Source organism: Salmo salar, chromosome ssa01, assembly GCF_905237065.1.
Source record: "Salmo salar chromosome ssa01, Ssal_v3.1, whole genome shotgun sequence".
NCBI lineage: Eukaryota > Metazoa > Chordata > Actinopteri > Salmoniformes > Salmonidae > Salmo > Salmo salar.
The window spans coordinates 113078089-113145281 of record NC_059442.1 but is presented as its reverse complement, the minus strand read 5'-3'; the positions used below and the strand labels follow the sequence as shown (position 1 = coordinate 113145281).

Sequence of the window (67193 nt, the reverse complement as noted above, 5' to 3'; positions counted from 1 at the left end):
TATCAATATTTGCACAACGAAAGCGTTTCCACCGCCATTTCTCACATAGCCTAAATAACATTACAGATACATAAAGATCCCACCTTGTCTACCGTATTTTGCTTTGTCGACATTTGGAAAGTTTACTGACAAATTTGCTGTTTCCATTAGGCCTGTTCTTCTTTTTTTTTTTATCCGACATTTACTTTACTCGCATAAAAACGTTGAATGGAAACCTGGTTATAGTCTAATAATGTGTGCGGTTGTACATTAAATATCTCTGCACGTTGAAATCTCTCAAAAACAAACAGAGACATAATTACTGTAAACAAAACCCCCTTGTGGTGACTTGTCCTACTTTCTGCAGCCATATTGGGGGGTGGAAGAGAAGCATGGCAGAGAGACAGAGAGAAAGACACTGGCATATGGACTGCATCTTCATTAGAACCATGGCAATAAATAGATTAATTGGGCAGATTAAGAAACCAAAGCTTTGATCAGATAATCCCCGGCTACGTCCCAAATGGCACCCTATAGACCCTGGTTTAAAGTAGTGCACTAAATAGGGAATAGGGTGCCATAGTAGTGCACTAAATAGGGAATAGGGTGCCATTTGGGACAGAACAGCCAATGTTGTTTAAGCAAGATATTCCTACAGATTTAAACACATAGTCGAGTTTAGCTGAAGAGTTTGTTATCTAATTACATAAGAGACATGCAGAACATCACAGCCAGTTCTTGTTTGTTGATCATTCTGTCCCTCCCAGAGAAAACGGACTGTGTTCTTCTATTAAAAAGGGGTAACAGTGTGTGTGTGTGTGTGTGTGTGTGTGTGTGTGTGTGTGTGCGTGCGTGCGTGCGTGCGTGCGTGCGTGCGTGCATGCGTGTGCGTGTGTGTGTGTGTGTGTGCGTGTGTGCGTGTGTGTGTGTGTGTGTGTGCGTGCGTGCGTGCGTGCGTGCGTGCGTGCGTGTGTGCGTGTGTGTGTGTGTTAATGAATATTTGACCAGCAGCAGCAGTGTCAGTCAGTCAGAACTGTCATCTCTGGGAAGTAAAGCAGGTCAGTGGTGACCAGTCATTCAGGGCAGATGAGGCTCTGTTTTGAGCCCCGCCTGTTTAGCTAAAACCTTTCATTAAAAAAATGCTTTCTTTTTGTTGTTGTTGTTGTTACCTGTTTTGCATGTTATTTTGGCATTATAATACATGTCACATATCAGTTTGCAAACAATGAAAAAAAATACATTTGAGTTAATAAAGCTGCATACAAACATGGTCTCTTTTATGCTTTCTAGAGTAATGCAGCACCAAAATGTTTCAAAGTGTTTCAGCCTAGTGCTTCTGTGGTGGTGGGGCAGCCAGTGGGAAATACGGAGCGTAAGGGTTGGTAATGTTCTCTTGTTGCATCATGATTGTGTTCTCTCACTCATGGGGACACTATGTCACCACTAAATCTATGGGTAGAGCTCAACAATTCAAGCTCCTTGGGTGCTACCATAGAGTTACATTAGAACTGCCCATCCAAGAAGGCTTTTATCTGTGGTCATTGGCCACAATGTGAAGGGATTGTAGTAGAATATAACACAATAGATCTGGTAAAAGATAATACAAAAAATGTTATTTTGTATTTTTTTGTACCATCATCTTTGAAATGCAAGAGAAAGGAGTGATATACATGCAGATGAGGATGTGCAAGTAGAAATACTGGTGTGCAAGAGAGCAGAAAAACAAATATGGGGATGGGGGAGGTAGTTGGTTGGATGGGCTATTTACAGATGGGCTATGTACAGCTGCAGCGATCGTTAAGCTGCTCTGACAGCTGACGCTTAAAGTTAGTGAGGGAGATATAAGTCTCCAACTTCAGTGATTTTTGCAATCCGTTCCAGTCATTGGCAGCTGAGAACTGGAAGGAAAGGCAGCCAAAGGAGGTGTTGGCTTTGGGGATGACCAGTGAGATTTTACATTTACATTTTAGTCATTTAGCAGACGCTCTTATCCAGAGCAGAAAAACATTTAGTGAGTGCATACATTTTTTATTCCCCCCGTACTGGTCCCCCATGGGATTCGAACCCACAACAATAGCATTGCAAACACCATGCTCTACCAACTGAGCCACACGGGACCATTATGCATTAACAGTCTCTGTCTCTACTCTCCTCTCCTCTCCTCTCCTCCACTGTTTGGCCTTACCTCTCTGAAGCTTTGTTCAAACTACAGTACCTGTTCCTGTCCTGACACTCAGTCTGACATTAAGATATCTCTCTGAGAGGAGTCCTGTTCTTTCATGTGTTTGGTAACCCTTCCACACGGGATACACCTGCTGGAGTGCGTGCTACAGGTGGGTGTTGCTATGGTGACCAGTGAGCTGAGAAAAGGCGGAGCTTTACCTAGCAAAGACTTATAGATGACCTGGAGCCAGTGGGTTTGGCAACGAATATGTAGCGAGGACCAGCCAACGAGAGCATACAGGTCGCAGTGGTGGGTAGAATATGGGGCTTTGGTGACAAAACGGATGGCACTGTGATAGACTGCATCCAATTTGCTGAGTAGAGGCTATTTTGTAAATGACATTGCCGAAGTCAAGAATCGGTAGGATAGTCAGTTTTACGAGGGTATGTTTGGTAGCATGAGTGAAGGAGGCTTTGTTGCGAAATAGGAAGCTGATTCTAGATTTAACTTTGGATTGGAGATGCTTAATGTGAGTCTGGAAGGAGAGTTTACAGTCTAGCCAGACACCTAGGTATTTATAGTTGTCCACATATTCTAAGTCAGAACCGTCCAGAGTAGTGATGCTAGTCGGGCGGGCAGGTGCGGGCAGCGATCGGTTGAAGAGCATGCATTTAGTTTTACTAGCATTTAAGAGAAGTTGGATGCCACGGAAGGAGTGTTGTATGGCATTGAAGCTCATTTGAAGGTTTGTTTACACAGGTATGTCTATGTCCTGGGAAAAGTTCTTGTTACTTACAACCTCATGCTAATCGCATTAGCCTACATTAGTTCAACCGTCTCGTGGAAGGGACACCGATCCCAAAGAAGTTTTTTAACTACGCAAATATTTTATTTTTTATTTATATTTATTTAACCTTTATTTAGTTAGGCAAGTCAGTTAAGAATTTTTTATTTTATTACAATGACGGCTTACCCCGGCCAAACCTGGACGACGCTGGGCCAATTGTGCGCCGCCCTATGGGACTTTCAATCAGGGCCGGTTGTGATACAGCCTGGAATCGAACCAGGGTCTGTAGTGATCATGTAAGCCCTAACAGTTTGTGGGCACCATTTGTCACCATTATAGTGCAATGAATGTATTGTTTATTGTTGTGTTGTGTCTATGCTGGCATGCATCTAAAAAAAATGTGGGGGGAGTTTGACCCACCAAGATTTACATGCTAAAATCACCAATGCATACAAGCAACTGCTGTAGTGATATGCTATGCTGTACTTATGGCTAGTAGCGAAGCTAACAAATTGTCAGCCAACATAACATGTAACGTAACTTATTTAAAAAATAATTTGTTTTGTATTACATTGCTCAACATGTTCTCAACATTTGTCATAATTAGTTAAAGCAATGAACATTTACTTTTTGGACTTACATTTGTATCCGCTCTCGTTTGACTTCGGGCTGCATATTTTCCGCCACATGCTAAAATCGCCACTGAAGCAGGTAAATAAAGGAAGTAAATGAAGCAAAAGCAGATGAGATGGTGAATGAGGTTAGTTAGACACGTGTGGAATGACAGGTGGTGTGATAAAACATCTCTCCCTCAGAGAGCAGTATCTTAACGCCCTTTAACTTCTCACCCTTCCCCAGGGACCCCACCGTGCACGCAGCTTCTCCCCTCGTTGACACAGATCTGATTTAACATTTAAACAACAGCAAGGTGCACCACCGCCAATCCTCTGCAAACACCTCCAAACAAATGTACAAGCAGAGGTTATGCTCAGAGGCAAACAAGCCACCGAACGCATGCAGAGCAGAGGTGAACACCACAAGCCATTGTTAATTCATAATATATTTATTATTCGTCATGGGGGCCTTGGGATCAGATAAAACATTATGCATTAACAGTCTCTGTCTCTCCTCTCCTCTCCTCCTCTGTTTGGCCTTACCTCTCCGAAGCTTTGTTCAAACTACAGTACCTGTTCCTGTCCTGACACTCAGCCTGACATTAAGATATCTCTCTGAGAGGAGTCCTGTTCTTTCATGTGTTTGGTAACCCTTCCAGCAGCACTGCCGTTAGTCGTATGTGACTGGTGGTGACTGACAGGTCGGCACAGGCACGCCACTTAAATAGTTTCATGGTACCGTGTATGTTGCAGGAAGTCTTGAGGGATTCCTTTGGGCACAAGGAGAAATGTGAGCTACTGTCAAGAGCACAGCAAGAGACAAAGGTGATTTCCGTTAATCACATAACCTTAACATAAAACAGTACCCATGTTTGTATGGTTTTATTTCCTGGAGGGATGGGGGAGGCTGATGTTCTGAAGAATAATCAAAAACAGGGAAGTTGCAGTAGTATACAAATGAAACTGTCACCCTTTGATTCATAAAACACAATACAATTATTGCTTTAAAGCTAGAATCTGCAGTTGAAAACAATAACAAAGCGGACACCCCACCTTTGTTTTGGTAAAAAGTTGAGGGATTGGCCTAAAAAAATGTAACCACTCTCTAATTCATAGACAGCACTATGGATGCAAGGACTGACCATCCATGATATCAAAATTATAGTTTTAACAAGGCTCAAGACCATATATATATATATACACTGCTCAAAAAAATAAAGGGAACACTAAAATAACACATCCTAGATCTGAATGAATGAAATAATCTTATTAAAAACTTTTTTCTTTATATATACACACACACACACACACACACACACACACACACACACACACACACACACACACACACACACACACACACACACACACACACACACACATTAATTTTATCTGAATGAAAGAAATAATCTTATTAAATACTTTTTTCTTTACATAGTTGAATGTGCTGACAACAAAATCACACAAAAATAATCAATGGAAATCCAATTTATCAACCCATGGAGGTCTGGATTTGGAGTCACACTCAAAATTAAAGTGGAAAACCACACTACAGGCTGATCCAACTTTGATGTAATGTCCTTAAAACAAGTCAAAATGATGCTCAGTAGTGTGTGTGGCCTCCACGTGCCTGTATGACCTCCCTACAACGCCTGGGCATGCTCCTGATGAGGTGGCGGATGGTCTCCTGAGGGATCTCCTCCCAGACCTGGACTAAAGCATCCGCCAACTCCTGGACAGTCTGTGGTGGAACGTGGCGTTGGTGGATGGAGCGAGACATGATGTCCCAGATGTGCTCAATTGGATTCAGGTCTGGGGAACGGGCGGGCCAGTCCATAGCATCAATGCCTTCCTCTTGCAGGAACTGCTGACACACTCCAGCCACATGAGGTCTAGCATTGTCTTGCATTAGGAGGAACCCAGGGCCAACCGCACCAGCATATGGTCTCACAAGGGGTCTGAGGATCTCATCTCGGTACCTAATGGCAGTCAGGCTACCTCTGGCGAGCACATGGAGGGCTGTGCGGCCCCCCAAAGAAATGCCACCCCCCACCATGACTGACCCACCGCCAAACCGGTCATGCTGGAGGATGTTGCAGGCAGCAGAACGTTCTCCACGGCGTCTCCAGACTGTCACGTCTGTCACATGTGCTCAGTGTGAACCTGCTTTCATCTGTGAAGAGCACAGGGCGCAAGTGGCGAATTTGCCAATCTTGGTGTTCTCTGGCAAATGCCAAACGTCCTGCACGGTGTTGGGCTGTAAGCACAACCCCCACCTGTGGACGTCGGGCCCTCATACCACCCTCATGGAGTCTGTTTCTGACCGTTTGAGCAGACACATGCACATTTGTGGCCTGCTGGAGGTCATTTTGCAGGGCTCTGGCAGTGCTCCTCCTGCTCCTCCTCTCACATAGGCGGAGGTAGCGGTCCTGCTGCTGGGTTGTTGCCCTCCTACGGCCTCCTCCACATCTCCTGATGTACTGGCCTGTCTCCTGGTAGCGCCTCCATGCTCTGGACACTACGCTTACAGACACAGCAAACCTTCTTGCCACAGCTCGCATTGATGTGCCATCCTGGATGAGCTGCACTACCTGAGCCACTTGTGTGGGTTGTAGACTCTGTCTCATGCTACCACTAGAGTGAAAGCACCGCCAGCATTCAAAAGTGACCAAAACATCAGCCAGGAAGCATAGGAACTGAGAAGTGGTCTGTGGTTACCACCTGCAGAACCACTCCTTTATTGGGGGTGTCTTGCTAATTGCCTATAATTTCCACCTGTTGTCTATTCCATTTGCACAACAGCATGTGAAATTTATTGTCAATCAGTGTTGCTTCCTAAGTGGACAGTTTGATTTCACAGAAGTGTGATTGACTTGGAGTTACATTGTGTTGTTTAAGTGTTGCCTTTATTTTTTGGAGCAGTATATATATATATATATATATATATATATATATATATATATATATATATATATATATATATATATATATATACAGTTGAAGTCAGAAGTTTACATATACCTTAGCCAAATACATTCAAATTCAGTTTTTCACAATTCCTGACATTTAATCCTAGTAAAAATTCCCTGTCTTAGGTCAGTTAGGATCACCACTTTATTTTAAGAATGTGAAATGTCAGAATAATAGTAGAGAGAAGGATTTATTTCAGCTTTTATTTCTTTCATCACATTCCCAGTGGGTCAGAAGTTTACATACACTCAATTAGTATTTGGTAGCATTGCCTTTAATTTGTTTAACTTGGGTCAAACATTTCAGGTAGTCTTCCACAAGCTTCCAACCACAATAAGTTGGGGGAATTTTGGCCCATTCCTCCTGACAGGGCTGGTGTAACTGAGTCAGGTTTGTAGGCCTCCTTGCTCGCACACACTTTTTCAGTTCTGCCCACAAATTTTCTATAGGATTGAGGGCAGGGCTTTGTGATGTCCACTCCAATACCTTGACTTTGCTGCCATTTTGACACAACTTTGGAAGTATGCTTGGGGTCATTGTCCATTTGGAAGACCCATTTGCAACCAAGCTTTAACTTCCTGACTGATGTCTTGAGACGTTGCTTCAATATATCCACAAAATTTTCCCTCCTCATGAAGCCATCTATTTTGTAACCAGCCCCTCCTGCAGCAAAGCACCCCCACAACATGATGCTGCCACCCCCGTGATTCACGGTTGGGATGGTGTTCTTCGGCTTGCAAGCGTCCCCCTTTTTCCTCCAGACATAATGATGATCATTATGGCCAAACAGTTCTATTTTTGTTTCATCAGACCAGAGGACATTTCTCCAAAAAGTACGATCTTTGTCCCCATGTGCAGTTGCAAACCGTAGTCTGGTTTTTTATGGCGGTTTTGGAGCAGTGGCTTCTTCCTTGCTGAGCGGCCTTTCAGGATACATCGATATAGGACTCGTTTTACTGTGGATATAGATACTTTTGTACCTGTTTCCTCCAGCATCTTCACAAGGTCCTTTGCTGTTGATCTGGGATTTATTTGCACTTTTTGCACCAAAGTACCTTTATCTCTAGGAGACAGAACGCGTCTCCTTCCTGAGCGGTATGACGGCTGCATGGTCCCATAGTGTTTATACTTGCGTAATATTGTTTGTACAGATGAACGCGGTACCTTCAGGCATTTGGAAATTTCTCCCAAGGATGAACCAGACTTGTGGAGGTCTACAATTTTTTTTCTGAGGTCTTGGCTGATTTCTTTTGATTTTCCCATGATGTCAAGTAAAGAGGCACTGAGTTTGAAGCTAGGCCTTGAAATACTTCCACAGGTACACCTCCAATTGACTCAAATTATGTTAATTCACCTATCAGAAGCTTCTAAAGCCATGGCATCATTTTCTGGAACTTTCTAAGCTGTTTAAAAGCACAGGCAACTTAGTGTATGTAAACTTCTGACCCACTGGAATTGTGATACAGTGAATTATAAGTGAAATAATGTCTGTAAACAATTGTTGGAAAAATGACTTGTCATGCACAAGGATGACAAGATGTCCTAACTGACTTGCCAAAACTATAGCTTTTTATCAAGACATTTGTGGAGTGGTTGAAAAATGAGTTTTAATGATTCCAACTTAAGTGTATGTAAACTTCTGACTTCAACTGTATATATATCTTTACATTTATGTTGTTTACAGACATTGGAGTAAAAAAAGCATATATTTTGGCCTCTGATGGAGTACAACAGTTGAACTACACTCATGAGGCATTTCTAAGTTATATTCTTTAAGCATCAATGAGTATATATCATAAATGTATGTCCAAAAATGGATGTAGCAACTAAGGATTTTGCTTCAATGTTCTGTTGTCTTTTTGCTGGCCATTTAACAGTTTATGACCTTGGAATTCGCTATAAACTGTTTCCCCCTTGGTTATGGGTTCACGTCAAATAGGAGGGGAATTCAAGGTGTACTTTGAACACTCATTATATAAGTATGACCATGACAGGGTTTTAAGTGTTTGTACACAACAGTGAATTTAGAACAAATTGGCTCAGTAATTTAAGTCATTTTACACTTCGCATTGGGAATAATTACTTTGTTCAATTTGTTGTCGGACGGAACCATATAATTCACCATGCACTGTTAGCTATTGTATGGTTTTTAATTACTAGTGTTGAGAGATTAACCTACTTCTGGGGTATTTTTCTTTTTTTTTATTACTATAATTGACCAACGTCGGTTCAATTATTAGAATTCCATTTCCTTCTGGGGTTTTCTGTGAGCTCAATGTGCACATTGCAGTTTCTGTAGAGCTAAATCAGATCCAGCCCGAACTGTGTGATGTAGTAGGGAGTTGTAGTTTCCAACAGGCCAATATTCTACATAGTTTAACGCAGAAATCGTGGTAATTAACTACAATGACCATAATACATTGTGCGCCTACTTGTCCGCCTGTCAAATAAGAGAATGCATGATAGGGGGATGGAGGGCAGTTTCTTCGGGAGGTATCTCTACCTGAAAATACATGATCTAAGTGATTGATAGTTGGTACTCAGCAGTAATAAAAGTATGCCTTAAATACTTTGAAGAACTACTCAAATAGTGATTTTGTCAGAAAGCATGGGCAGCAGCGCTACAGAGATCAGATGACTTAGAATTAAATAGTCATTAAATAAAACACATTTAATATACACAAAAACTGAAATATTTTATTAAATGAATGTGAATAAATAATGTTTAATGGGTGATAAGCAGTAATGGCAGTGCATTTAACGTAAAAAAAACATTTTTCTGAAACCAAAATTGAAAACGGATTATATTTTAATTATCAAAGTTAAACAGGCCTCAAAAATCACTACTCGCTCAGCACTATGAATTATTAATAGACCAGTTAGAGTTATTGGTTCTCCTCGTCTTGCTTCAAAACACTGATCAGCGTTTTGTAACAGTTCAACAGAGCACCATCCCACCAAGACTGTAGAAAAGGCTGTCTTTGTGCATGACCTTTTGTTCTGCATCTCTGTAGAACTCTGTCACTGAAGGGGACTACTTTTTGAGGGAGGGACAAGAAAGAGCTCCACAAGTATAGAGTTCCCATAGGGAACAATGGAGAGCGGGGTCACCTTGCACTACATGGGTGGAACTTTAAATGCAATATTGTGGATCAAAGCCTGAACCAAAGTAGGTGGACATGCTGTAAGATGGGATCCAGTGAAGGACACATTCATAAAGGGAAAAGGTCAGAGTTTAATAAAGAGCAGAAAGAGAAACTGTCACCTTTCTTAGCATCTCTTATTCTTTAATGATTCACTGAATCTAAAACACAGATAAAAAAATATAGAAAAATAATACTCAAATGCTATATACAGCATAAGGCAATAAAAGAAGCAATAAAATGTTAATGTACTACAAAGTTAGTCCATGATGATTTGTACATCAGCTGACGAGATTCCAGGAGTCTGACCTAGTGCTGTTCAGCAGAGAAACCATTACATCTGTCTGGTTCCCTGTGGAGAAGCAGGTCAGATTCCAGGAGTCTGACCTAGTGCTGTTCAGCAGAGAAACCATTACATCTGTCTGGTTCCCTGTGGAGAAGCAGGTCAGATTCCAGGAGTCTGACCTAGTGCTGTTCAGCAGAGAAACTATTACATCTGTCTGGTTCCCTGTGGAGAAGCAGGTCAGATTCCAGGAGTCTGACCTAGTGCTGTTCAGCAGAGAAACCATTACATCTGTCTGGTTCCCTGTGGAGAAGCAGGTCAGATTCCAGGAGTCTGACCTAGTGCTGTTCAGCAGAGAAACCATTACATCTGTCTGGTTCCCTGTGGAGAAGCAGGTCAGATTCCAGGAGTCTGACCTAGTGCTGTTCAGCAGAGAAACCATTACATCTGTCTGGTTCCCTGTGGAGAAGCAGGTCAGATTCCAGGAGTCTGACCTAGTGCTGTTCAGCAGAGAAACCATTACATCTGTCTGGTTCCCTGTGGAGAAGCAGGTCAGATTCCAGGAGTCTGACCTAGTGCTGTTCAGCAGAGAAACTATTACATCTGTCTGGTTCCCTGTGGAGAAGCAGGTCAGATTCCAGGAGTCTGACCTAGTGCTGTTCAGCAGAGAAACCATTACATCTGTCTGGTTCCCTGTGGAGAAGCAGGTCAGATTCCAGGAGTCTGACCTAGTGCTGTTCAGCAGAGAAACCATTACATCTGTCTGGTTCCCTGTGGAGAAGCAGGTCAGATTCCAGGAGTCTGACCTAGTGCTGTTCAGCAGAGAAACCATTACATCTGTCTGGTTCCCTGTGGAGAAGCATGGCAACTCAGCCAGACGAGGGTGTCAGTAGCAGTCAGATGAGGGTGTCAGTAACAGTCAGACCAGTCCGACGAGGGTGTCAGTAACAGTCAGACCAGTCCGACGAGGGTGTCAGTGGCAGTCAGACCAGTCCGACGAGGGTGTCAGTGGCAGTCAGACCAGTCCGACGAGGGTGTCAGTGGCAGTCAGACCAGTCCGACGACGGTGTCAGTGGCAGTCAGACCAGTCCGACGAGGGTGTCAGTGGCAGTCAGACCAGTCCGACGAGGGTGTCAGTGGCAGTCAGACCAGTCAGACGAGGGTGTCTGTAGCAGTCAGACCAGTCAGACGAGGGTGTCTGTAGCAGTCAGACCAGTCAGACGAGGGTGTTAGTAGCAGTCAGACCAGTCAGATCAGGGTGTCAGTAGCAGTCAGACAAGGGTGTCAGTAGCAGTCAGACAAGGGTGTCAGTAGAAGTCAGACCAGTCAGATCAGGGTGTCAGTAGAAGTCAGACCAGTCAGACCAGGGTGTCAGTAGCAGTCAGACCAGTCAGACCAGGGTGTCAGTAGCAGTCAGACAAGGGTGTCAGTAGCAGTGAGATCAGGGTGTCAGTAGCAGTCAGACCAGTCAGACCAGGGTGTCAGTAGCAGTCAGACCAGTCAGACCAGGGTGTCAGTAGCAGTCAGACAAGGGTGTCAGTAGCAGTCAGGCGAGGGTGTCAGTAGCAGTCAGACCAGGGTGTCAGTAGCAGTCAGACCAGGGTGTCAGTAGAAGTCAGACCAGGGTGTCAGTAGCAGTCAGATGAGGGTGTCAGTAGCAGTCAGGCCAGTCAGATCAGGGTGTCAGTAGCAGTCAGATCAGGGTGTCAGTAGCAGTCAGACCAGTCAGATGATCAGGAGAAAATAGAGGGGACCGAAAGGGAACATGAAAAGTGCAATTGTCCAAAACATCCCTAAGGAAATCAAAATAATTCCACATCCATAAAATGATACTTGTCAGGGTTGGTCTGTGTGAAGCCTGCATCCATCCCAAATGGCACCCTATATCCTACATAGTACACTACTTTGGACCATACCCCAATGGGTCCTGGTCCAAAGTAGTGCACTATGTAGGGTGCCATTTTTGAACGCAGACTATATCATCACCCTGCTCATTACGTCTTCATGAAGGGCTCTTCTGGGGCATACTTGATCTCCCAATATGAGTTGGAGGTATTTCTCTTTTCCATTTTATTAGCAGCTAAGCTCTTTACACTTGTAGCATATTGCAGCAGGTTTCAAGCTTAAGCTTTATTGTCTTACATTATTGAAAATCTAGGCCCTCAGAGCCATTTCCCTCAGGTCTAGCTTTGTGTGAGAACACATGGATTTCTCTTGTTAGTACACTGGGCTGTACTGGGGGAGGACAGGGGAGATTGTAAGGGTAATACTCATTAATCCATCCTGGTTGACTTTCCTCAAAACTTTAGCCCTCCCCTATTGCATCTGTTGAGCCATAATGTTGATACCCTGATATCTATGAATATATCATTTATCATGGCATTATAACCGCCAATCACTTCGTATCATATGAGGTGGACTGGAAACTATCATAAAGGGTAAGATACAACACCCAAAAGAGAATGCTAACGTTCTAAAGGATATGATATGGAGAATGCTAACGTTCTAGAAGGATAGGATACAGACTATGCTAATGTTCTAGAAGGATAGGATACAAACAATGCTAACGTTCTAAAGGATAGGATACGGACTACGCTAACGTTCTAGAAGGATAGGATACGGAGAATGCTAACGTTCTAGAAGGATAGGATACGGAGGATGCTAACGTTCTCGAAGGATAGGATACAAACTATGCTAACGTTCTAGAAGGCAGGGGAGTTGAAAAATACTGGAATAGAAGAGTGGCCTGAAAATGTGTGATCTAGTTAAAGTCCATGGATAAGAATAGGGATGATAGCTACAGTATATGCTACCTCCTGACATGAGACATGTGAACCAAACACAGCTAGCAGTAATATAGAACAAAACATATCCTCAAACAAGAGAGACAGAAATGTAACAGAATAAATGCTGTTCACATATAATTCACTAGTAAACATACCAGACTGTCGTAGGGTAAAGATCCACACAATGTACAGCAGGCAGCAGAAGCCCATGAATAGATGGCATGTGGAAATAAGCTTCATATAAAAAAAGGTATTGAATAACAATGAAGAAACAGTAGTCACAAAAACACATCTAAATGTCCACACATTGTTCATCAAATCATACTTTATTGAAAGTTGCTTTTCTTGTACTAAAAATAAACTATTACATTGAGTCATAACCTGAAATTTAACAGCATCAACTATTGTCTATTCCTTGCATAAAAATCACTGCTTGGCAAGGTGGAAACTGGCTTCAAATCATTGTAAGACAACACAAAACCAAATCTAGTGGGAAATAGACAAATCATTGTCAAACAGCCCTACATTTCAAGTGTAGATCAAACTATTGAAAACTGGCTGAAAATGTTCATGAGATTAACACTAAATTCAGGACACTATCCAAAATTAAACAATTAGCACAAACATTGTTACAAACTTCTTATTTTATATTCAGCCAATTACATTTTAGAAAAATATATATCAAATATGTATTTCACAAAAATATATTTGCAGACAGGATTATCCATTTCAAAAAGGTTAATAATGATATAACTTTAAAAGTTTTTACTTATCAATATTATTATTATTTACATGTATATTTCCTGGCAGCTTTAGAAGCAGTCTTGATACTGGGACAATAAGTCATTTTTTTTAATAGATCCATTGACTTTAAATGAGTATCCACATTACATTGTAAAGTTACAGTATTAATGGTGGCTTGATGGCTCATTCCTTATGGTTGTATGTAGACTACACTGTAGTGGTTATCTTTCCATTCAAACAGAATGTTAGTAAGACGGTATGAAATTATTATGTCTACTGTCTGGTTAGTAGCCATTTTACCCATACCAGTGTTAGGTAGTGTAAACATGTGAGGCTCTCCATGAAGCAATACAGTGTTTGTGGTTAAAAGCAAGAAAAGGCAAGGCACACTGATAAAACGTTCACAGCCACATACACAATGGCTTGATCAAGCAATCAATCAATCAATCAATCAAATCTCTTCATCCTCAAGGACCCTTCAGTTCTTCAAACAATCTCTGATCATGACGATAACCAATCAATACCCCATGATGTGGTTAATGTGCCCCTGAGAAGAGACTCATTATGTGACACAGGTAATCTTTATGGAACAAACCCTTTACATGATGGTAGCATCCCAAAATAGCACCCTCTCCACTATATAGTGCACTGTGTGGGGAATAGGGTAGTGCACTATATAGGGAATAGGGTGCCATTTGGGACTGAAACCCATGTCATGTTCATTAACCAGTCCCTCCAGCGGCTTGATTTTGCTGCGGCAACCCTGACATTTTGCATGGCAATATACCAATTTGTTGTGAAACTGCTGACGGGGGGGGGATTTGTTGATGTGTGGCTTCATTTAACTATATTATGCAGTAAATGTACTCAGATTGGTTGAAATTGCAAGCCCTATTTTTGTACTGCGTGATGGGCCTGGTTTATGTGACAATATTGCGATGATTTGACTGTTGCATGTGGAAAGAGTGCAGTGATTGGTCAAATTTACAAGCCCTCGCATAATATGCAAGGAATTGTTGATTTAGCAACAACAACAAAAAGTCATTGCAGAAACCTGGAGGGACTGATTAACCCTTTTGACATTAGAAAGTCCAGAATGCTGACGCGGCCCAAGGTGAGCATGAAGAGCAAAGCGCTCCAGAGTCAATATGGTAGGTTCTTTAGTCTGAGGGCCAACCCTTCTAAAATGGGTATCTTTATTTATGTTGATTTTGTAGGTGCAACAATTGTCCCCAAAGTAAGAGACATAATATCCCATATTAGCATAAGGAATGTTTATTTATATGTGCTATAGCTGTTAAATCCCATTGTTTTGGTGTTTCTGGATGACTTCTACAAAATGCTGGGTTTGGCCTACACACTGATATATGATATCAGTCATCCACACTACTGGGATATGTTCAGGCAAAAATCAGGACACTACTTACAGGCTCCCCTGCCAGGCACCGATTACAACGTTGGCTGCCTTGGACTGCATGGACTGCATAGACCTGTACAAGAGAAAACACGAGCCTGGAGGGTTATTACGGCAAGAATTACACTCAATTATTTAATGGATTGTCATATTGTAGTTCTGCAATAAAACATTTGAGGATGAGATGCTATTTCCCAAACAGTTATTGCTTCCTTGACATCACCAGCATTGAGGAATGACTGTCATAAAGATAGCTAAGGCTACAACTTAGAGATAAGATGTTGAGGAAGCATGGGGTCATGGGTAGGTCTAGTATCTCTTACTGCTTGACCTATGAACATTTATTACTACATTTACATTTTTACATTTTAGTCATTTAGCAGACGCTCTTATCCAGAGCGACTTACAGCATTATCATTTAGGAGGAAAACATGGACCATAAAAACACTCCTGCAATGCATGTGGGAGGCTAACTCCTTTTGCCTTGACTGTAGCAACAAAGATCCCAAAAATAGTTTAATATGCAACAAAGATGCCAAAATAGTTGAATACGCATATCTACCATGTTAGAGGCTGGGTGGTTGATGCCGACACCGCTGTTGCTGTTTGGGACACTCTGCTGTTGCATGCTGGCATCCCATGTATCCATGGCACTGTCAGTCACCATCCCGCCATGTTCAACCTGGACGCAGACTCCCACTCTGTTGCACAGTCGTTTCTGAGGATTCAAAACAATGCAGTATAGTTGTATAACATGACAGGTAATGATCGATTTAGTTAGCTAAATGGTTATAGGTATGCATTCATTCACTTAGCTAATGTACTAAGAGAACGTTTCTTAATGAGAGACTGTGTAGCACGTATTCATAGTTACACGGGCTTTTAAAAAATGTAAACACCAGCTAACGTTAGTTCTCTATGCGTTAGCTTAGCTAGCGAGCACCCATACAACCAACTATGCATGAAAGGTTAGCTAAACTAGTAGCAATATAAATACACATTGCACACGTGATAACCAATAAATCACTATTAAATGATTTAGCCTAAAAATAGCAACAAGCCAACTGGACAGCTATAGACTGGTGTTAGCTAAACTATAAATACACCAATAGCAACAATGTTTTCACTAAAGCAAATAGGCTACTATTAACGTTATTGTCTGGAAACACGACGTTGAATTGCATTGAGTTCTTCGTCGGACAGAAATGAGCCCTTGAAATCCGGGAAGTTTCCTCTCACGGCCTCTACAATCCAGAATATTGTTGAATAAAAATGTATTTTTATCGTAAAAAAAAACATAACGCTAATTTCCGCCTTAACTAGAATGCAATGCAATTCAACGTCGGGTTTCAAGGGAAATAAAAGTGTCTAAGGAAGGTTAGCTTCATACCGCCTGACAATCTCTCCAGGGTTGAAGGTCTCCTTCGTGGCGTCTCTTCTTCTGGAGGGGTGTCATATATTCCATGGTTGTGGAAAATGATTAGACCTATTATTATTATTTGAATCTATCGACTGAATTTAATAACACAAATGTCAAAGGTAACAGTAACGTTAGATAGCTGGCAAGCAAACAAATGCTACACGTCCAGTTAGCTAGCTAGTTAGTTAATAGTAACGAGGTCTTTTCAGAAACGTCCTGCTGCGATATCAAAAACAAAACAAAATCAATGAAATTACAACTAGTAATGGCTACAAAACGATTCAATCTCTGGCTACCTGGTTAGCTATTTCACTTTCAGTTCGCTTTTCTACCGCAAGGACATGACCACCTCTTGATTTCTCTGCTTCTGACTTTTGAAAGTGTCTTATTGAAAGACTCCCAATGATAGACAGCCAACCTGAATCCATTTCAAGTAGAGGGGGTCTGTCTGTATTGCACTTTGTCACAGTTACTGATGTAAAAAGGGCTTTATTAAATACGATTGATTGAATTTATTTGTTTGTGGAATATGAGGACAAATTACATTTTTTTTTATCTTCTTCCCGCTACCAAATGCATGCTCAATACATTTTCTCCATTAGAATTATAATAATATTGTGCAATTAAACAATAATATAGCTATGCTTGTATTTTACATGTTGGTTATTAATTTTTAGTTCATAGATCAGTCATAGACCGACTCTGTGTAGGTAGTTATGTCTTGTTCCATCCATATAGTTGCTAGAATATACCGACTCTACCATTAGCTTGTTTACACTGAGCTGCACTGGGGTCGGAACAAAGTCATCGTTACATTATTAACTTCGGAGCCAGGTGAGATATGGTTCGGGAAAATGTACCTAAATTCATGGATGTGATATGCCACTGTAGTCCACATTTTGGAGTACAGTGGTATATCCCATCCCTGCATGGAGGTACGTTTTCAGACCCATATCTAGCGCAGGGTTTAAATATAACCACGACTGCGTTCCGACCCCCGTTCAGCTCAGTGTTAACAAGCAGAACAGGAAGGTTTGTATCTTCTGCCAATCGCTCGGTAAGCGATTACACACGTCTGAAAACATGGCGAATTTTGTGGAGGCAACATCCTCGCAGCAGTTTGAGGACTTGCTATCAAAGGCTGGCAAGTATGTGCATAATTTAATAACATGACATTTAAGTAATTAGCCATTGAATGGTTTTCATTCAAAAATGCCTCATATGATATTTAGCTTGTTATGATAGTTACTTTTCTGTTATATCGAAATTTAGCTAGCTAGCTTCACCATGTAGCTTCACCATGTTAGGGACTAACTAACGTTATCAAGCTGCTTCAAATGAAAGCGCAACTAACTAGCTTAGCTATTTTAGCGGATATTTGCTTTAGCATGTCGTCGGGACGACAACGAACTTGGGACATCTAGCTAGCTAATAACATACATGTTTATTGTACATGGTGTGAATGTAATTGACCATTGTACACGCTGATGTGTTTACCTGATATAAACAGTCAGGCTCTTGTGTCTTGAACTCATGTGGAATTCTTGTCACGAAATGGCAGAGCCTAGTGAGCCTTTCTATTAGGCAGACATTATATACTATGCCTGATAATGTAACGTTAGGTCTAGCCCTTATAAGAAAGGGAGAGATTAACCCCCCCTTTATCAGACATGACTAGTGTTATCCTACATAACATCAGGTGCCTGCCCATTTCAGAATTCTGTAGCTAACTAGGTCCATTCAGTTATTGTGCTTTTGAAATCCATCATTACAAGTAGGCTATAAAAGATAATGTTGAATTCCAGAAGACCTGTTATGATCCAGTGTCCTAGTCATGTGATCTCGTGCATGATCATCAGTGTATGGGAAGTAAGAATTAATGGATGTCAACAGTGTGAATTAGCTCGGCCTATTGATGGTAGACAGTAGCTGGCAAGTGTGCATGCATGTCCCACATCTTTAGCATATGAATCTGTGTGTCACTATAAAGTTGTGCTGTTTTAGACCTATTGCTATGCTGAGATCTGACACCTGTCTCTTCCATGAGCCTCACCGGTGCACCTACGGCCTTACACCATTCCAATCTAATGTGACTTCTCTGTTCCACCAGGTTCCTGACGGTGGTCCACTTCCAGGCAGCATGGGCCCCTCAGTGCAGTCAGATGAACGATGTGATGGGAGAGCTGGCCAAGGAGAACAAACACGCCATGTTTGTCAAGGTACATACTATACCTTGTAATGGATGTTACATGATTCCTGATACACATACTATACCTTGTAATGGATGTTACATGATGCCTGATACACAAACTATACCTTGTAATGGATGTTACATGATGCCTGATACACAAACTATACCTTGTGATGGATGTTACATGATGCCTGATACACATACTATACCTTGTAATGGATGTTACATGATTCCTGATACACATACTATACCTTGTGATGGATGTTACATGATGCCTGATACACATACTATACCTTGTAATGGATGTTACATGATGCCTGATACACAAACTATACCTTGTGATGGATGTTACATGATGCCTGATACACATACTATACCTTGTAATGGATGTTACATGATTCCTGATACACATACTATACCTTGTGATGGATGTTACATGATGCCTGATACACATACTATACCTTGTAATGGATGTTACATGATGCCTGATACACATACTATACCTTGTGATGGATGTTACATGATGCCTGATACACATACTATACCTTGTAATGGATGTTACATGATGCCTGATACACATACTATACCTTGTGATGGATGTTACATGATGCCTGATACACATACTATACCTTGTGATGGATGTTACATGATGCCTGATACACATACTATATCTTGTGATGGATGTTACATGTAGTGATGTTAAATTGGATACCGTTATGGAGCGAGTGAGCATAGGAAGTGGCTATGCTGAGTGTAAAAGTGACCATTTGAAACAGGTCCTATACACTAGATTTAGAGTTATTTGGCAGCTTTAGTTTTGAATGATACAAACCTTTAGAATTTCTCAGAAATCAAAACCTGTATATGCTGCATGGTGGGACAAAAGACTATTGATGATTTGAGAAAGTAGAAGAAAAAGCTTGTGTTCTTGTTCCTTGCCTCAGGCTGCACAGCTGTTCTCTCATCAAGTGGTCATATTTTCACCCACCAGACTATTCTCAATTTAATCTTGTCTTTGGTAATATGTAAAATGAGTTTCGATTTTGAATGGCCCATTATCAAGGGGCAGGAACAGGGATCAGGGGGCAGGAACAGGGATCAGGGGGCAGGAACAGGGGGCAGGAACAGGGAACAGGGATCAGGGAGCAGGAACAGGGAACAGGAACAGGGAACAGGGATCAGGGGGCAGGAACAGGGAACAGGGATCAGGGGGCAGGAACAGGGGGCAGGAACAAGGATCAGGGAGCAGAGGGGAAAATACCTGTCATCTGTATGCACTCTAATAGTGAATAAAGACTGCCAGCTTTCCCACCGCTCCGTTTTGTAGGCTACTTGGGTTTTATAGCGGCGCATATTATGAGCAGCTGAGAAATAAATAGAAGAACCCTTATTTCACTCCATGTATCCACCACTGTTTACATGTTCTCGCTGCCCGACAGGTGATATTCCCCCCAAACTCTGTATGCCATGGGCTCTCCAACCTTGTTCCTGCAGCTACCTAGTGCTTCAATTCAGGAAACAAAGTCAAATCTGTTCGCAAGGAAACACATTTCACTAAACTGTTGACAGCCCGTCTGTGCACTCCAGAAAGGATTAAAGGAGAGAGAGGAGGAGATATTCTGTATAGCTAAAGGTAATATGTGACTGTGCACTCCAGAAAGGATTAAAGGAGAGAGAGGAGGAGATATTCTGTATAGCTAAAGGTAATATGTGACTGTGCACTCCAGAAAGGATTAAAGGAGAGAGAGGAGGAGATATTCTGTATAGCTAAAGGTAATATGTGACTGTGCACTCCAGAAAGGATTAAAGGAGAGAGAGGAGGAGATATTCTGTATAGCTAAAGGTAATATGTGACTGTGCACTCCAGAAAGGATTAAAGGAGAGAGAGGAGGAGATATTCTGTATAGCTAAAGGTAATATGTGACTGTGCACTCCAGAAAGGATTAAAGGAGAGAGAGGAGGAGATATTCTGTATAGCTAAAGGTAATATGTGAGAGAGAGAGGAGGAGATATTCTGTATAGCTAAAGGTAATATGTCACCCAATTAAAGGTAATATGTCACCCAATTAATTCTGAAAATATAAAACGTTCCCTATTACTAGACTATTCTAAATCAAATACTAATTCACTAAGTGTAGGTTAACTGTAAGCCGCTGTGAACAATCAATGAACCAACAGCATGGCTTAGGGCTATACGTTCTCTCCCTGACTCATGGATAGACATTTTACAGCGTAGCAGAAGGTAACCAGTCCACCAGTATGCATAATAATACAGTCCACACTCAAAGGCCATTACTTCATTTCATCTGGAGTATAGACTAGACCAATTATGTACCAAAGACATCTTAAATCAGGTAAAAAAATAAATAATGTTTTTCTGCCATGGTAATATGCAGTAGGCTATGTATTGTATAACGGCAAATTCATCAATTTAATTCCGTTTTTTGGGGGGGGGGGGGGCTTGGGCTCATAAGCCTATAGGCATAAGGTAAAATATGCGTGAGTGTTTTTGAATGATTTATCACCTTAGAAAGCATTGTTCATTTCGTTGTGTTAGGCTTTTAAACAACATCCACAACAATTATGTTTTACTCTGTTTCAACCTGCTGTTGAACTTCTTTCTTCAAATTGATCATCACAGTGAGGTGAGTTTTAAATGTAAGATAGGCCAACTGTTTTAATGATAAGTGTTTGATGTGATTTTAGATTGCATTTGCATTGATGTCAGAGTGGTTAGAGGGACAATAGAGTGCTGAGTACCAGACCATTAGGACCTGATGGAGGGACAATAGAGCCCTGAGTACCAGGACATTAGGACCTGATGGAGGGACAATAGAGCGCTGAGTACCAGGCCTTTAGGACCTGAAGGACGGACAATAGAGCCCTGAGTACCAGGACATTAGGACCTGATGGAGGGACAATAGAGCGCTGAGTACCAGGCCTTTAGGACCTGAAGGACAGACAATAGAGCCCTGAGTACCAGGACATTAGCACCTGATGGTAGTTAGCAAGTTGGGTACTACCAAAGTATGTCCAGAGTGTATAAAAGGAGATTACCATGACTCAACGGTCACATGGAATCGGTGTGGCGGTAATATGCTCACTGCAAAAGCCCAAGATCCAATTGTTCATATTTTTTTCTAAGAGGTTGTCAGTTGGATAGACTGAGGTTTAAACCTCCCTCAGACTTAGGAAGATGTAAAACTTTACATTTAATTCAGAGTTTTATTTGGTCATATAAAGTATATTATTGCCAAGCATACTTAAAAAAAAAAAATGATGTCTTCGTTGGGGTGATTGGTATTACCCAGAATAAATATAAAAACTTTAGGATCCATGCCGTTCTGAAGAGGTTTATTCTACCTGTAAGATTTATGGGAAGATTATTCCATTTAAGTGGATCAGCTTTCATATTGTTGAGTATTGTTGAGTGCCTAGTTAAGTTCTTTTTTTTTGTTTAACATTTATTTATCTTTATATATATATATTTGTTTGTTGTCCCTCATTAAGCACGCTAAATATTTGATATGTTTTGTGGTCCACTTAAAAGATTGCTGTAGATCATAAGTTAGTATTATTTTTATTATTTATTTCTCCAGTTTTTTCCACATTTATTTTATATCCTGAGATTTTAGAGTATTCTGAAGAGATGTAGAATTACGTTCATAGTGCACTGCTTTTGACCAGATCCCACAGGCGCAATGTAGTACACTAGGTATATAGAGAATATGGTGTCATTTTAAATCACATGTTATTTGTCTAATGTTATTGGTCACATACACATGTTTAGCAGATGTTATTGATCACATACACATGTTTAGCAGATGTTATTGCGGGTGTAGCGAAATGCTTGTGTTTCTAGCTCCAACAGTGCAGTAACATCTAACAAGTAATATCTTAACAATTTCACAACAATACACACAACACACACATTTAAAGTAATGGAATGAAGAATATATCCAAGAGCAGTAGATTGATATTGGATCCTACATATTGTACACTGGAAAACAGCTATTTTCTTAATTTGTGTTTCAAGTTATTTTTTCCAACTATGAACAACATTCCTACATACTCCAATATGAGTCTGTTGTTTCTGTACCAGCCTACGTTGTCTCTAACCAATCAATAGCACTGTTATTACCCATATCAAATGGAAACAAGCATTTTACTATAAATATTTAGTCACTATATTTTACCATCCTCATAGCTATGTTTCCCAGCATTAATGCAGGTTGTGTTCATATAGCCTATAAGTGTCTGTCAGCCATAATGCCCTGCCTCATGGATCAGGAACACAAACAGCAGAGTTTGCTCCAGGCAGGAAATAAGTGATGTCTGTAATCGCCTGTCTGTAATGGCTGGCTGCGACAACCTGGCTCAGTGATTTATGGATTTCAATATGTGCTAGCTAAATATGATTAAACAATCTCTGGGTCAATTTGTGCATCAATGTTGGTTTACTTTCCTCTGCCTGGGGGGGGTTCTGGAGATTCATGGTGAAATAGAAACCTTCAAAAGCCCTGTTTGTGTGACGGTCCAGTGTTGACCCCTGTTGAAATCAGAAACATCATTGTGTTTCCTCACATGTAGCCTATTGTTTTATATATATAAAATGATTTTAAAGTAAATGCAAACGTGAACTATTTTATTCCTCTGGTAGTTTGAGGTGTGTGGTCACACTAGTTCCTTTAATTTGGTCCTGGTGGATTGCCACCACTGTCAAGAACAAAGCAACTATCCATCACCAATCACAGCACCACGAGCAGAGCAGGAGATGCTGCTGCTCTGCTCTCTCATTTGTCTTGCTTGTTAGACATATCAAAGTGGTGAATGTGTGCTTTATTTTCTCCCTGAAGGGTGATGCCTCCTGGCTAAATAAACCTAGTGTTGAGGGGAAATTCAGTGGGGTTCTTCATGTGTGGATGCAGACATTGTTTGATAGCTTGGAAAGGGAACAAAGGGTTATCAACATTGTGTGGATGATCCCTCATTCACTCCATCTCTTTCTCCCTTCCTCTTCCCTTGCTTTGTCCTCCCTCTCTCTCTCCCTCCCTCCTTCCCTTCCTCCCTCATTCACTCCATCTCTTTCTCCCTTCCTCTTCCCTTGCTTTGTCCTCTCTCTCCCTCCATCCCTTCCTCCCTCCTTCCCTTCACTCTCTCCCTCTATCCCTTCCTCCCTCCTTCCCTTCTCACCCTCCCTCTATCCCTTCCTCCCTCCTTCCCTTTTCTCTCTCCCTCCATCCCTTCCTCCCTCGTTTCCTTCTCTCTCTCTCTCTCTCTCCCTCATCCCTTCCTCCCTCCTTTCCTTCTCTCTCTCTCTCTCTCCCTCATCCCTTCCTCCCTCCTTTCCTTCTCTCTCTCTCTCCCTCCATCCATCCCTTCCTCCCTCCTTTCCTTCTCTCTCTCCCTCCATCATCCCTTCCTCCCGCTTCCCTTCTCTCTCTCCCTCCATCCATCCCTTCCTCCCCCTTCCCTTCTCTCTCTCCCTCCATCCATCCCTTCCTCCCTACTTCACTTCTCTCTCTCTCCCGCCATTCCTTCCTCCCTTCTCTCTCTCCCTCCCTCCATCCCTTCCTCCCTCCCTCCTTCCCTCCTCCCTTTCTCCCTCCATCCCTTCCTCCCTCCTCTCTGTCTTACAGCTGGAGGCAGAAGCAGTGCCAGAGGTATCAGAGAAATATGAGATCGCCTCAGTCCCGACCTTCCTCTTCTTTAAGGTGAGTCTTATTGCCTCAGTCCCGACCTTCCTCTTCTTTAAGGTGAGTCTTATTGCCTCAGTCCCGACCTTCCTCTTCTTTAAGGTGAGTCTTATTGCCTCAGTCCCGACCTTCCTCTTCTTTAAGGTGAGTCTTATTGCCTCAGTCCCGACCTTCCTCTTCTTTAAGGTGAGTCTTATTGCCTCAGTCCCGACCTTCCTCTTCTTTAAGTTGAGTCAAGTATTGTAAAAAACTAATTTACACTACTTGGCCAAAAGTATTATTGGATTCGGCTATTTCAGCCACACCCGTTGCTGACCGGTATATAAAATCGAGCACACAGCCATGCAATCTCCATAGACAAACATTGGCAGTAGAATGGCCTGTACTGAAGAGCTGTGACTTTCAACGTGGCACCGTCATAGGATGCCACCTTTCCAACAAGTCAGTTGGTCAAATTTCTTCCCTGCTAGAGCTTCCCCGTTTAACTGTAAGTGCTGTTATTGAGAAATGGAAACGTCTAGGAGCAACAGCGGCTCAGCCGTGAAGTGGTAGGCCACACAAGCTCAATACGGGACTGTCGAGTGCTGTAGCACGTAAAAATCGTCTGTCCTCATTAGCAACACTCACTACCTAGTTCCAAACTGCCTCTGGAAGCAACGTCAGCACAAGAATTGTTCGTCGGGAGCTTCATGAAATGGGTTTCTGTGGCCGAGCAGCCGCACACAAGCCTAAGATCATCATGCGCAATGCCAAGTGTGGAGTGGTGTAAAGCTCGCCACCATTGGACTCTGGAGCAGTGGAAACGCGTTCTCTGGAGTGATGAATCGCGCTTCACCATCTGACAGTCCAATGAACAAACCTAGGTTTGGCGAATGCCAGGAGGATGCTACCTGTCCCAATGCATAGTGCCAACTGTAAAGTCTGGTGGAGGAGGAATAATGGTCTGAGGCTGTTTTTCATAGTTTGGGCAAGTCCAAGTGAAGGGAAATCTTAACGCTACAGCATACAATGACATTCTAGACGATTCTGTGCTTCCAACTTTGTGGCAACAGTTTGGGGAAGGCCCTTTCCTGTTTCAGCATGACAATGCCTCCGTGCACAAAGAGAGGTCCATACAGAAATGGTTTGTCGAGGTCGGTGTGGAAGAACTTGACTGGCCTGCACAGAGCCCTGACCTCAACCCCATCAAACACCTTTGGGATGAATTGGAACACCGATTGCGAGCCAGGCCTAATCGCCCCAACATCAGTGCCCGACCTCACTAATGCTCTTGTGGCTGAATGTAAGCAAGTCCCCGCAGCAATGTTCCAACATCTAGTGGAAAGCCTTCCCAGAAGAGTGGAGGCTGTTGTAGCAGCAAAGGGGGGACCAACTTCATATCATGGCCATGATTTAGGAATGAGATGTTCGACGAGCAGGTGTCAACATACCTTTGGTCACGTGTGTGTGTGTGTATACAGTTGAAGTCGGAAGTTTACATACACTTAGGTTGGAGTCATTAAAACTCGTTTTTCAACCACTCCACAAATTTCATGTCAACATATTATAGTTTTGGCAAGTCGGTTAGGACATCTACTTTGTGCATGACACAAGTAATTTTTCCAACAATTGTTTAGACAGATTATTTCACTTATAATTCACTGTATCACAATCCAGTGGGTCAGAAGTTTACATACACTAAGTTGACTGTGCTTTTAAACAGCTTGGACAATTCCAGAAAATGATGTCATGGCTTTAGAAGCTTCTGATATTCTAATTGACATCATTTGAGTCAATTGGAGGTGTATCTGTGGATGTATTTCATGGCCTACCTTCAAACTCAGTGCCTCTTTGCTTTACATCATGGGGAAATCAAAAGAAATCAGCCAAGACCTCAGAAAACAAATTGTAGACCTCCACCAGTCTGGTTCATCCTTGGGAGCAATTTCCAAACGCCTGAAGGTACCACGTTCATCTGTACAAACAATAGTACGTAAGTGTAAACACCATGGGACCATGCAGCCGTCATACCGCTCAGGAAGGAGACGCGTTCTGTCTCCTAGAGATGAACGTACTTTGGTGCTAAAAGTGCAAATCAATCCCAGAAAAACAGCAAAGGACCTTGTGAAGATGCTGGAGGAAACAGGTACAAAAGTATCTATATCCACAGTAAAAAGAGTCCTATATCGATATAACCTGAAAGGCTGCTCAGCAAGGAAGAAGCCACTGCTCCAAAACCATCATAAAAAAGCCAGACTACGGTGTGCAACTGCACATGGGGACAAAGATTGTACTTTTTGGAGAAATGTCCTCTGGTCTGATGAAACAAAAATAGAACTGTTTGACAATAATGACCATCGTTATGTTTGGAGGAAAAAGGGGGACGCTTGCAAGCCGAAGAACACTATCCCAACCGTGAAGCACGAGGGTGGCAGCATCATGTTGTGGGGGTGCTTTGCTGCAGGAGGGACTGGTGCACTTCACAAAATAGATGGCATCATGAGGCAGGAAAATTATGTGGATATATTGAAGCAATATCTCAAGACATCAGTCAGGAAGTTAAAGCTTTGTCACAAAATGGGTCTTCCAAATGGACAATGACCCCAAGCATACTTCCAAAGTTGTGGCAAAATGGCTTAAGGACAACAAAGTCAAGGTATTGGAGTGACCATCACAAAGCCCTGACCTCTATCCTATAGAACATTTTTGGGCAGAACTGAAAAAGCGTGTGCGAGCAAGGAGGCCTACAAACCTGACTCAGTTACACCAGCTCTGTCAGGAGGAATGGGCCAAAATTCACCCAACTTATTGTGGGAAAATTGTGGAAGGTTACCCGAAACGTTTGACCCAAGTTAAACAATTTAAAGGCAATGCTACCAAATACTAATTGATGTGTATGTAAACTTCTGACCCACTGGGAATGTGATGAACAAAATAACAGCTGAAATAAATCATTCTCTCTCCTATTATTCTGACATTTCACATTCTTAAAATAAAGTGGTGATCCTAACTGACCTAAGACAGGGAATTTTTACTTCGATTAAATGTCAGGAATTGTGAAAAACGGAGTTTAAATGTATTTGGCTAAGGTGTATGTAACCTTCCGACTTCAACTGTGTATATATTTATATATAAACTCAACTAAAAAAGAAACGTCCCTTTTTCAGGACCCTGTCTTTCAAAGATAATTCGTAAAAATCCAAATAACTTGCCAGATCTTAATTGTAAAAGGTTTAAACACTGTTTCCCATGCTTGTTCAATGAACCATAAACAATTAATGAACATGCACCTGTGGAACGGTCATTAAGACATTAATAGCTTACAGACAGTAGGCAATTAAGGTCACAGTTATGACAACTTAGGACACTATAGAGGCAGTTTCTACTGACTCTGAAAAACACCAAAAGAAAGATGCCCATGGTCCCTGCTCATCTGTGTGAATGTGCCTTAGGAATGCTGCAAGGAGGCATGAGGACTGCAGATATGGCCAGGGCAATAAATTGCAATTTCCGTACTGTGAGACGCCTAAGACAGCGCTACAGGGAGACAGGACGGACAGCTGATCATCCTCACAGTGGTAGACCACGTGTAAGAACACCTGCACAGGATCTGTACATCCGAACATCACACCTGCGGGACAGGTACAGGATGGCAACAACAACTGCTCGAGTTACACCTGGAACGCACAATCCCTCCATCAGTGCTCAGACTGTCCACAATAGGCTGAGAGAGGATGGACTGAGGGCTTGTAGGCCTGTTGTAAGGCAGGTCCTCACCAGATGTCACCGGCAACAACGTCGCCTATGGGCACAAACCCACCGTCGCTGGACCAGACAGGACTGGCAAAAAGTGCTCTTCACTGACGAGTCGCAGTTTTGTCTCACCAGGGGTGATGGTCGGATTCGCCTTTATCATCGAAGGAATTACACCGAGGCCTGTACTCTGGAGCAGGATCGATTTGGAGGTGGAGGGTCCGTCATGGTCTGGGGTGGTGTGTCACAGCATCATCGGACTGAGCTTGTTGTCATTGCAGGCAATCTCAACGCTGTGCGTTACATGGAAGACATCCTCCTCCCTCATGTGGTACCCTTCCTGCAGGCTCATCCTGACATGACCCTCGAGCATGACAATGCCACCAGCCATACTGCTCGTTCTGTGCGTGATTTCCTGCAAGACAGGAATGTCAGTGTTCTGCCATGGCCAGCGAAGAGCCCGGATCTCAATCCCATTGAGCACGTCTGGGACCTGTTGGATCGGAGGGTGAGGGCCAGGGCCATTTCCCCCCAGAAATGTCAGGGAGCTTGCAGGTGCCTTGGTGGAAGAGTGGGGTAACATCTCACAGCAAGAACTGGCAAATCTGGTGCAATCCATGAGGAGGAGATGCACTGCAGTACTTAATGCAGCTGGTGGCCACACCAGATACTGACTGTTACTTTTGATTTTGACCCCCCCTTTGTTCAGGGACACATTATTCCATTTCTGTTAAATCAAATCAAATCAAATTTATTTATATAGCCCTTCGTACATCAGCTGATATCTCAAAGTGCTGTACAGAAACCCAGCCTAAAACCCCAAACAGCAAGCAATGCATGTGAAAGAAGCACGGTGGCTAGGAAAAACTCCCTAGGAAAAACTCCCTAGAAAGGCCAAAAACCTAGGAAGAAACCTAGATAGGAACCAGGCTATGAGGGGTGGCCAGTCCTCTTCTGGCTGTGCCGGGTGGATATTATAACAGAACATGGTCAAGATGTTAAAATGTTCATAAATGACCAGCATGGTCAAATAATAATAATCATAGTAGTTGTCGAGGGTGCAACAAGCACGTCCGGTGAACAGGTCAGGGTTCCATAGCCGCAGGCAGAACAGTTGAAACTGGAGCAGCAGCACGGCCAGGTGGACTGGGGACAGCAAGGAGTCATCATACCAGGTAGTCCTGAGGCATGGTCCTAGAGCTCAGGTCCTCCGAGAGAAAGACAGAAAGAGGGAAAGAGAGAATTAGAGAGAGCATGTTTAAATACACACAGGACACCGGATAAGACAAGAGAAATACTCCAGATGTAACAGACTGACCCTAGCCCCCGACACATAAACTACTGCAGCATAAATACTGGAGGCTGAGACAGGAGGGATCAGAAGACACTGTGGCCCCATCCGATGATACCCCGGACAGGGCCAAACAGGCAGGATATAACCCCACCCACTTTGCCAAAGCACAGCCCCCACACCACTAGAGGGATGTCTCCAACCACCAACTTACCGTCCTAAGACAAGGCCGAGTATAGCCCACAAAGATCTCCGCCACGGCACAACCCAAGGGGGGGGCGCCAACCCAGACAGGAAGACCACGTCAGTGACTCAACCCACTCAAGTGACGCACCCCTCCCATGGACGGCATGGAAGAACACCAGTAAGCCAGTGACTCAGCCCCTGTAATAGGGTTAGAGGCAGAGAATCCCAGTGGAGAGAGGGGAACCGGCAAGGTAGAGACAGCAAGGGCGGTTCGTTGCTCCAGCCTTTCCGTTCACCTTCACACTCCTGGGCCAGACTATACTTAATCATAGGACCTACTGAAGAGATAAGTCTTCAGTAAAGACTTAAAGGTTGAGACTGAGGCTGCGTCTCTCACATGGGTAGGCAGACCATTCCATAAAAATGGAGCTCTATAAAAATGGAGCTCTATAGGAGAAAGCCCTACCTCCAGCCGTTTGCTTAGAAATTCTAGGGACAATTAGGAGGCCTGCGTCTTGTGACCGTAGCGTACGTGTAGGTAATCGGAAAGATAGGTAGGAGCAAGCCCATGTAATGCTTTGTAGGTTAGCAGTAAAACCTTGAAATCAGCCCTTGCCTTAACATGAAGCCAGTGTTGGGAGGCTAGCACTGGAGTAATATGATCAATTTTTTTTTCTTCCACAGACATGTTAGTCACATGTCTGTGGAACTATAACCTAGTTTACAGCTTCTCCACAGTTAGTATCATCAGGCCTTCTGTCAGGCCTTCACTGATGATTTTAACATGCCAAACATCTAACTGGGAGAGGACTCCTGTCCTTGAACCTCTCTTTCTTTTTCTTTCTCTCTCTCTTTTTCTCGGCCTCTCACCCTTTCTTTCTTGATCTCTCCCTCTCTCTCAACCCTCCTCCTCTAGAATAATACAAACATGCAAACAAAAAGAAAAACCATTGCGTTAAAATATTAATGTTATTTTTCTTTCTCCCCCCACCCTCTGGTGGGTCTCAGGGTGGCCAGAAGATTGACAGGCTGGACGGAGCTCATGCCCCAGAGCTGACCAATAAGGTCCAGAGGCTGTCGGTCAGCTCGGGGGGGCTGGGCGGGCCAGGGACGGAGCCCCCTAAAGATGACCTTAATGAGCGTCTGAAGAGACTGATCAACGCAGCACCCTGCATGCTCTTCATGAAGGGATCCCCCCAGGAACCCCGCTGCGGTAAAGTGTGTGTATGTGTGTGTGTGTGGTCTTCATGAACAGGCTCCCGCTGTGGAAAACACACAGGGGCCAGGCCTGGTAATTAGAGAGAGACAGAGGGGGGTTGTGGGTCTGCCTGTGTGTTGGTGAGAGCGAGGAGGCCTGGTGGAGGAGAGGCAGGCCTGGTGGTGGAGGAGGAGGAGAGGCAGGCCTGGTGGTGGAGGAGGAGGAGAGGCAGGCCTGGTGGTGGAGGAGGAGGAGAGGCAGGCCCGGTGGTGGAGGAGCAGGAGAGGCAGACCCGGTGGTGGAGGAGGAGCAGGAGAGGCAGGCCCGGTGGTGGTGGAGGAGCAGGAGAGGCAGGCCTGGTGGTGGTGGAGGAGCAGGAGAGGCAGGCCTGGTGGTGGTGGAGGAGCAGGAGAGGCAGGCCTGGTGGTGGTGGAGGAGCAGGAGAGGCAGGCCTGGTGGTGGTGGAGGAGCAGGAGAGGCAGGCCGGGTGGTGGTGGAGGAGCAGGAGAGGCAGGCCGGGTGGTGGTGGAGGAGCAGGAGAGGCAGGCCGGGTGGTGGTGGAGGAGCAGGAGAGGCAGGCCGGGTGGTGGTGGAGGAGCAGGAGAGGCAGGCCGGGTGGTGGTGGTGGTGGAGGAGGAGAGGCAGGCCGGGTGGTGGAGGAGGAGGAGAGGCAGGCCGGGTGGTGGTGGAGGAGGAGAGGCAGGCCGGGTGGTGGAGGAGGAGGAGAGGCAGGCCGGGTGGTGGTGGAGGAGGAGAGGCAGGCCGGGTGGTGGTGGTGGTGGAGGAGGAGGAGGAGGAGAGGCAGGCCGGGTGGAGGAGGAGGAGGAGAGGCAGGCCGGGTGGAGGAGGAGGAGAGGCAGGCCGGGTGGTGGAGGAGGAGGAGGAGAGGCAGGCCGGGTGGTGGAGGAGGAGGAGGAGAGGCAGGCCGGGTGGTGGTGGAGGAGGAGGAGGAGAGGCAAGCCGGGTGGTGGTGGAGGAGGAGAGGCAGGCCGGGTGGTGGTGGTGGAGGAGGAGGAGAGGCAGGCCGGGTGGTGGTGGTGGAGGAGGAGGAGAGGCAGGCCGGGTGGTGGTGGAGGAGGAGGAGGAGAGGCAGGCCGGGTGGTGGTGGTGGAGGAGGAGAGGCAGGCCGGGTGGAGGAGGAGGAGAGGCAGGCCGGGTGGAGGAGGAGGAGGAGGAGAGGCAGGCCTGGTGGTGGAGGAGGAGAGGCAGGCCGGGTGGTGGAGGAGGAGGAGGAGGAGAGGCAGGCCGGGTGGTGGTGGAGGAGGAGGAGAGGCAGGCCGGGTGGTGGTGGAGGAGGAGGAGAGGCAGGCCGGGTGGTGGTGGAGGAGGAGAGGCAGGCCGGGTGGTGGTGGTGGAGGAGGAGAGGCAGGCCGGGTGGTGATGGAGGAGGAGGAGAGGCAGGCCGGGTGGTGGTGGAGGAGGAGGAGAGGCAGCCATGATGGTGGAGGAGGAGAGGCAGCCATGATGGTGGAGGAGGTGGAGGAGAGGCAGGCCTGGTGGTGGAGGAGGAGGAGGAGGAGAGGCAGGCCTGGTGGTGGAGGAGGAGAGGCAGGCCTGGTGGTGGAGGAGGAGGCCTGATGGTGGTGGAGGAGGAGGAGAGGCAGGCCTGGTGGTGGAGGAGGAGAGGCAGGCCTGGTGGTGGAGGAGGACATTACACTGTACAGGGTTGAGGTTCCACTCCCAACCATGCCGCTGATTGGTAGCATCAGTATTAGGTTCAAGGCAGTTTGTCAAACGTTACATTTTAGTTTTTCAAATCTAAACCTGTAAGTGTTACTTTTCACCTCATCCTGAAATGTATCTCTAAATATTTTTCATCTTTAAAGAAGCCAAGTTGGAGTGTTTGTGAACTCTAGTTGAATCAAATCTCCACCAAACCGCGTGAGGCTGTGACTACGACCTCACTAGTTGTTTAAAGAAGCCCTCTAGACCTGAATTTAAAGGTTACACACTCATACACCATGTAAAACACATGTTCCTAACACATTACACGCTCTTTCTGTGTGTTTGTGTGTGTGTGCATAATAACCTAACTTTCCTTGAAATAAGAAATCAGCTTTTTATGTTCCTTTTTCCTGGAGCTGTATCGTCTGTCTGCGGTGCGCGATCCCCCTGACCCTTTAGGAAAAGGAGAGAGTGGGAACAACCCCTCGCCAATCAATCGTGCGTGTCTGGGTCTAGGATAGAGAGCCTCTAGCCAGAGAAAGCAGCTGGGCCTGGTGTAGTAGAAACAAGTTAATATAGTGGCATGTAGCTGAATAACCATTAGTTAGGGGCCTCTAGCTGTTTTATAATGAATTCCCCCATGAATGAATGAAGTATCAGAATGAGAGTTTCACTGCAGGCTCTACATGCAGGCAACATATCACCGCTCCCCTCCTCCCACTCCTCTTTCCCTCTTTCTGTTTCCTTTTTCTCTGCCTCTCGCTTTCTTGCTCGCTCTCCTCTCCCTCTCTCCCTCTCTTTCTCCTCTCTCCCTCTCTTTTTCCTCTCTCTTGCTGTCTTTCACTCGCTCTCCTCTCTTTCTTTCTTGATCTCTCTCCCTCTCCCTCTTTCTCTTCTCTCCCTCTTTTTCCTCTCCCTCTTTCTCCTCTCGTGCTGTCTTTCACTCGCTCTCCCCTCTTTCTTTCTCTCTCTCTCTCTCTCGCTCGCTCTCTCCCTCCCCCTCTCTCGTTTCCATCTCTCTATTCCCCTCTATCACAGTCTCTTCTCAAACACTGACTCACACCCATGTATCAAGGACATAACGCATAACCTGCCTCATATTTAAACAGTGATCCTGTCCATGCCAATGTGGACTCATGTCAGTAGTAAGATAGAAAAAGAGCTGTTACAATAGATACACTGCATTTGGAAAGTATTCAGACCCCTTGACTTTTATCACATTTTGTACAGCCTTATTCTAAAATTGACCAAAAAAATGTCTTCTCATTTCCTCATCCATCTACACACAATACCCCATAATGACAAAGCAAAAACAGGTTTTTAGAAAATTTTGCTAATTTATTAAACATAAAAAAACTATCACATTTACATAAGTATTCAGACCCTTTGCTCAGTACTTTGTTGAAGCACTTTTGGCAGCAATTACAGCCTCAAGTCTTATTTGGTATGACGCTACAAGCTTGGCACACCTGTATTTGGGGAGTTTCTCCCATTCTTCTCTGCAGATCCCCTCAAGCTCTCTCAGGTTGGATGGGGAGCGTTGCTGCACTGCTACATTCTGGTCTCTCCAGAGATGTTCGATCGGGTTCAAGTCTGGGCTCTGGCTGGGTCACTCAAGAACATTTAGAGACTTGTCCCGAAGCTATTTCTGGCTGTGTGCCTAGGGTCATTGTCCTGTTGGAAAGTGAACCTTCGCCCCAGTCTGAGGTCCTGAGCGCTCTGGAAAAGGTTTTTTATGAAGGATCTCCCTGTACTTTGCTATGTTCATCTTTCCCTTGATCCTGACTAGCCTCCCATTCCCTGCCGCTGAAAAACATCCCCACAGCATGATGCTGCCACCACCATGCTTCACCGTAGGGATGGTGCCAGGTTTCCTCCAGACGTGATGCTTGGCTTTCAGGCCAAATAGTTAAATCTTGGTTTCATCAGACAAGAGAATCTTGTTTCTCATGGTCTGAGAGTCCTTTAGGTGCCTTTTTTCAAACTCCAAGCAGGCTGTCATGTGCCTTTTACTGAGGAGTGGCTTCCGTCTGGCCACTCTCCCATAAAGGCCTGATTGGTGGAGTGCTGCAGAGATCGTTGTCCTTCTGGAAGGTTCTCCCATCTCCAAAGAAGAACTCTGAAGCTCTATCAGAGTAACCATCGGGTTCTTGGTCACCTCCCTGACCAAGACCCTTCTCCCCCGGTTGATCAGTTTGGCCCGGGCACCCAGCTCTAGGAAGAGTCTTGGTTGTTCCAAACTTCTTCCATTTAAGAATGATGGAGGCCACTGTGTTCTTGGGCATCTTCAATGCTGCAGAAATGTTTGGTACCCTTCCCCAGATCTGTGCCTCGACACGATCGTGTCTTGGAGCTCTACTGACAATTCCTTCGACCTCATGTCTTCGTTTTTGCTCTGACATGTACTGTCAACTGTGGGACCTTATATAGACAGGTGTGTGCCTTTCACCATCATGTCCAATCAATTGATTTTACCACAGGTGGACTCCAATCAAGTTGTAGAAACCTATCAAGGATGATCAATGGAAACAGGATGCACCTGAGCTCAATTTTGAGTCTCATAGCAAAGGGTCTGAATACTTCTGTAAATAATGTCAGTTGACCTTTTTTTTTATACATTTTCAAAATCAAAATACTTGTTTTCGCTTTGTAATTATGGGGTATTGTGTATAACACATCCATTTTAGAATAAGGCTGTAACATAACAACGTGGAAAAAGACAAGGGGTCTGAATACTTTCCCAATGCTGTGTGTGTGTGTATGTGTATATACACATTATATATATACACATATATATACTGCTCAAAAAAATAAAGGGAACACTTAAACAACACATCCTAGATCTGAATGAAAGAAATAATCTTATTAAATACTTTTTTCTTTACATAGTTGAATGTGCTGACAACAAAATCACACAAATAATCAATGGACATCCAATTTATCAACCCATGGAGGTCTGGATTTGGAGTCACACTCAAAATTAAAGTGGAAACCCACACTACAGGCTGATCCAACTTTGATGTAATGTCCTTAAAACAAGTCAAAATGATGCTCAGTAGTGTGTGTGGCCTCCACGTGCCTGTATGACCTCCCTACAACGCCTGGGCATGCTCCTGATGGTGTGGCGTATGGTCTCCAGAGGGATCTCCTCCCAGACCTGGACTAAAGCATCCGCCAACTCCTGGACAGTCTGTGGTGCAACGTGGCGTTGGTGGATGGAGCGAGACATGATGTCCCAGATGTGCTCAATTGGATTCAGGTCTGGGGAACGGGCGGGCCAGTCCATAGCATCAATGCCTTCCTCTTGCAGGAACTGCTGACACACTCCAGCCACATGAGGTCTAGCATTGTCTTGCATTAGGAGGAACCCAGGGCCAACCGCACCAGCATATGGTCTCACAAGGGGTCTGAGGATCTCATCTCGGTACCTAATGGCAGTCAGGCTACCTCTGGCGAGCACATGGAGGGCTGTGCGGCCCCCCAAAGAAATGCCACCCCACACCATGACTGACCCACTGCCAAACCGGTCATGCTGGAGGATGTTGCAGGCAGCAGAACGTTCTCCACGGCATCTCCAGACTGTCACGTCTGTCACATGTGCTCAGTGTGAACCTGCTTTCATCTGTGAAGAGCACAGGGCGCCAGTGGCCAATTTGCCAATCTTGGTGTTCTCTGGCAAATGCCAAACGTCCTGCACGGTGTTGGGCTGTAAGCACAACCCCCACCTGTGGACGTCGGGCCCTCATACCACCCTCATGGAGTCTGTTTCTGACCGTTTGAGCAGACACATGCACATTTGTGGCCTGCTGGAGGTCATTTTGCAGGGCTCTGGCAGTGCTCCTCCTGCTCTTCCTTGCACAAAGGCGGAGGTAGCGGTCCTGCTGCTGGGTTGTTGCCCTCCTACGGCCTCCTCCACGTCTCCTGATGTACTGGTCTGTCTCCTGGTAGCGCTTCCATGCTCTGGACACTACGCTGACAGACACAGCAAACCTTCTTACCACAGCTCGCATTGATGTGCCATCCTGGATGAGCTGCACTACCTGAGCCACTTGTGTGGGTTGTAGACTCCGTCTCATGCTACCACTAGAGTGAAAGCACCGCCAACTTTCAAAAGTGACCAAAACATCAGCCAGGAAGCATAGGAACTGAGAAGTGGTCTGTGGTCACCACCTGCAGAACCAATCCTTTATTGGGGGTGTCTTGCTAACTGCCTATAATTTCCACCTGTTGTCTATTCCATTTGCACAACAGCATGTGAAATTTATTGTCAATCAGTGTTGCTTCCTAAGTGGACAGTTTGATTTCACAGAAGTGTGATTGACTTGGAGTTACATTGTGTTGTTTAAGTGTTCCCTTTATTTTTTTGAGCAGTGTGTGTGTATATATATACATATATATATATATATATTCACACACACACTTATCAGTGTTACACGTATTACTTAATGAATGTGATGATACCAGGCTAGGGTTTGGGACCATCTTTATTTTACCTTTTAACTTCATGTCTTGCTCATTTGTTTCCAACTGTCCCCTATAATATGAGGGTAACAAACATGCTGCTGACCAAACTCATCTGCAATTATGTCCTGATTTAATATCCTGACTTTGTTGTTCCTGTTAACATACAAAAACATTTAACTAACAACCTGATTTAATATCCTGACTGTTGTTCCTATGAACATACAATAACATTTAACTAACAACCTGATTTAATATCCTGACTCTGTTGTTCCTGTTAACATACAATAACATTTAACTAACAACCTGATTTAATATCCTGACTGTTGTTCCTATGAACATACAATAACATTTAACTAACAACCTGATTTAATATCCTGACTTGTTGTTCCTATGAACATACAATAACATTTAACTAACAACCTGATTTAATATCCTGACTCTGTTGTTCCTATGAACATACAATAACATTTAACTAACAACCTGATTTAATATCCTGACTGTTGTTCCTATGAACATACAATAACATTTAACTAACAACCTGATTTAATATCCTGACTCTGTTGTTCCTGTTAACATACAATAACATTTAACTAACAACCTGATTTAATATCCTGACTGTTGTTCCTGTTAACATACAATAACATTTAACTAACTAACCAGTCGATTTCTCCTCAGGGTTTCAGCCGTCAGATTGTAGTTCTACTGAAGTACCATGCTATCCAGTATAACAGCCGTGTACCTGTCTTATACCAGGTTACAAAAACACTGTGTTCTCCCCATCACCCAGGTTTCAGCCGTCAGATAGTGGCGCTTTTCAAGGACCACGCTATCCAGTTCAGCAGTTTTGACATCCTGTCAGACGAGGAAGTGAGAGGGGGGCTGAAGACCTTCTCCAACTGGCCCACCTACCCTCAGGTTTACGTTAACGGAGAACTCGTAGGGGGACTGGACATTGTCAAGGTGAGTAATGTTAAACACACATTTAGCCCTACACATTTCTCTTTTCCAGAGAACTGAGGCGAGCGAAAACAAAACAAACATGGACAACAACAACATGAAAAATGGAACCCTTGTAAAAATACCAAATAACCTTGGTATAACACCTAGAGACCTCACCTAGAGATTTGAGCCTTTTGGTGTAATGGTTTTGGAATGACAGAGACCACGGTTTGAGTCCTGGTCAGGATACCCTCCTAATGAACTACATTGGTTTCAGCAGTTGGATAGCACTATTGAAAGCATGTCCCAGCCAAGTTAGAGGGCATCGGTCTGTCACTCTTCATAATGGGATGTTCTATGTATAGCATTCTATTAAAGTAATCAGGCACTGTCTTTACTGTGTTGATCTGCTTCAGCTTCTATTCAGCTTGAATTCTACATTTAACACAATCTAGCATGCAAATATATTTAGACAGCTGACGCAAGCACAAATCAAATCACATTGTCTTCAGGAAATGTACTCGAGTCATATTTTTTCTTACCTTTTAGATGTGTTCACTGCAGGCTGACTAGCAGCTATTAAATTGTAGTGTCCCATTTAAATACGTGCCCAGATCAACCTGAAGTATCTACCAAACAAGTTTTACAGCAACATAATCCAAAAAGGGAAGCTACTAAAATGTTTTCCTATTACTGTTCGCTACTCACAAAATATTATTTTAATTCCCAGGATTTGATTCACCGCAATCAAACCGAATCCCAACTACTACAATGGCGTAGCGAATCATTCGATTTGTAAAAAAAAAAAAAAAAAAATTGGGGGGACTGAGCAGTTCTGGACTGGTTCCGACCGATATTTCTGTGTACAGTGGGCTCTGTGGACGGCGCAACATTAATTGCTTTACACTCCCTAAAAGCGTTGGTTGTCCCGATTTTCATATGCACTATTACAAGCGCAGCTGTGAGGTTCACAGACACAGGAAATCGGCCATTTGCATGGGGAGCGACACGTGACATTTTCTGGCCTATCCAGATAAAGGAAGGATTTCCTGTGTCTGTGAACCTCATAGCTGTAGCACTTTCATCTCACTGTGATGGTCTCAGGTGGATTTAACTTGCTCCACAGGAAAAATTACTAAACTCTTTCGTAGAATTGACGACCACTTTCTTGTGGTTACAGACGGACAAAACCACTTGTAGCGAGTTGAAGTTGTAACGAGTCTATAGACATTAGGCCAGCATCCCGGAGTCGCCTCTTCACTGTTGACGTTGAGACTGTCGTTCTGCCTAGGAGGCCAGCATCCCGGAGTCGCCTCTTCACTGTTGACGTTGAGACTGTCGTTCTGCCTAGGAGGCCAGCATCCCGGAGTCGCCTCTTCACTGTTGACGTTGAGACTGTCGTTCTGCCTAGGAGGCCAGCATCCCGGAGTCGCCTCTTCACTGTTGACGTTGAGACTGGCGTTCTGCCTAGGAGGCCAGCATCCCGGAGTCGCCTCTTCACTGTTGACGTTGAGACTGGCGTTCTGCCTAGGAGGCCAGCATCCCGGAGTCGCCTCTTCACTGTTGACGTTGAGACTGGCGTTCTGCCTAGGAGGCCAGCATCCCGGAGTCGCCTCTTCACTGTTGACGTTGAGACTGGCGTTCTGCCTAGGAGGCCAGCATCCCGGAGTCGCCTCTTCACTGTTGACGTTGAGACTGTCGTTCTGCCTAGGAGGCCAGCATCCCGGAGTCGCCTCTTCACTGTTGACGTTGAGACTGGCGTTCTGCCTAGGAGGCCAGCATCCCGGAGTCGCCTCTTCACTGTTGACGTTGAGACTGTCGTTCTGCCTAGGAGGCCAGCATCCCGGAGTCGCCTCTTCACTGTTGACGTTGAGACTGTCGTTCTGCCTAGGAGGCCAGCATCCCGGAGTCGCCTCTTCACTGTTGACGTTGAGACTGGTGTTTTGCGGGTACTATTTAATGAAGCTGCCAGTTGAGGACTTGTGAGGCGTCAAACTAGACACTCTAATGTATTTGTCCTCTTGCTCAGTTGTGCACCGGGGCCTCCCACTCCTCTTTCTATTCTGGTTAGAGACAGTTTGTGCTGTTCTGTGAAGGGAGTAGTACACAGCGTTGTACGAGATCTTCAGTTTCTTGGCAATTTCTCGCATTGAATAGCCTTCATTTCTCAGAACAAGAATAGACTGACGAGTTTCAGAAGAAATGTATTTGTTTTTCTGGTCATTATGAGCCTGTAATCGAACCCACAAATGCTGGTGCTCCAGATACTCAACTAGTCTAAAGAAGGCCAGTATTATTGCTTCTTTAATCAGAACAACAGTTTTCAGCTGTGCTAACATAATTGCAAAAGTTTTTTTTAATGATCAATTATCCTTTTAAAATTATAAACTTGGATTAACTAACACAACGTGCCACTGGAACACAGGAGTGATGGTTGCTGATAATGGGCCACTGTACGCCTATGTAGATATTCCATTAAAAATCAGCCGTTTCCAGCAACAATAGTCATTTACAACATCAACAATGTCTACACTGTATTTCTGATCAATTTGATATTATTTTAATGGACAACAAATTAGCTTTTCTTTCAAAAACAAGGACATTTTTAAGTGACCACAAACTTTTAAACGGAAGTGTATGTGTGTTAGTGTGATTGAGACTGTAGGTATGTGTGTTAGTGTGATTGAGACTGTAGGTATGTGTGTTAGTGTGATTCAGACTGTAGGTATGTGTGTTAGTGTGATTCAGACTGTAGGTATGTGTGTTAGTGTGATTCAGACTGTAGGTATGTGTGTTAGTGTGATTGAGACTGTAGGTATGTGTGTTAGTGTGATTGAGACTGTAGGTATGTGTGTTAGTGTGATTCAGACTGTAGGTATGTGTGTTAGTGTGATTCCGACTGTAGGTATGTGTGTTAGTGTGATTCCGACTGTAGGTATGTGTGTTAGTGTGATTCAGACTGTAGGTATGTGTGTTAGTGTGATTCAGACTGTAGGTGTGTGTGTTAGTGTGATTGAGACTGTAGGTATGTGTGTTAGTGTGATTCAGACTGTAGGTATGTGTGTTAGTGTGATTCAGACTGTAGGTATGTGTGTTAGTGTGATTCCGACTGTAGGTATGTGTGTTAGTGTGATTGAGACTGTAGGTATGTGTGTTAGTGTGATTCAGACTGTAGGTATGTGTGTTAGTGTGATTCCGACTGTAGGTATGTGTGTTAGTGTGATTCAGACTGTAAGTGTGTGTTAGTGTGATTCAGACTGTAGGTATGTGTGTTAGTGTGATTCAGACTGTAGGTGTGTGTGTTAGTGTGATTGAGACTGTTGGTATGTGTGTTAGTGTGATTCAGACTGTAGGTGTGTGTGTTAGTGTGATTCAGACTGTAGGTGTGTGTGTTAGTGTGATTGAGACTGTTGGTATGTGTGTTAGTGTGATTCAGACTGTTGGTATGTGTGTTAGTGTGATTCCGACTGTAGGTGTGTGTGTTAGTGTGATTCAGACTGTAGGTGTGTGTTAGTGTGATTCAGACTGTAGGTGTGTGTTAGTGTGATTCAGACTGTAGGTGTGTGTGTTAGTGTGATTCCGACTGTAGGTGTGTGTTAGTGTGATTGAGACTGTAGGTGTGTGTTAGTGTGATTCCGACTGTAGGTGTGTGTGTTAGTGTGATTCAGACTGTAGGTGTGTGTTAGTGTGAATCAGACTGTAGGTGTGTGTTAGTGTGATTCCGACTGTAGGTGTGTGTGTTAGTGTGATTCAGACTGTAGGTGTGTGTTAGTGTGAATCAGACTGTAGGTGTGTGTTAGTGTGATTCCGACTGTAGGTGTGTGTGTTAGTGTGATTCCGACTGTAGGTGTGTGTGTTAGTGTGATTCAGACTGTAGGTGTGTGTGTTAGTGTGATTCAGACTGTAGGTGTGTGTTAGTGTGTAGGTACAGTAGAACAAAGGGCCTCTGCAGTGATCCAGTGACCCATCTCAGTGTTGATACCTGTTGTAGGAACTAGCTGAATCTGGTGAGCTGGAGAATACCTGTCCCAAGGCTGTCACACTGGAGCACAGGTAAAACTCACCTTTATATATATACACACACACACACACACACACACACACACACACACACACACACACACACACACACACACACACACACACACACACACACACACACACACACACACACACACACACACACACACGTGGAAGATGGCACGTTGTATTGTGTGACTTATGGACTGTCCGTATAACCTCCAGGTTGAAGTCGACCATCAACAGGTGTCCGGTCATGCTATTCATGAAGGGCAATAAAGAGGTACGTAGGTGTCACTCGATCATAACAGGGCAATAAAGAGGTACGTAGGTGTCACTATATCATAACAGGGCAATAAAGAGGTACGTAGGTGTCACTATCATAACAGGGCAATAAAGAGGTACGTAGGTGTCACTATATCATAACAGGTCAATAAAGAGGTACGTAGGTGTCACTATATCATAACAGGGCAATAAAGAGGTACGTAGGTGTCACTGTCATAACAGGGCAATAAAGAGGTACGTAGGTGTCACTATATCATAACAGGGCAATAAAGAGGTACGTAGGTGTCACTATATCATAACAGGGCAATAAAGAGGTACGTAGGTGTCACTATATCATAACAGGGCAATAAAGAGGTACGTAGGTGTCACTATCATAACAGGGCAATAAAGAGGTACGTAGCTGTCACTATATCATAACAGGGCAATAAAGAGGTGCGTTAGGTGTCACTATATCATAACAGGACAATAAAGAGGTACGTAGGTGTCACTATCATAACAGGGCAATAAACCTATGTTTTTGTTTGGTCTGTGTACTTAATTAATGGAATAGAATGGGGGCGGCAGGTAGCCTAGTGGTTAGAGCGTTGGACTTGTAACCGAAAGGTTGCAAGATCGAATCCCTGAGCAAACAAGATAAAAATCTGTCATTCTGCCCCTGAACAAGGGCCATCATTGTAAATAAGAATTTGTTCGTAACTGACTTGCCTAGTTAAATAAAGATTAAAAAAAAAAAAAAATGGAATAGAAAAGGAGAATAGGACTTGAATATAATTGCAGCTAATCGTAAATAAATACTATGCATAACATACATGGACATAAACTGAGGCTTGTGTTTGGCCTATATAATACAATTCTAATATAACTTCAAGAGGTAACAGTTGGCCTATATACTTTGCCAATCTAGTAGATAAGGACAATTGGTATTGCATACATTTCAACAGAATTGAGGCTAATCTAAAATCAATAATGTTCTTCTCACAGAGCAGTGCGAGTGCCCCCCCCCACCCACCCAGACACACACACACACACACATGGTTCTTCTACCCTCCTACTTCTTCATACACCTATTGATTGCTGCTGCTCACAGATGAACAGATATCTTCAGAGTAGTTTAAACCTAGTCCCCTGTGAATCCCATCTCTCCCTTTTCACTCACTGGGTTTTTTATTTTAGATATGGATCTTTATTAGTTTTCCCTCTATTTCTTCAAAGACAGTTTAGAAGTGGGTCCTGTGAAACCAATAGGAGTTGAAACTTGCTCAATGAAAGCTTTAGTTTGGTGCTATTCATTCTGGAGTGAAGAAGTCCCAACTCATCCTGCTTCAGAGTAGTACTTTATATTTATTTTAATTTGTATTCTTTATTTAACTAGGGCAAGTCAGTTAAGAACAAGTTCTTATTTACAATGACGGCCTAGGAACAGTGGGTTAAATGCCTTGTTCAGGGGCAGAACGACAGATTTTTTACCTTGTCAGCTCGGGGATTTTTATATTAGCTGTTTGAAATCATCTTTGTCTTAAAAAAAAAAAATTGAAGACCAGAAACATTGCTTACTGTGATTTTGTTCTGCAATAAAATGGTTTGTGTGGACTCACCTGTTGAAGGATCTGAAATGAGTTCATATGTTTATTATAAAGTGTATGTTCTTTGTTAATCAGACCCATGTCAGGATCTTAAGTTATCTGTTTTATATCTAAAGCCTGTTTTTCTTCCTGTGTCTGTAGCAAGCCAAATGTGGATTCAGTCGTCAGATACTGGAGATAATGAACAGTGCAGGGTAAGATAACACCACTATATCATGATACTGGAGATAATGAACAGTGCAGGGTAAGATAACACCACTGTATCATGATAATGAACAGCTCAGGGTAAAATAACACCACTGTATCATGATAATGAACAGCTCAGGGTAAAATAACACCACTGTATCATGATAATGAACAGCTCAGGGTAAAATAACACCACTATATCATGATAATGAACAGTGCAGGGTGAGGTAACACCACTATATCATGATAATGAACAGCTCAGGGTGCGGTGACACCACTATAGCATGATAATGAACTGCGCAGGGTGAGAACACCACTATATCGTGATAATGAACAGCGCAGGGTGAGGTAACACCACTATATCGTGATAATGAACAGCGCAGGGTGAGGTAACACCACTATATCGTGATAATGAACAGCGCAGGGTGAGAACACCACTACATCATGATAATGAACAGCACAGGGTGAGGTAACACCACTACATCATGATAATGAACAGCGCCGGGTAAAATAACACCACTATATCATGATAATGAACAGCGCCGGGTAAAATAACACCACTATATCATGATAATGAACAGTGCCGGGTAAAATAACACCACTATATCATGATAATGAATAGTGCAGGGTGAGAACACCACTATATCGTGATAATGAACAGCTCAGGGTGCGGTGACACCACTATAGCATGATAATGAACTGCGCAGGGTGAGAACACCACTATATCGTGATAATGAACAGCGCAGGGCGAGGTAACACCACTATATCGTGATAATGAACAGCGCAGGGTGAGGTAACACCACTATATCGTGATAATGAACAGCGCAGGGTGAGAACACCACTACATCATGATAATGAACAGCACAGGGTGAGGTAACACCACTACATCATGATAATGAACAGCGCCGGGTAAAATAACACCACTATATCATGATAATGAACAGCGCCGGGTAAAATAACACCACTATATCATGATAATGAACAGTGCCGGGTAAAATAACACCACTATATCATGATAATGAATAGCGCAGGGTGAGAACACCACTATATCGTGATAATGAACAGCGCTAGGTAAAATAACACCACTATATCGTCATAATGAACAGCGCCGGGTAAAATAACACCACTATATCATAATAATGAATAGCGCAGGGTGAGGTAACACCACTATATCATGTTGTTGATTGATTTAGATAAGATGACTTCATGTTATATTTTGTGTTAATTATTCATATAGATTCAGATAAATTCCAATCACATGTTATCTCCAGTGGGATATTCCTTAGTGTTTACTGCATCCAGGGGAGTAGATGTCTTAAGGGAATGAATGGAGACCGAGAAAAGGTTGTTTATAATATGATGTGTTGGTTAATATCCTGCCTGTGTTTATAATATGATGTGTTGGTTAACTGTGTTTATAGTATGATGTGTTGGTTAATATCCTGCCTGTGTATATAATATGATGTGTTGGTTAATATCCTGTCTGTGTTTATAATATGATGTCTTGGTTAATATCCTGCCTGTGTTTATAATATGATGTGTTGGTTAACATCCTGTCTGTGTTTATAATATGATGTGTTGGTTAATATCCTGCCTGTGTTTATAATATGATGTGTTGGTTAATATCCTGCCTGTGTTTTATAATATGATGTCTTGGTTAATATCCTGCCTGTGTTTATAATATGATGTGTTGGTTAACATCCTGTCTGTGTTTATAATATGATGTGTTGGTTAACTGTGTTTATAATATGATGTGTTGGTTAACTGTGTTTATAATATGATGCGTTGGTTAACATCCTGCCTGTGTTTATAATATGATGTGTTGGTTAACTGTGTTTATAATATGATGTGTTGGTTAATATCCTGCCTGTGTTTATAATATGATGTGTTGGTTAACTGTGTTTATAATATGATGTGTTGGTTAATATCCTGCCTGTGTTTATAATATGATGTGTTGGTTAATATCCTGTCTGTGTTTATAATATGATGTGTTGGTTAACTGTGTTTATAATATGATGTGTTGGTTAACATCCTGCCTGTCACGTCCTGACCAGTATAGGGGTTATTTGTATTGTAGTTTGGTCAGGACGTGGCAGGGGGTATTTGTTTTATGTGGTTCGGGGTGGTGGTTTGTTTAGAAGGGTGTTTGATTTATTATTTCCGGGTTTTGGGTTATGTTCTATGTTCTCTCTAGTTTAGTATTTCTATGTCTAGGTATTGGTTGTTGGACTCTCAATTGGAGGCAGGTGTTTTTAGTTGCCTCTGATTGAGGGTCCTATATATGTATGTGTATGTATGTATGTATGTATGTATGTATGTATGTATACACATCATATTATAAACACAGTTAACCAACACATCATATTATAAACACAGGCAGGATGTTAACTGTGTTTATAATATGATGTGTTGGTTAACATCCTGCCTGTGTTTATAATATGATGTGTTGGTTAATATCCTGCCTGTGTTTATAATATGATGTGTTAGTTAACCAACACATCATATTATAAACACAGTTAACCAACACATCATATTATAAACACAGGCAGGATGTTAACCAACACATCATATTATAAACACAGTTAACATCCTGCCTGTGTTTATAATATGATGTGTTGGTTAACTGTGTTTATAATATGATGTGTTGGTTAATATCCTGCCTGTGTTTATAATATGATGTGTTGGTTAACTGTGTTTATAGTATGATGTGTTGGTTAATATCCTGCCTGTGTATATAATATGATGTGTTGGTTAATATCCTGTCTGTGTTTATAATATGATGTGTTGGTTAACTGTGCTTATAATATGATGTGTTGGTTAATATCCTGCCTGTGTTTATAATATGATGTGTTGGTTAACTGTGTTTATAATATGATGTGTTGGTTAATATCCTGCCTGTGTTTATAATATGATGTGTTGGTTAACTGTGTTTATAATATGATGCGCTGGTTAATATCCTGCCTGTGTTTTATAATATGATGTGTTGGTTAATATCCTGCCTGTGTTTATAATATGATGTGTTGGTTAACTGTGTTTATAATATGATGTGTTGCTTAATATCCTGCCTGTGTTTATAATATGATGTGTTGGTTAACTGTGTTTATAATATGATGTGTTGGTTAATATCCTGCCTGTGTTTATAATATGATGTGTATTAACATCCTGCCTGTGTTTATAATATGATGTGTTGGTTAATATCCTGCCTGTGTTTATAATATGATGTGTTGGTTAACATCATGCCTGTGTTTAAAATATGATGTGTTGGTTAACTGTGTTTATAATATGATGTGTTGGTTCACTGTGTTTATAATATGATGTGTTGGTTAACTGTGTTTATAATATGATGTGTTGGTTAACTGTGTTTATAATATGATGTGTTGGTTAACATCCTGCCTGTGTTTATAATATGATGTGTTGGTTAACTGTGTTTATAATATGATGTGTTGGTTAACATCCTGTCTGTATTTATAATATGATGTCTTGGTTCACTGTGTTTATAATATGATGTGTTGGTTAACTGTGTTTATAATATGATGTGTTGGTTAATATCCTGCCTGTGTTTATAATATGATGTGTTGGTTAACATCCTGTCTGTGTTTATAATATGATGTGTTGGTTAACTGTGTTTATAATATGATGTGTTGGTTAATATCCTGTCTGTGTTTATAATATGATGTGTTGGTTAACTGTGTTTATAATATGATGTGTTGGTTCACTGTGTTTATAATATGATGTGTTGGTTAACTGTGTTTATAATATGATGTGTTGGTTAATATCCTGCCTGTGTTTATAATATGATGTGTTGGTTAACTGTGTTTATAATATGATGTGTTGGTTAACATCCTGCCTGTGTTTATAATATGATGTGTTGGTTAACTGTGTTTATAATATGATGTGTTGGTTAACTGTGTTTATAATATGATGTGTTAGTTCACTGTGTTTATAATATGATGTGTTGGTTAACTGTGTTGATAATATGATGTGTTGGTTAATATCCTGTCTGTGTTTATAATATGATGTGTTGGTTAACTGTGTTTATAATATGATGTGTTGGTTAATATCCTGCCTGTGTTTATAATATGATGTGTTGGTTAACTGTGTTTATAATATGATGTGTTGGTTAATATCCTGCCTGTGTTTATAATATGATGTGTTGGTTAACTGTGTTTATAATATGATGTGTTGGTTAATATCCTGCCTGTGTTTATAATATGATGTGTTGGTTAACTGTGTTTATAATATGATGCGCTGGTTAATATCCTGCCTGTGTTTTATAATATGATGTGTTGGTTAATATCCTGCCTGTGTTTATAATATGATGTGTTGGTTAACTGTGTTTATAATATGATGTGTTGCTTAATATCCTGCCTGTGTTTATAATATGATGTGTTGGTTAACTGTGTTTATAATATGATGTGTTGGTTAATATCCTGCCTGTGTTTATAATATGATGTGTATTAACATCCTGCCTGTGTTTATAATATGATGTGTTGGTTAATATCCTGCCTGTGTTTATAATATGATGTGTTGGTTAACATCATGCCTGTGTTTAAAATATGATGTGTTGGTTAACTGTGTTTATAATATGATGTGTTGGTTCACTGTGTTTATAATATGATGTGTTGGTTAACTGTGTTTATAATATGATGTGTTGGTTAACTGTGTTTATAATATGATGTGTTGGTTAACATCCTGCCTGTGTTTATAATATGATGTGTTGGTTAACTGTGTTTATAATATGATGTGTTGGTTAACATCCTGTCTGTATTTATAATATGATGTCTTGGTTCACTGTGTTTATAATATGATGTGTTGGTTAACTGTGTTTATAATATGATGTGTTGGTTAATATCCTGCCTGTGTTTATAATATGATGTGTTGGTTAACATCCTGTCTGTGTTTATAATATGATGTGTTGGTTAACTGTGTTTATAATATGATGTGTTGGTTAACATCCTGCCTGTGTTTATAATATGATGTGTTGGTTAACTGTGTTTATAATATGATGTGTTGGTTAACTGTGTTTATAATATGATGTGTTAGTTCACTGTGTTTATAATATGATGTGTTGGTTAACTGTGTTGATAATATGATGTGTTGGTTAATATCCTGTCTGTGTTTATAATATGATGTGTTGGTTAACTGTGTTTATAATATGATGTGTTGGTTAATATCCTGCCTGTGTTTATAATATGATGTGTTGGTTAACTGTGTTTATAATATGATGTGTTGGTTAACTGTGTTTATAATATGATGTGTTGGTTAACATCCTGCCTGTATTTATAATATGATGTGTTGGTTAACATCCTGCCTGTGTTTATAATATGATGTGTTGGTTAATATCCTGCCTGTGTTTATAATATGATGTGTTGGTTAACTGTGTTTATAGTATGATGTGTTGGTTAATATCCTGCCTGTGTATATAATATGATGTGTTGGTTAATATCCTGTCTGTGTTTATAATATGATGTGTTGGTTAACTGTGCTTATAATATGATGTGATGGTTAATATCCTGCCTGTGTTTATAATATGATGTGTTGGTTAACTGTGTTTATAATATGATGTGTTGGTTAATATCCTGCCTGTGTTTATAATATGATGTGTTGGTTAACTGTGTTTATAATATGTGTTGGTTAATATCCTGCCTGTGTTTATAATATGATGTGTTGGTTAACTGTGTTTATAATATGATGCGCTGGTTAATATCCTGCCTGTGTTTTATAATATGATGTGTTGGTTAATATCCTGCCTGTGTTTATAATATGATGTGTTGGTTAACTGTGTTTATAATATGATGTGTTGGTTAACTGTGTTTATAATATGATGTGTTGGTTAATATCCTGCCTGTGTTTATAATATGATGTGTTGGTTAACTGTGTTTATAATATGATGCGCTGGATAACATCCTGCCTGTGTTTTCTGTTTGCAGAGTGGAATATAGCACCTTTGATATCCTGGAAGATGAGGAGGTAAAATAGGCTGTCTATGACATTTGCTTTAGATTATTTTAAGTGAAGTCTTTTTTTTTTTTTTATCAGCAGTGATATTCAGAAAAGCAGGGTGTATATTGTAATTTTAGATGTTTGATCCTTGTGACCAAAGTCCCTTGAAGCTTTGTCCCCCCCCCAAAAAAAATGTTTTTCTACATGTTAACAAATGTTTTCTTCATTTATCTTCCAATTTCCAGGTTAGACAGGGGCTGAAGACATACTCAAACTGGCCAACGTACCCTCAGCTATACGTCAAGGGGGAACTCATTGGCGGGCTGGACATTGTGAAAGTGAGAAGTGATTTTTGTTTTACACCTCAGACCATAATTGCACTTATTACCTCCACTTAGTCCTGGACTAGTCTTAATATGTCTATAAACCATTCACAATGGAGATTCTCCATTTAAAATAGCTTTTTAGTTCTAAACTAGGCTGAATCTGTGTCTGGGGAAACCGACCCTTTATAGGATCAGCTAGGCATGTCACAGTGTCATAGACAGACAGAGCCAACAGCAGTACCACAGACTCTCCACCAGGTGTCACTAAAGCACTGTGTACTGTTAGCTTAGCCTGCTTAATGTCCTCATCCATGTACAGTCAGACAGGCGGCATGGAGGGGGTCATCGTCGGTAGTAAAAAGCACAGAGGAAAAGATTGGTGTAATGTAAATACCAAGGTTTCTTAGTGAACTACATTAAACCATGCTAGGGAGGTTACACAACATTGAGATAGTAAAGTCCCCAGGGTGTGTCTAACAGTAATCCTCTGTTAGATATACCTACTTATTTCACCAAGAGCCTTAATTTGTATGAACTAGGCCTGTAGTCCGCGTGGGTTTAAAGCGGCGTATTGCCCAGCAGTGGCTAGTGATTGATATCAGCTGGAGGTCAGTTTTAATAGATCACCTGTCAATCACTGTTATTTTAAGGACTGCATTGTGATGTCACTGAGTTTCATTAGACAGGAGTTCTCTGTGTATCTATTCATAGTTAGTGTCATTAGACAGTTCTCTGTGTATCTATTCATAGTTAGTGTCATTAGACAGTTCTCTGTGTATCTATTCATAGTTAGTTTCATTAGACAGGAGTTCTCTGTGTATCTATTCATAGTTAGTTTCATTAGACAGTTCTCTGTGTATCTATTCATAGTTAGTTTCATTAGACAGGAGTTCTCTGTATCTATTCATAGTTAGTGTCATTAGACAGTTCTCTGTGTATCTATTCATAGTTAGTGTCATTAGACAGTTCTCTGTGTATCTATTCATAGTTAGTTTCATTAGACAGGAGTTCTCTGTGTATCTATTCATAGTTAGTTTCATTAGACAGGAGTTCTCTGTGTATCTATTCATAGTTAGTTTCATTAGACAGGAGTTCTCTGTGTATCTATTCATAGTTAGTTTCATTAGACAGTTCTCTGTGTATCTATTCATAGTTAGTGTCATTAGACAGGAGTTCTCTGTGTATCTATTCATAGTTAGTGTCATTAGACAGTTCTCTGTGTATCTATTCATAGTTAGTTTCATTAGACAGGAGTTCTCTGTGTATCTATTCATAGTTAGTGTCATTAGACAGTTCTCTGTGTATCTATTCATAGTTAGTTTCATTAGACAGGAGTTCTCTGTATCTATTCATAGTTAGTGTCATTAGACAGTTCTCTGTGTATCTATTCATAGTTAGTGTCATTAGACAGTTCTCTGTGTATCTATTCATAGTTAGTGTCATTAGACAGTTCTCTGTGTATCTATTCATAGTTAGTGTCATTAGACAGTTCTCTGTGTATCTATTCATAGTTAGTGTCATTAGACAGTTCTCTGTGTATCTATTCATAGTTAGTGTCATTAGACAGTTCTCTGTGTATCTATTCATAGTTAGTTTCATTAGACAGGAGTTCTCTGTGTATCTATTCATAGTTAGTGTCATTAGACAGTTCTCTGTGTATCTATTCATAGTTAGTTTCATTAGACAGGAGTTCTCTGTGTATCTATTCATAGTTAGTGTCATTAGACAGTTCTCTGTGTATCTATTCATAGTTATTGTCATTAGACAGTTCTCTGTGTATCTATTCATAGTTAGTTTCATGAGACAGGAGTTCTCTGTGTATCTATTCATAGTTAGTTTCATGAGACAGGAGTTCTCTGTATCTATTCATAGTTAGTGTCATTAGACAGTTCTCTGTGTATCTATTCATAGTTAGTGTCATTAGACAGTTCTCTGTGTATCTATTCATAGTTAGTGTCATTAGACAGTTCTCTGTGTATCTATTCATAGTTAGTGTCATTAGACAGTTCTCTGTGTATCTATTCATAGTTAGTGTCATTAGACAGTTCTCTGTGTATCTATTCATAGTTAGTTTCATTAGACAGGAGTTCTCTGTGTATCTATTCATAGTTAGTGTCATTAGACAGTTCTCTGTGTATCTATTCATAGTTAGTTTCATTAGACAGGAGTTCTCTGTGTATCTATTCATAGTTAGTGTCATTAGACAGTTCTCTGTGTATCTATTCATAGTTAGTGTCATTAGACAGTTCTCTGTGTATCTATTCATAGTTAGTTTCAGGAGACAGGAGTTCTCTGTGTATCTATTCATAGTTAGTGTCATTAGACAGTTCTCTGTGTATCTATTCATAGTTATTGGGCATCAATATAATATTTGTTTCTGGATCCTGTTGGAACAGGACTTACATTACAGGTCCAGTAGGCTGTTATTTTTTCATGTATCAGCTGGTATGAAGATCAGACCTGTATTGACATGTTTTCTGTGTTTTTACAGGAGCTTAAAGAGAGTGGAGACCTTTCTTCTGTCCTGAGGGGTGAATGCTAGATGCCTTTCTTCTGTCCTGAGGATGAATGCTAGATGCCAGTAGCACTGTTACTGTGATGGGAATAAGCTATGGACTACTGCACTCTTCCTTTCCCTCTCGACCCCCTTCATTCCCCTCTCGACCCCCTTCATTCCCCTCTCGACCCCCTTCATTCCCCTCTCGACCCCCTTCATTCCCCTCTCGACCCTCTTCATTCCCCTCTCGACCCTCTTCATTCCCCTCTCTACCCTCTTCATTCCCCTCTCGACCCTCTTCATTCCCCTCTCGACCCTCTTCATTCCCCTCTCGACCCTCTTCATTCCCCTCTCGACCCTCTTCATTCCCCTCTCGACCCTCTTCATTCCCCTCTCGACCCTCTTCATTCCCCTCTCGACCCTCTTCATTCCCCTCTCGACCCTCTTCATTCCCCTCTCGACCCTCTTCATTCCCCTCTCGACCCTCTTCATTCCCCTCTCGACCCTCTTCATTCCCCTCTCTACCCTCTTCATTCCCCTCTACCCTTCTCTTCCCCTCTCTACCCTCTTCTCTTCCCCTCTCTACCCTCTTCTCTTCCCCTCTACCCTTCTCTTCCCCTCTACCCTTCTCTTCCCCTCTACCATCTTAGAACTTCCTTAACCTCTCACTTAAAGCCAACAAGGTCACAGTGAATGCAGTCTGAGGCACGAGGGATGAAATAAGTCGTATATTATCCATCCATTGATTTTTCTGAACATAGCACAGGTGTCCAAATAAACCCAATTGATCAAAGTGCATTTTGCCACCACCACCAGCTGCAAATATAATAAAGTAATCCATGATGCTACCTGACTGTTTTCCTTATTTGTCTTTAGAACCTTAGAACACAGCAGTCAGAGCAAAGAACTAGAACCTTAGAACACAGCAGTCAGAGCAAATACATAGAAGTGGCCTCCCCATTCAAGTCAATGATGACATAATGGGTGGACTGGCAGCCATTCCATAGATCATTGGACCCCCCCCCCCATAGAAATGGACGTGGTGCACGCAGAATGTTCCCCAATACTGGAAGGCAGGGCCTGAGTGAAAACGTTTGAGCCCCTGCTATAGATGATTGTATATTGTTTTATTACAGTGCATTCAGAAAGTATTCAGACCCCTTGACTTTTTCTACATTTTGTTACGTTACAGCCTCATCAATCATCAAAATCCCTAATCAATATACACACAATACCCCATAATGACAAAGTAAAAACAGTTTTAGAAATGTTTGCACAAGTATTCAGACCCTTTGCTATGAGACTTGAAATTGAGCTCAGGTGCATCCTGTTTCCATTGATAATCCTTGATGTTTCTACAACTTGATTGGAGTTCATCTGTGGTAAATTCAATTAATTGGACATGATTCGGAAAGGCACACACCTGTCTATATAAGGTCCCACAGTTGACAGTACATGTCAGAGCAAAAACCAAGCCATGAGGTCGAAGGAAATGTCCGTAGAGCTCCGAGACAGGATTGTGTCGAGGCACAGATCTGGAGAAGGGTACCAACAAATTTCTGCAGCATTGAAGTTTTCAAAGAACACAGTGGCCTCCACTTTTAAATGGAAGAATTTTAGGACCACCAAGACTATTCCTAGAGCTGGCTGCCCGGCCAAACTGAGCAATTGGGGGAGAAGGGCCTTGGTCAGGGAGGTGACCAAGAACCCAATGGTCACTCTGACAGAGCTCCTCTGTGGAGATGGGAGAACCTTCCAGAAGGACAACCTTCTCTGCAGCACCCAACCAATCAGGCATTTATGGCAGTGGCCAGACAGAAGCCACTCCTCAGTAAAAGGCACATGACAGGCCACTTGGAGTTTCCACTTAGGAGAAATGAGTAGCCCTGTGCCACCACCGCGACAACCAGATGTTCTCAGACTAGGAGAGAAAAAGTAGTCAGATGAAGAGAGAGCAGCTGGAGTAGCAGTGTTCTCTGGGGTGATCCATGTCTCCATCAGGACCAAAAAGTCTAGGGACTGAAGGGCAGCATAGGCTGAGATGAACTCTGTGTTCTCGACTGCAGATCGGCAGTTCCAAACGCTGCCAGAGACCAAGAATTCCCCCCCACTTACAGCTGCTGCTGAGAAACCAGGGGAGACTGAAGAACTAATTACCTAACAGAGGTGAAGAGCACACCTCCCTGCACTAACTGCTGATTGCCTAGGAGAGGTGAAACCACTCCCCCTCCAATACACCCACTGATTACCAACACATGTCACAAATTGCCCTGCCCCTTGATCCTGGTTGATGTGTCAACAACTATCTGCAAGTTATGATCAGTCAGCAGTTCACACACCAAGTAGACCACTGGGAAGACAGGCAGGACTTAAAGTAGATGACCCTAGCTAGCAAAAAGACAGTACTAGACCACAACAGATAAAGACATCACTCCTGGAGATATCAGGAGTTCTCTAGCTATAGAATGATTCAGTGTGGATCATTAAGAAATTCAGCAGGTACATCCCCCGGATCAGTCTCCCATGTTATCTCACAGAAGCATTTATTTAACCTTTATTTTATTAAACCTTTATTTATCAACCTTTATTCAACCTTTCTTTAACCTTTAATTAACCTTTATTTATTCAACCTTTTTATTTAACCTTTATTTATTCAACCTTTATTTATTCAACGTTTATTTATCAACCTTCATTTATTCAACCTTTCTTTAACCTTTAATTAACCTTTATTTATCAACCTTTATTTATTCTACCTGTCTTTAACCTTTAATTAACCTTTATTTATTCAACCTTTTTATTTAACCTTTATTTATTCAACCTTTATTTATTCTACCTTTATTTATTCTACCTTTATTTATCAACCTTTTTATTTAACCTTTATTTATTCTACCTTTATTTATTTAAAGCATGCACAATCACTTAATACAGAAGGGATGGTGTTACATGTAGACATATGCTGGAAAGGCAGGGCACTCATTTATCCAGAGTGAGACCCACTGCCACAGTGTCTGGGTAATGAAGTGTGTGTGTGTCGGTCGGTGGGTCGGTCGGTGCTCTGCACACCGGAGTCTATAAAAGTTAACATAGCATTTATATTAATTGACGTTGGTGAGCTGGGTGTCCGTCTGCTCACCTGATACACACACACACACACACACACACACACACACTCACTCCTGGCTCTAAGCCAGGGGCGTAGAGGTGGTGCCATTAGGGCTGAACAGCCACCCTCATCTTCCCCTCATCCTCCTCATTCTCCTCTCCTGACTTGGAGTACACCTGTGTGTCTCTTGAGGTAATTCTGGTTCTCCAATAAATCCACTGTGACTGACTGAGGCCCTGTGCATCCCTCCTTCTCTCCCTCCCCCCTCCTTCTCTGCCTCCCCTACTGCTAACACAGAGAGATGCTGCCTGTTAGTGACTGCTAACACAGAGAGATGCTGCCTGTTAGTGACTGCTGACAGAGAGAGATGCTGCCTGTTAGTGACCGTTGACACAGAGAGATGCTTCCTGTTAGTGACTGCTGACAGAGAGATGCTGCCTGTTAGTGACTGCTGACAGAGAGAGATGCTGCCTGTTAGTGACCGTTGACACAGAGAGATGCTGCCTGTTAGTGACTGCTGACAGAGAGATGCTGCCTGTTAGTGACTGCTGACAGAGAGATATGCTGCCTGTTAGTGACTGTTGACAGAGAGAGAGATGCTGCCTGTTAGTGACTGTTGACAGAGAGATGCTGCCTGTTAGTGAATGTTGACAGAGAGATGCTGCCTGTTAGTGACTGCTGACAGAGAGAGATGCTGCCTGTTAGTGACTGTTGACAGAGAGATGCTGCCTGTTAGTGACTGCTGACAGAGAGAGATGCTGCCTGTTAGTGGCTGCTGACAGAGAGAGATGCTGCCTGTTAGTGACTGTTGACACAGAGAGATGCTTCCTGTTAGTGACTGCTGACAGAGAGAGATGCTGTTAGATGTTAATAGGTGTTTATAATGTGGTTAGACACTGCTGGAAACACCAATGTGTAATTCCCTAGATCAACCACCAGGTGGAGCACTCAGTCTGTCCAATAACCCAACAACATGTTGTGACTAGGCCTGAAGCTGTTTCAGGGGGAAATATTCTAATGCAGATCTGTTCCACTATGTATCCCATCTCTGTATGCATTTTCTCATTGTTTGTTTAGATTATTTTTGGGAAGGAATCTTGGACAGAATGGTGGAATTTCTACTGTTGTTAAATCCTAAATTGCAGTGCAGACCCATGATTAAATAATGGCAAGTCATAAAGATGCCATAAGCTCAAATAGCTTCCTAGACAGGAAGTAACCTTTTGGGAGATCAGAGACGTTTCGTGTCACTACAGTGTGTGTGTGTGTGTGTGGCTACCTAGACAGGAAGTAACATTTGGGAGATCAGGGATGTCTCGTGTCACTACACTGTGTGTGTGTGTGTATCTTCCAAAAATAAATGTCCATCCTTTAGGCTACTGTTGGATAAATGCTCTCATCACCAGTTGTGATTCAGCTATTCAGTTTTATGCTCATTACATTGAGCCATTTTTCCATGCAGAATATGTTCAAGAGTCAAGACATTAGTGGTCTTTAGAATAGACTGTTCTCCTCCAGAGAAGCTCTAACACCCCGTCTGTCTGCAGCCGGTGCTATAAATATGCATCTGTCGGTTTCCTCAGAGCTGGCGATGATGCCGTGCTGTCAATATTTTCAGACTCCCTCCAGCGTTTTATATATCATCCCAGATCGAGCTCTGGAGACCACCGTAAAAAAACAACAACTGTTCACCCCGCTTTGACTTGAGGGATATTGGTTTATTAAGATGAATTGCAAATGATTACATTAACACATGTTTTATCAGACCATTTAGCAATATGAGCATGATACGTTTCATGACATAGGCCTAGCCATAGAAATATAATTTATTCCATTTAAAAAATATTTAACCTTTATTTTATCAGGGTTTCATACTGAGACCAAGGTCTCTTTTACAAATGAGCCCTGAATGACAGAAAAGACACACATACGCCCAGATATTTGTAAGCAGGGGCACGATCATTATGGACACCATCCAAAGTACATATGCTGAAATCAGAGTTATTTTTATGCACTCTAGAGAACAACATATACTTAGTTTTACCTGCATTCAGTACTAATTTCAGGACTATACATTTTTTCTGTAATACAATGAAGGCAGACTGTAGATCAGATAGAGCCTGGTCAACCGTGGGGTCACAGTATACACAACAGTATCATTGGCATACAAGAGAAGTCGATATTGTTAACGTAAACACTAAAATGTACAGGACCCAGAACTGACCCCTGCGGGATACCTATCCAGGAAACCTGATTTAAATGCATCAGTAGAGACACATTGAGTTCTATATGTCAAGTCATTTTTAAACCAGTTACATGCAGCCTGGTCTAGGCCCATTGAGAAAAGCCTCTGAATTAGCAGTGACTTATCAACAGTGTTGAAAGCCTTTGACAGGTCAATGTTGCCTTTTATCCATACATTTATAACTAGGGATGCAGCAGAGGTAGTGCTATGACCTGGTCTAAAACCTGACTGATGTACATGTATAATACATTTGAAAGATAAGAACGATCTGAGCTGAGAATCTATGAAGAATTCTAATATTTTAGCGAGGCAAGAAAGAAACAGGGAGATTGTCATAAAATAAGTCGTACTCATCCTTAAAAATGTCGTACTGGAGAGAAGAGGACCAAAACGCAGCAGGTATGTGCAGGCTCATCTTGACTTTTATTAACTATCAAAAATGAACACCCAAAATAACAAAGAACTCACGAGAATGAACGAACAACCAACAGTCTGGCAAAGCATAGGCTCAACACAGAACAATTCCCCACAACCTCAAAGACAAACACACACACCTATATAGGACTTCCAATCAAAGGCAACTATACACACCTGCCTTCAATTGGAAGTCCCAATCATCAACCCAACATTTAACAAACACAAACCCCCTGCCACATCCTGACCTAGACTAAGCAATACGCCCTCTGCTGGTCAGGACGTGACAGTACCCCCCCTCAAGGTGCAGACTCCAGGATGCACCTAAAAAAGAAAAACAAGAAAATCCCCAATACCCCAACAAAAACCCAACAAACAATAACCCCTAAACCATAAGGGAGGGAAGGGAGGGTGGCTGCCGTCAACGACGGCACTGTGCTACACCCTCCCTCCCAAACCCACCTATCCTGGAGGTGGCTCAGGTGCAGGCCGTTCCAGGCAGTCGGGGCAGTCTGGCAGCTCGGGGCAGTCTGGCAGTCTGGCAGCTCGGGGCAGCCGGGGCAGTCTGGCAGCTCGGGGCAGCCGGGGCAGCTCGGGGCAGCTCGGGGCAGTCTGGCAGCTCGGGGCAGCTCGGGGCAGTCTGGCAGCTCGGGGCAGCTCGGGGCAGTCTGGCAGCTCGGGGCAGTCGGGGCGCTCGGGGCAGTCGGGCAGCTCGGGGCGGTCGGGCAGCTCGGGGCAGTCGGGGCGGTCTGGCAGCTCGGGGCAGTCGGGGCGGTCTGGCAACTCGGGGCAGTCGGGGCGGTCTGGCAACTCGGGGCAGTCGGGGCGGTCTGGCAGCTCGGGGCGGTCTGGCAGCTCGGGGCGGTCTGGCAGCTCGGGCGGTCTGGCAGCTCGGGGCGGTCTGGCAGCTCGGGGCGGTCTGGCAGCTCGGGGCGGTCTGGCAGCTCGGGGCGGTCTGGCAGCTCGGGGCGGTCTGGCAGCTCGGGGCAGTCTGGCAGCTCGGGACGGCCGGGGCAGTCTGGCAGCTCGGGACGGCCGGGGCAGTCTGGCAGCTCGGGACGGCCGGGGCAGTCTGGCAGCTCGGGCGGCCGGGGCAGTCTGGCAGCTCGGGCGGCCGGGGCAGTCTGGCAGCTCGGGGCGGCCGGGGCAGTCTGGCAGCTCGGGGCGGCCGGGGCAGTCTGGCAGCTCGGGCGGCCGGGGCAGTCTGGCAGCTCGGGGCGGCCGGGGCAGTCTGGCAGCTCGGGCGGCCGGGGCAGTCTGGCAGCTCGGGGCGGCCGGGGCAGTCTGGCAGCTCGGGGCGGCCGGGGCAGTCTGGCAGCTCGGGGCGGCCGGGGCAGTCTGGCAGCTCGGGGCGGCCGGGGCAGTCTGGCAGCTCGGGGCGGCCGGGGCAGTCTGGCAGCTCGGGGCGGCCGGGGCAGTCTGGCAGCTCGGGGCGGCCGGGGCAGTCTGGCAGCTCGGGCGGCCGGGGCAGTCTGGCAGCTCGGGCGGCCGGGGCAGTCTGGCAGCTCGGGGCGGCCGGGGCAGTCTGGCAGCTCGGGGCGGCCGGGGCAGTCTGGCAGCTCGGGGCAGCCGGGGCAGTCTGGCAGCTCGGGGCAGCCGGGGCAGTCTGGCAGCTCGGGGCAGCCGGGGCAGTCTGGCAGCTCGGGGCAGCCGGGGCAGTCTGGCAGCTCGGGGCAGCTCGGGGCAGTCTGGCAGCTCGGGACAGTCTGGCAGCTCGGGACAGTCTGGCAGCTCGGGACAGTCTGGCAGCTCGGGACAGTCTGGCAGCTCGGGACAGTCTGGCAGCTCGGGACAGTCTGGCAGCTCGGGACAGTCGGGGCGGTCTGGCAGCCGGGGCGGTCTGGCAGGTCGGGGCGGTCTGGCAGGTCGGGGCGGTCTGGCAGGTCGGGGCGGTCTGGCAGGTCGGGGCAGCTCGGGACAGTCGGGCAGCTCGGGACAGTCGGGCAGCTCGGGACAGTCGGGCAGCTCGGGACAGTCGGGCAGCTCGGGACAGTCGGGCAGCTCGGGACAGTCGGGCAGCTCGGGACAGTCGGGGCAGTCCGGCAGCTCGGGGCAGTCGGGGCAGTCCGGCAGCTCGGGGCAGTCCGGCAGCTCGGGGCAGTCGGGGCAGTCCGGCAGCTCGGGGCAGTCGGGCAGCTCGGGGCAGTCGGGGCAGTCCGGCAGCTCGGGGCAGTCGGGGCAGTCCGGCAGCTCGGGGCAGTCGGGGCAGTCCGGCAGGTCGGGGCAGTCGGGGCAGTCCGGCAGGTCGGGGCAGTCGGGGCAGTCCGGCAGGTCGGGGCAGTCGGGGCAGTCCGGCAGGTCGGGGCAGTCCGGCAGGTCGGCGCAGTCTGGCCGCTCTGGCGACTGTTGACTGGCGGGCAGCTCTGACGATGACTGTTGACTGGCGGGCAGCTCTGACGACGACTGTTGACTGGCGGGCAGCTCTGACGACGACTGTTGACTGGCGGGCAGCTCTGACGACGACTGTTGACTGGCGGGCAGCTCTGACGACGACTGTTGACTGGCGGGCAGCTCTGACGACGACTGTTGACTGGCGGGCAGCTCTGACGACGACTGTTGACTGGCGGGCAGCTCTGACGACGACTGTTGACTGGCGGGCAGCTCTGACGACGACTGTTGACTGGCGGGCAGCTCTGGCGACTGTTGACTGGCGGGCAGCTCTGGCGACTGTTGACTGGCGGGCAGCTCTGGCGACTGTTGACTGGCGGGCAGCTCTTGCCCCGTTAAACAGCCCTTGTGCCTCCCCCTAAAAAATTCTTGGGGGTGCCTCTCGGTCTCCCTTACCTCGCCAGCCTTCTTCCGCTGCTTGGTCCTTTGTTGGTGGGGAATTCTGTCATAAAATAAGTCGTACTCATCCTTAAAAATGTCGTACTGGAGAGAAGAGGACCAAAACGCAGCAGGTATGTGCAGGCTCATCTTGACTTTTATTAACTATCAAAAATGAACACCCAAAATAACAAAGAACTCACGAGAATGAACGAACAACCAACAGTCTGGCAAAGCATAGGCTCAACACAGAACAATTCCCCACAACCTCAAAGACGAACACACACACCTATATAGGACTTCCAATCAAAGGCAACTATACACACCTGCCTTCAATTGGAAGTCCCAATCATCAACCCAACATTTAACAAACACAAACCCCCTGCCACATCCTGACCTAGACTAAGCAATACGCCCTCTGTTGGTCAGGACGTGACAGAGATGAATTATTTAGGTCACAAGGATCACCACCTTGGGCCGCCTTCCAAACCTTAGGAATAGTACCAGATATAATCATCAGGTAAAAAATATGGGTTAATGATTTAGCAATCGGGTGCAGAGAGCTGCAGCAAAAAATGGATCAAGCATATCCGCCCCAGTGGATTTTTTTTTAGCATAAATCTTATTTAAGGCATGTAGCACATCACAGATAGTAAATTGTTGAAATGAAAACAAAGATTCACTAGAAGTTGACGGGTTAACCGTTGAGTCAGCTTAGAGGCTGACTGTTGGAAAGACCAGTAGATTGACTGACCAGGGTCAATTAAACCACCGTTTCTCTCAAATAAAAAGCCTGCCACAATACAATTATCATTAAAAGCATCACTTAGTGCATTCTTCTCTGTTATGGTGCCATAGTCAGACAGAACTTGCTCAGGCAGGAAAGAAGAGGAATTTATACGCTTCAGTGCATTTCCTGTTTTCCAACATTTAGAAGGATCACCAGCAGAGTCTGAGATGCAGCTTAAAAAAGAAAAATATCTTGATTTAGCTTTCCTAATCAAGATAGTACATCTGTTTCTCATCAGAAAGATTGCCAGTCCCATTACAGAGTCAGTTTTCCTTGCTTTGGCCCAGGCCTGATTTCTCATCTGAATGAGCTCTGAAGAAAACCAGAGCTATCTTTGACTCTGAATTGTTTAAAAGGGGCATGTTTATCTGCCAGGGGTATAAATATGGATTCTGGAGCCAAGTCAGGGTCAGGAATACAGGAGACTAAATTCCTAAAACTGATTTAGCAGGCTAAATCACAGTACAACAGGTCATGTCAAAACCCTTTAAGGAGAAAACGTTTTAAAATGTTATCTTCTTAATTAAATAAGGATGAGTATTTTGCTGTTTCGAATCTCTAATACATACTATGGGACAATGATCACTGAGATCATATGCAAGTACTCCACTAGATAAATATTTATGGGGGTTATTAGTAAGAATTAAATCAATCAATGAGGGGTTAACAGGGTTTTTCACATTTTGCCATATGGGGTTTGAGATCAATTGAGTCAGATTAAAATCAATACATATACTCTTAAATTGATCTGAGGCCGGGAATAGCCAATCCAGATTCAAATCCCCTAAAATGACCAACTCCGAGGATAGCACCAATAGCATCGCAGTAGTGGGAAGGGGAGGAGCTATTTTGGTCTGTTTAAGTGTTGTGTATATGTTGTCTGTTAAGGGTTATTTTTACTTGTTTTGTACACTTGAGGGCACTATATGTTGGGATCATGGGTCACTGGTCACATGCGTGTGTATATCGGTAGCACAGGTAACCAGGAAGGGTTAGCATGGGTGACCAGGAAGGGTTAGCACGGGTGACCAGGAAGGGTTAGCACGGGTGACCAGGAAGGGTTAGCACAGGTGACCAGGAAGGGGTAGCACAGGTGACCAGGAAGGGTTAGCACAGGTGACCAGGAAGGGTTCGTACAGGTGACCTGGAAGGGTTAGCACAGGTGACCAGGAAGGGTTAGCACAGGTGACCAGGAAGGGTTAGCACAGGTGACCAGGAAGGGTTCGTACAGGTGACCAGGAAGGGTTAGCACAGGTGACCAGGAAGGGTTCGTACAGGTGACCAGGAAGGGTTCGTACAGGTGACCAGGAAGGGTTCGTACAGGTGACCAGGAAGGGTTCGTACAGGTGACCAGAAAGAGTTAGCACAGGTGACCAGGAAGGGTTAGCACAGGTGACCAGGAAGGGTTAGCACAGGTGACCAGGAAGGGTTAGCACAGGTGACCAGGAAGGGTTAGCACAGGTGACCAGGAAGGGTTAGCACAGGTGACCAGGAAGGGGTAGCACAGGTGACCAGGAAGGGTTAGCACAGGTGACCAGGAAGGGTTAGCACAGGTGACCAGGAAGGGTTAGCACAGGTGACCAGGAAGGGTTCGTACAGGGGACCAGGAAGGGTTCGTACAGATGACCAGGAAGGGTTAGTACAGGTGACCAGGAAGGGTTCGTACAGGTGACCAGGAAGGGTTCGTACAGATGACCAGGAAGGGTTAGTACAGGTGACCAGGAAGGGTTCGTACAGGTGAGAGGAGAGCACATTCAGTTGTTACCGTATCACAGATACAGCTGATAGAATGCATCTCTCTGCACCTTTCCTATAGGAATGTGTGTTTTGGAGTAAATGGGAATTTCACTCCAAATAAATGGGACCTTCACCCCAAAAGAGTAACATTTGGAAAGCTGATGTTTGTGGACGTGTAATGGACAGTTCTCCCCTGTGCCAGTGGCTTTTCATAGGGAATTGCCACAACAAAAGTAAGACCTTAATTCTAATTGGAATTTGGACTAATAGATCATTGCATGCAGCATGTCGGATTATTGTAATCGTTCATGCTGTCTGTGACAACGAACACGGATTGTGACAAATATTTCCCAGAGAAACGAAAAGAATCCAAGAGCCAAATCTCCCGCGCCATTGCTCAACAAAGGACATTGGCATGTGCGCTTCGCTGATGACTGAGGCTACAGAGGGCTAGATAATAGAAAAACAGGAGCAGCATAATAAACGTAACCCAAAACCAATACTGTCTGATGACTGAGGCTACTGAGGGCTAGATAATAGAAAAACAGGAGCAGCGTAATGAACGGAACCCAAAACCAATACTGTCTGATGACTGAGGCTACAGAGGGCTAGATAATAGAAAAACAGGAGCAGCATAATGAACGTAACCCAAAACCAATACTGTCTGATGACTGAGGCTACTGAGGGCTAGATAATAGAAAAACAGGAGCAGCATAATGAACGGAACCCAAAACCAATACTGTCTGGTGACTGAGGCTACTGAGGGCTAGATAAAGGAAAGGGAATCAAGGTGATGAGGTCCAGGTGTGTTTAATGATGGTTTCTGGACCGGTGGTTAGTAGACCAGTGACTTGGAGACCTGGAGAGGGAGAGCAGCAGGAGGCATGACAGTAGTAAAATGACCCCAGCTTCAGTTTAGATCTTCAAAGGGATCCATAATGTAGAGGATGATGATGGTCTCTCCTGTCGTGGAAATTCAGTACTGGTCATTTCTTCAAACAATCATCTTTATTTAATATCGATTCATTATTGCAATAATGAGACCGTCAGACCACCAGTCTTGACTGACTGTTAGGCTTATAGTCTAGCCTTTTACAGACGATGCACAGTTTTTATATAGCTGATACCAAGATTGCTTAGTCAGTCACTTCTAACCTTCCCATAAGCCACCGTGGTTATCTACACAGGATGGTCTTTTACTTAGTTTCCCAGCTGCCAGGAAGATGAGACAATGAGGCATTGTTCTTAACTCTTCCAGGCTCTCGCTATCTGGAGTCACACACACACCACATCTTGTCTATAGAATGCTAGCTTTTAAGTTTTTATCACCAACACAAATCAATTGTCAGCTTCAAGCTCTCTCTAGTAGAACCCATGTCCTCAACACCCAGACTAGCTGCAGGGTGCTAGAGTGGAGATCATCAAACACAGCATTAGCAGGACAGAAATATCTTACTGTTCGTTAAGTAGACTGTCCCTTTCATCTCCCTGCTGTAATGGTGTAGTCAGTAACTGTGATGCTACCTCTCTCTCTCTCTCTCTCTCTCTCTCTCTCTCTCTCTCTCCTCTCCCTGCTGTAATGGTGTAGTCAGTAACTGTGATGCTACCTCTCTCTCTCTCTCTCTCTCTCCTCTCCCTGCTGTAATGGTATAGTCAGTAACTGTGATGCTACCTCTCTCTCTCTCTCTCTCTCTCTCTCTCCTCTCCCTGCTGTAATGGTATAGTCAGTAACTGTGATGCTACCTCTCTCTCTCTCTCTCTCTCTCTCTCTACCTGCTGTAATGGTATAGTCAGTAACTGTGATGCTACCTCTCTCTCTCTCTCTCTCTCTCTCTCTCTCTCTCTCTCCTCTCCCTGCTGTAATGGTATAGTCAGTAACTGACTATACCATTACAGCAGGGAGAGGAGAGAGAGAGAGAGAGAGAGAAAGGGATAGAGAGAGAGAGACAGAGAGAGAGGGAGAGAGAGAGAGGTAGCATCACAGTTACTGACTATACCATTAGAGAGAGAGAGAAAGGGATAAAGAGAGAGAGACAGAGAGCGGGAGAGAGAGAGAGAGAGAGGTAGCATCACAGTTACTGACTATACCATTACAGCAGGGAGAGGAGAGAGAGAGAGAGAGTGAGGGAGGGAGGGAGGGAGGGAGGGAGGGAGGGAGGGAGGGAGGGAGGGAGGGAGGGAGGGAGGGAGGGAGAGAAAGGGATAGAGAGACAGAGAGAGAGAGAGAGAGAATGTGAGAATGTGAGTTTAGTGTTATGATGAAGTGTAACCAAACAGGACAGGAACCACCCAGGACTCTCCATCTCCTAGTACAGTACAAGACATACAGGCTACGCCTTGGCTTGAAGAATAGATGACTTGATATTGAAATATTTACAAAGAAATGAACAGTCAACTGCCCTCAATTTTAACAAGACCATATTTCTGACGTCCCATCAGCTTGGAATTCAAATACCTTTCAGTTGTAAGAGGAATGCTGAGACTGTACTCTCTTTATACATTCCCCTTGTTGCTTTATTGTGTACAACTCATGGAAGGGATTTTCTGTCATGAAAAAAACAATTCCAATTTTTATCCCAGCCAAAGATTTCTCTCTCGAATGCAACAACCGTTTTAAAGTCTGTGTCTCCCTTTCACACAATTTCAGTTTCCAAGTCTCTCCAGAGGCCCATAGTGAATTCAGTGCCTAAAAACCATTAAAATACTTTCGATTCCAAGTGGAAGGACTTTTTCCAGCTGGATAGCTCTGGATTGATTGTATTTCTGAGGGTATTAGTATTGCTCTGATGTGCTGGCCAAGGTGGGCATGCCACACGCTGGCTGTCCCTGAAAACACTTCCAGAATCTGAGAATGCAAATATATAGTGGTGATTAAAGCAAACAGACCCACTCTATAGAGATAGGGGGGATGGAGGGAGGGAGACATGGGGAGAGGGGAGACCGAGACACACAAAAGAAACAAAGAGAAAGACTAGAGAGAGAGAGAGATGGCTTGGGATCCTTTCATTTCGCTCCTCTCCTGGGATCTCTCCATTCTTGTTCATTCATCACACCCTACTGATTGAGCTTCATCCAGTCAACAGAAGGACTGAGTCCCAAATGGCTAACTATTCCTTATATAATGCAGTGCACTACTTTTGACCAGGGCCTAAAGTAGTGCACTACACAGGGAGTAGGTATATTTATTTTTACTTTAGTTTATTTAGTAAATATTTTATTAACTCTATTTCTTGAACTGCATTGTTGGTTAAGAGCTTGTAAGTAAGCATTTCATGTTAAGGTCTATTACACCTGTTGTATTCAGCGCTTGTGACAAATGCAATTTGATTTGATTAGATTTGAATAGGGTTCCATTTGGAATGGAGACAGGAATACTTCAACCACCAGGTGGCGCCAAAGACCAGGCAACCATAGATGGTAAAGGATTCTTCTATTGATACTTGTATGAACAGGAGGGGGGTGCACTTGGCCTGTCAGATGTACGGTAACTGATATGAAGGTTGGTTTTTGTAGCTTGGATTGTATGAGTGTTTTTAGAATGAGCCAGAGAACATACACGTGATTGACAGTTAAAGCTTCTGTATCTCTCGACTACCAACACAAAAGGTTAAAGGATACAGCCTACAATGTTT

At 43.7% G+C, this 67193-nt stretch overlaps 2 protein-coding genes across 3 annotated transcripts; one reads left to right on the top strand and one right to left on the bottom strand.

Moving 5' to 3' along the window:
* Positions 1–13036: 13036 nt before the first annotated feature.
* LOC106613726 (uncharacterized) lies at positions 13037–16689 on the bottom strand. The gene is made up of 4 exons (XM_014216283.2): positions 16275–16689; positions 15447–15602; positions 14898–14960; positions 13037–14017 (listed from the first exon to the last, which is right to left on the bottom strand). Exons 1-4 carry the CDS (start codon positions 16347–16349, stop codon positions 13988–13990), a joined length of 324 nt encoding a protein of 107 aa, XP_014071758.1. The 5' UTR covers positions 16350–16689; the 3' UTR covers positions 13037–13987.
* A 471-nt stretch (positions 16690–17160) lies between these two features.
* On the top strand, positions 17161–53354 carry LOC106577336 (glutaredoxin 3). 2 transcript variants are annotated; one of them, XM_045687660.1, is made up of 11 exons: positions 17161–17452; positions 18415–18523; positions 24135–24209; positions 30409–30613; positions 37515–37687; positions 41658–41719; positions 41912–41969; positions 43696–43748; positions 49671–49710; positions 49929–50021; positions 52501–53354. In XM_045687660.1, exons 1-11 carry the CDS (start codon positions 17388–17390, stop codon positions 52549–52551), a joined length of 984 nt encoding a protein of 327 aa, XP_045543616.1. In that variant the 5' UTR covers positions 17161–17387; the 3' UTR covers positions 52552–53354. The 2 variants fall into 2 exon arrangements, with proteins under 2 accessions (XP_045543616.1, XP_045543618.1); XM_045687662.1 differs by lacking the exons at positions 17161–17452; positions 18415–18523; positions 24135–24209 and adding an exon at positions 24375–24419.
* Positions 53355–67193: the final 13839 nt, after the last annotated feature.

Coding starts and splice junctions, on each gene's coding strand:
- LOC106613726 (XM_014216283.2), bottom strand. CDS start 16,349: ATGGAATATATGACACCCCTCCAGAAGAAGAGACGCCACGAAGGAGAC. Junction 14,961..15,446: donor ACCACCCAGCCTCTAACATG/GTAGATATGCGT, acceptor TCTCTTGTACAG/GTCTATGCAGTCCATGCAGT. Junction 14,018..14,897: donor GGTGCCTGGCAGGGGAGCCT/GTAAGTAGTGTC, acceptor GTCTCTTCTCAG/GGGCACATTAACCACATCAT.
- LOC106577336 (XM_045687660.1), top strand. CDS start 17,388: ATGGCGAATTTTGTGGAGGCAACATCCTCGCAGCAGTTTGAGGACTTG. Junction 37,688..41,657: donor GGGGACTGGACATTGTCAAG/GTGAGTAATGTT, acceptor TACCTGTTGTAG/GAACTAGCTGAATCTGGTGA. Junction 49,711..49,928: donor ATATCCTGGAAGATGAGGAG/GTAAAATAGGCT, acceptor TCCAATTTCCAG/GTTAGACAGGGGCTGAAGAC.